The 71,774-nt window shown below is 44.6% G+C and overlaps 1 long non-coding RNA gene across 2 annotated transcripts; it reads left to right on the top strand.

Moving 5' to 3' along the window:
* The first annotated feature begins 21,773 nt into the window (after positions 1-21,773).
* On the top strand, positions 21,774-42,333 carry LOC137451478 (uncharacterized). Of its 2 annotated transcripts, XR_010989845.1 has the most exons (4): positions 24,147-24,311; positions 25,064-25,276; positions 36,435-36,627; positions 42,086-42,333. It is a non-coding gene; the product is annotated as an uncharacterized lncRNA (long non-coding RNA). The 2 variants fall into 2 exon arrangements; XR_010989846.1 differs by lacking the exons at positions 24,147-24,311; positions 25,064-25,276 and adding an exon at positions 21,774-21,908.
* The last annotated feature ends 29,441 nt before the right edge of the window (positions 42,334-71,774 follow it).

Raw genomic sequence — 71,774 nt, 5'->3', positions numbered from 1 at the left:
TTTAAACTCTATTAGCAAATGAGGTTTTGGTAATTTATCTGTAGCTCCCCATCCACACAGTCACAGGTTGGCATCCATATGCGTGTGGATTCAGTGCACATTTCTCAGTCAGCACATGAACGCCAGGGAAATCCTCTGCAGTAGCAGGAGAAGCTGTGCCAGTGGATCTGCAAGATCTTTGTACTGCCAAATATGTCTGTGTGACGGTCGTCGTCATCATCATGCAAAGTAATCTGCTCTGGGCTCTAAGGCTGCAATCCTCAGCTCGCTGCAGCCCTTGCAAGTCTCAGCAGCTTGTATTTGTGATTTCTCCGCTGCTGTTACTGGGCTTTCAGCTTCTCCATGAACCTGTCTCTATGTTAATTAATGCCACCGAGGGGTTTGTTTGGGGGTTAGGCTTCTTTGCTGTTTTGTTTCGTAGTACTGTTTTACTTTGCTGAAAAGAAACTCTCAAGACTGGTGAAAGGGCTTGGGAGCTAATTGGATGTTAATGAATGGAGGAGGATAAATACCTTTGGAGGGGGCGGGGAGGAAGAAGTTTGCTGTTTGAAGTTCACTTTCTCTAGTGATTCTGGGGTGGTTTTCTGCCGATTTTGCCTGGGGTGTGTTCTGGGATATCATGAAGTTGTTACCCTATATTTAAATTAACATACACATTGCCCACTGGAAATTAGGGTCCCATTGTGCTGCCTATTTTACCAAGGTGTGGGTGTCTCACTCCCTTCATTTGAGGAACACAGAACCTAGAAGTATCTAGCAAAACAATTTGTAACATGCACACACACACACACAAATAATGGTAAGGCTGAGTCCTTCATGTAGTTCTGCAGTAGCTGTTTGGGAAGCTTTACTAGCATTTAAAAGATGCTATTATTATTGGTTGGTTTAAAAACATTGATGTTTTCAAACTTTGTTGAGGAATTCTAGATACATTTCTTGGCTGTGAGGATTTTGTGTGACATACAAAGACTCTTAACGTGGCTTCCAAGAGATTTTTCAGGAAGGTATGGAGAAGGCGATGCATGCCTAAGCATGGAGCCACCATTCACCTCTCCTGTCATACCTGCAAGACATTCCTCATCTGCTTGCTGTTTTCTGTCCTCAGAACTCATGCTACTAGACACTGAATAGAGTCTGCATGCAAACATTAACTTAATTCAGCCACAGATCTTTCTTGATCTCTGATTTACTTTGCTGGTTGAGAGCTTGGACTTCATAAGAGTTAGTTTTCTTACATGTTTGAAGGTGGCAACAATCCTGCAGTTACTGGGAAGGTGATTCCTCTTTGTGGGACCACCCAGTGAGGTCTTCACCTTTGATTTGTAAGGAATGCTGCAACTTCTATTGCTGGAATCCTGGTTGATACCTTGTACCCCTGCCAGGTTTGTATGTTGCAGCAGAAAGCATGCCCTGCTTGAGGGGTAAGGGGAAGGTTCCTTTCACAAATAAGTTACTTCAGTGTTATCCAGAGAAATGAGTCAGAACTCCAAACAGGCAGAAGCATTTGTGCTGTTGAAGGGAAGAGAGCATTTATTTAGTTCACTTCCAGGAAAATACTCCCCCCCCAAAAAAGTATAAAATTGCCCTGAGACCTACTGAAACAATTCTGTATATTGCAGTAATATGAACCTGTGTGAAAAAAAGAAACAGGGAGGCTCGAGGCACCAGGAAACACCTGGCAGAACTAGCCCAAGGACTCGGGTGGCTGCTGCTGAGTACAGTCATGTTCCAAAGCTGAGACTGAGTGGGAAGTTAATAAATCACTTCTCAAGCTCTCAGTAGTCAGCAGCTGATGATGTTTTCTGGGCCTGGGGAAAAGAGGCTCTCTAGTTAAAGAGAAAATGTGGGACAGCAACAGGTGTGGCTCCTGAGCTCGGAGGAGACTGGGATGATGCCTGCAGAGTGTCTGCCACAGGAACAGGTCCCTGTGTCATGGGGTTACTGTGCATGCTTTTCTGCTTCACTTCAGGCCAGCAGGAACACTTTGTCTACTGTCCTTGCCTTCTGTGTCTGGGACTGCTGCTCTCACTGCTGCTGTTTGGTTCACAGAGAGATGTGGGAGATCCAGTGTTGACCAATACCTGCAGTGTTTCAGTCCCCAGTTCTGTCAGACAGGATTTGACTGCCCCATATCAGGGAGCCTGTTCAAAGACTTTGAATTTTGGGTGGCACCCTTGGCCAGTTCTGCAGGGGATTTAGTCATTAGGCTGGATGTTAGGAAGAAGCTCTTCATAAAAAGAGTTATTGGCCGTTGGAATGGGCTGCTCAGGGAGGTGGTGCAGTCACCATCACTGGACTTGTTTAGGAAGAGACTGTATGGAGTGCTTTGTGCCATGGTTTAGTTGATTAGATAGTGTTGGGTGATAGGTTGGACACAATGATCTCAAAGGTCTCTTCCAACCTGGTTAATTCTATTCTATTCACTGGACCTGCTGAAAATGTGACTGTTTTTACATATGTGCTTTTTAATGGAGGTTTTTCCTCTGGCACCGTTTCTATCAGATAACTTATAAACACTCTTTCCCAGATCCATTTTTACATTGCAGTTCAAGGTATCTCTCTTCTGCATTTTGGTTTTATGTTTGACAAGACCAAAGTTAATAATTTTGGGTGATTTGCAGTGACACAATTCCTGCTCTTTACATCGAAGCTGTAAGTAGAAGCACGGAGGAACATACCAATTCATCCTCGTCTCAGTTGTGTGTACTTCTCACTGGCACCACACAAAGTTGGAGGATCTCAAAATTATCTGATAAATCTGAGACTCTCAGAATGGTGGAAACTGCAGGAATTATAGAGTAGAAGGCACCTATTAAAGCTTACAGGAAATAGAACTACAAAGATTAATTACAGAATCACACAGGATTGCAGCGTGTTCGGAGTCTGAAGGGACCTCTGGAAATCATCCAGTCCAACCCCACCGCTAAAGCAGGGCACCCACAGCAGCTTGCCCAGGATCACAATGCCCAGGTGGGGTTGGAATCTCTCCAGAAGAGGCACCACAACAACCCCTCTGAGCAGCCTGCTCCAGGGCTCCAGCACCCTCACACTAAAGTAGTTTCTCCTTATGTTCAGGTGGAGTCTCCCAGGTTCTGGTTTGTGTCCATTGCCTCTTGTAGTGCTGCTGGGCACCACTGAAAAGAGTCTAGCTCCATCCTCTGGACCTCCACCCTTTAGATATTGAAAAGCATTGATAAGATCACCTCTCAAGCTGCTCTTCTCTACCTGGAGTTTAACAGCCCCAACTTTCTCAGCTTTTCCTCCTCACTGAGTGTCTCCACGCCCCTCAGCATCTTCATAGTCTCCATTGGACTATCCCCAGTATTTCTCTGAGAGGTCCAGAACTGGACAGTTTACTTCAAATGTAACCTCGCTAGGGCAGAGTAAATAGGGAGGAGAACCTCCTTCAGCCTGCTGGTCACACTCTTCTTAATGCACTCCAGGACACCATTGACCTTCTTGGCCACCTGAGCACATGAGCTGCTGGCTCCTAACAGGTATAAATTCAAATGGGTATAAAATAGGCAAAAGGAGGTTAGAGTCCTGAGTAAATACTTGTGCCCTGTGACCCACTCATGATACTTCCACATTTTCATACATATATATTTGTGGTTTATATTATAAAAATTCTGTTAGTCCTTCTTTCTAAGTCACTTACTTTAAAATGCACTTGTAGTGTAGGAGCTGTAGAGTATGGGCCAGCTGTGGCAAAGAACTTAGAATATGTTTCTCTGCTTGTGTCAATAAACAGTGCACACATACTGGGCATTAGGAGCAAGAATGGTTCCAAATGTGTGGTTCCTATGTATTGTCATTTTCTGTCACAACACAAAGGTGATTTAAGTGTAACTTTGAGTGGGGGAGGTGGGTATGGGGAGAGCAGCATAAAATAATTTGGATTTATTGTGTTGGGTTGTTTTGTTTGCTTGTTTCTTTGTTGGTTTGTTTGCTCTTGGCCCCCCTTCTTTTTTTTTTTTCCCAGTGTGTAACTGATCTCTTGTTTCTGGAAAGCATCATGTTTGTCCTACATGTAGTTTGGAGGAATTAGGCTAGGCTCTAATTTACACTTGTTTAACTACAGATGCATCCCCACTGCTATTTGTTTATCTCACATTTATTACAGTCTTCCAAATTCAAGTTAAGCACTCAGGGGCTTTTTCTAGTAACACTAATGGAGGAGAATAGATGCATTATATGTGAATAATGTATTATGATGATACGATTTGGGTCTCTTAGCTCTAACCGAGACCAGTCCTGCCTTACATTATTTATAATTTACACACACCTTCCTCAACATTTTTATGTAAATATTTAATATAGGAAGTGAGTTAACTCTTTCGTTTGGGAGGTTTCCAGTCCAAAAACCCAGGAAAGAAGGCAAGAGTGCTGGCAAATGCCTCAGCCAAAGCAGGCAGTCTAGTTTACTTACAGAAATTAAGGGACAGTCATGACAAATTGCAGGGAACAATGTGTGCTGGTTTAGCACCAAATCCTCTTTACCTTTTTCCCTTCCCAGCTACTCTTATTAAATGCAATGAATGTTGACTGCAGACAGTATGTTTGGGGATGCTTGGCTGGTAGTATTTGCAATATTGTGGCTTTGTTGTTGGCTGTTTTCAGACACATGTTGTGTTTTGTATATTTTGTACCAATGTATCCATTTGAGCAGGGCAGCAGCAGTGCTTTCCAGACAAATCAGCAGAGTCCCTTTCTTGCAGCCTCTCTAATGTCTGAATTTACCAACAAGAACGATTTGTTGTTTCTTAGTGACCTTAATTACTCATGTCATCTCTCTGACTCCAAGTATGTACCACTACATGGTAAGACTTACAGCTTAAAATCCTTTATGTCTGCTGGTGCACCCTCATTTCCCCCATTTTAACCTTCCACACTGATTGAGGAGCTAAAAGCTTTCTACTTGGAAAGCTTGTTATGTGCAACACAGTCTTCCTCAGCCAGCTGTGTAAGTTACAACAGCTCCATACAACAGAGAAATTTGGCTTTGTGATACATAGATTAGCAAGAAGACTTTGTGTTTGTTTTTTTCTTAAACTCTTCTCATTCTGGACATAAAAGAAGTTTGAACTCACGAGGTTAATGAGTTCTACAGCCTAAAGCAAGTGGTTTTATGTAATCCTTTGCCAACTCTTTGCCAATCTGGCCCACAGTGTGTCAACAAGAAATGTGAAATCTCTGAAATTATGACATGCATACTGCTCAGAGAGTGCTCTGGAATTATTACCAAGCAAGTTTTCATCTCTTTGTCCTCTAAATATGTCATGGGCAGTACTAATTTATGAGAGGTTACTGCACATTCCTCTTGTTAGCTGGTAGACCATTGTGATTCAGTGGCCCTGTGCTCTGCTATGCTTGACTGGTGCACTAGGAAGAGTCCATCTAAGCCAGTATTTTACTTTTGACATAGGCAGCAAGCAGATGCACAAGGTTGGGCAAAGCTGTCCTGCTTGTACAAAGCCCTGAGCAAAACAATCCAACTTCAAAACGAGCTCTGCTTCAAGCAGAAGTTGGACCAAATGACCTTTGTAGGTCGTGTCCAACCTAAATGACTGCATGGGTTTAATTATAAAGTGGTCTTTTCCCTCTTACTCTGCTTTGGGGGATTCCCTAGGATCAAGTTGCAAGTGGAAAACTGAGTTTGTCCAGTCCCATCTTAGTAGCTTTTTATGATTACTGCCTCTGTGGCAAGTTGCAGCAAGCAAGAGTCAAATGCTTCTCTCCGTACCACAGATGCTCTCCCTGACCGTTTTGGACAGGCAGGGAGGAAGACAGGAAACTTTTGTGATGAGGTAATGGTAAATAATTAATTTTCCACAAACTGATTTTAAAATTCCTGGGTGTTTTTTTCCTCAGCTGCTCATTCCTCCAAGCTAAACATCCAATCTGTTTAATTGCATGAATAAGGGAGGAATTATTCCAAACTGCATAAACACCTTGGCCGCTTTGCACTTCACTAGGTCTAAGCTGTCCTTCGAGTGAGGAAGTGTTGCATAAAGTGGGGGCATGGCTGTGGGGGGTTGTTTTGTTTTATCTACTGCTGATATTGTTGTCCCCTTAAATCTTTATTAAACTGTTTTTCTCAAGTCAGAGGGGTCTGTCAGATTTTAAGACCACAGCTTGCACTTTACTCTAATAATTTGCTGCTGATGCAGCACCTGAAACTTCTCTGAGCTGCAATTAGGTGTGGGGTTTTTTTTATATCCTCCTCTTTTAAGCTGCCTTGTGATGAATGATTACACAAAATAAGACTCTAAAATGATGAGGATAAAATGTCTTGTTAATTGACATCCTCAGACACAAACATTGGCATCAGGAGCACAAGAATCGTGAGGGCTGTGCTCTTCTGGCAGTGTTGTGTGTTTTTGTGCACAGGGCTGCAGAAAAGCTACAGCTGCATTTGAGATTCTGCTCATCTCATATCCATAAAAGACAAACTTGTTCCTCGTAGCTAGACAGAAGTTAGGTGTGCTACACAGAGGCTGATGGATTGTTTAATAGCAGGACAACCTGGCTGCATTGTGGCACTGTCAGGCATTAGAATGTGCTGCCCAGGGAGGTTGTTGAGTCACCAACCCTGGATAGGTTTAAAGGTCGGTTGGAGGTGGTGCTTGGGGATATGGTTTAGGTGTAAACTTTGTGCAGCAGGGTTGTGGGTTTGACTTAGTATCATAGTATCATAGAATTGTTAGGGCTGGAAGGGACCTCAAGGATCATCTAGTTCCAACCCCCCTGCCATGGGCAGGGACACCTCACACTAGATCAGGTTGCTCAGAGTCCCATCCAGCCTGGCCTTAAAAACCTCCAGGGATGGGGATTCTACCACCTCCCTGGGCAACCTGTTGTTCCAGTGTCTCATCACCTTCATGGTGAATTTCTTCCTAATAGCCAATCTGAAAGTACCCATTTCTAGTTTTGTTCTATTTCCCCTAGTCCTATCATTACCTGACACCCAAAAAAGTCCCTCACCAGCTTTCTTGTAGTCCCCCTTAAGATACTGCCAGGCCACAGTAAGGTCTCCTTGGAGTCTTCTCTTCTCCAGACAGCACAACTCCCAACTCTCTCAGTCTGTCCTCATAGGAAAGGTGCTCCAGCCCTACAATCATCCTCGTGGCCCTTCTCTGGACATGCTCCAGCACCTCCAGACTTGGTGATCCTGAGGGTCTTTTCCAATGTGACTGTGATCCTCTTCACTTCCTTGCAGTCCTTGGTTACCCTGGTTTCCCCTTTATCCCGTCCCACACACACTCCAATTCCTCAGCCTTTAGCCTTAAAAAATTCTGTCCTCTAAGCAGGTAAGGGCACAACAGGAATCTGAGCAATCCCTGGCACTCCTCAGTATCCTTCCCTGGGGAAAAGATTTAAAGGGACAGTTTCTTCTAGTAGATGGAAGGCAAGTAATCAGTTTATGCAGATCTGCTTGAGGATAAGAAGGATGTTTCCAGGGATGTGCAAACACATGAGACAGGGTATTTTCAAACGGTAGATGTTTGCTGTCTCTCTAAATCACAGGGCATCCTGGGTTCTAGGGAAAGATGCTGACTCTTTTCTCTGAGTTGCTGCTTTTCTAGTGGGTTTCTTGTGCATTTTGTTCATTCTATTATTTTTTTCTTTAAGTATCTTCAATGTTTTATTTTACTTTTGTTTTAAGGAAGATTAGCTTCAGGTGTTTTTGAGAAATATCATCCTATAATTTGAGTCCATGTACCTACAAATTCCCAGCAGGCTCTGAGCCAAAGAAAAACGCAGAGGAAATAAACCTATAAAGAAGACAGCTGTATTTTGAAATCTAAGAATTGAGTTATGTGTCTGCCTGACAGTTTCTGAATCGCAGCCCGGAGCCCAGACGAGTAAACAGGGATCCGGCCCTTTAACTGGCTTCCATTTCATATAATTAAAGACTCCCAGAATTAAATGGCCTATATGGAAAGTGGCTTTCAGTGGACTAAATGCCTGAAGCAATCTCCTTGCCTGAGCGCAGAAGTGACACTGGCTTACGGATCAATATCATCTCTGTTATTAATATCAAAAGCGCATTACTTTGTTTTCGCCTGGCCGCGCGCCAGGCCCGGGGCCCCGGCTCGCGCTCAGCCATTTGCCCGCACCATAATTTACTTTCGTGAGTTTTTAAGGTATTGTTTTGTCAGGGCCAATCACCATGGAGTTATAAACGATGCCGAGGACTTGCACTCTCCCTTAGTGGCGCGGGCGGCGAAATTAATTTTTGAAAGTTTCCCGTCAATTATTCCCGTCCTTGAGTTATGCAAGGGGACAAAGGAGCAGGGGCTCCGAGACATGAGCGATAGCAAACAGATGAGGTAACGACAAACAGAAACAGCGGCTCGGGACCAGATCAGACATTACACTATCTTTAATTGCTGCATGGAATTAAACCACGCTGAAGCTAAATAAATATTGACCACTTAGCAAAAGAAGCATTGATTTTTATGATGGACAACATTTACATCATATACTTGCTCTGCTCTACAGGTCTTTAGGCTGCTAGCCTGTCAGCTCTGGCACAGAGGTTCTGCAGGATGGCTTCTGCTGATGCTGGGGCCCTGTCTAGAGTTATTGAGGGAAGTAGGAACAATTTCCCTCGCTTTTTGTTTCTGTGGGTTGTTTGGTTTTCATAGTATCATACTATCAGTCAGGGTTGGAAGGGACCACAAGGATCATCTAGTTCCAACCCCCTTGCCATGGGCAGAGACACCCCACACTAGATCAGGCTGGCCAGAGCCTTGTCCAGCCTGGTCTCAAACACCTTCAGGGACAGCACCCTAACCACCTTCCTGGGCAACCCATTCCAGCGCTTCACCACTCTCACAGTGAAGAACTTCCTCCTCATGTCCAGCCTGAATCTCCCCACCTCCAGCTTCATTCCATTCCCCCTAGTCCTACCACTACCTGATTTCCTGAGAAGTCCCTCCCCAGCCTTCTTGTAGGTCCCCTTCAGATACTGGAAGGCCACCATTAGGTAACCTTGGAGCCTTCCCTTCTCCAGACTGAACAGCCCCAACTCCTTCAGTCTGTCCTCACAGGAGAGGTGCTCCAGCTCTTGGAACCTTTTGAAAGGTTAGATTCTGCCAGGCCCTTCTCTAGTGGCTTTGAAGGGTTGGATTCTGCCAGGTCCTTCTTCTCTAGTATGAGCTAGAGAAGAGACTGGATGAGGCAATTGGTGCCATAGGCTATTTGGGGTTGGGTGATCAGTTGGACTTCATGATCTTGGAGGACTCTTCCAACCTGGTTGATTCTGTGAGCTGCATTAGCCAACAGGTACCATGCTTTGCACAGGGAGGTAGAGTTTTGCTATGATTATGGATTGCTGGAGTGGCTACAGGCACTAGACAGATCTGTTCATCAAACATCTGCCTCCTCCTTTCTTGGGGAATGAAAGAAGGGCTGATGCTCAGTTCCTGTTGAGGGAGAGAAATGTTCCCTGCATTGCAGTGGACTCCCCTCAATGGCAGTGGCTTCCCTCATGCTATAAATTGCCCCATGCTTGAAGATGGAAAGGGCTGATACTGCTGGGCACCCTCAGAAGGGACTGACCTTTCCAAACATGCCCTGTAGCTGCTTTAGTGAAGCTGACATGTTAATATTCACTCTATTAATATTGATTTAATTACTTAAAGATGCCACATCTTAATGGTGCAATATCTACTTACTCTGGAAACAAACCCTGACAACAAAATAATTTGTTTACAGAGCAAGGGTACAGGCAATGGTATCCTGGGGTGCATGAAGAAGAGTGTGGCCAGGAGATTGAGGGAATTTCTCCTCCTCCTCTACTCTGCCCTGGTGAGACCTCACCTGGAATATTGCCTCCAGTTTTGGGCTCCCCAGTTCAAGAGGGACAGGAGTCTACTTGAGAGAGTCCAACAAAGGGCTACAAGGATGATGAAGGGACTGGACCACTGCCCTGTAAGGAAAGCCTGAGAGACCTGGGGCTGTTCAGTCAGGAGAAGATTGAGTGGGGATTGAGGGCTGGGTGTCAGGAAAGAAGGGACAGAGACAGCCTCTGCTCACTTGTGCCCTGTGATAAGACAAGGAGCAATGGATGTAAACATAAGGAGGAACTTCTTCACTGGGAGGGTCACAGAGCACTGTAACAGGCTGCCCAGAGAGGTTGTAGAGTCTCCTTCTCTGGAGACTTTCAAGACCCCTCTGGATGAATTCCTTTGCAACCTGTGATAGATTCTGTGGTCCTGCTCTGGTGAGGGAGTTGGACTCGATGGTCTCCAGAGGTCCCTTCCAACCCTTAAGGTCCTATGACCCTGTGATCTCTGACCGTTAACAATGAAGCTGCAGAGCTAAACTGTATGTATCATTTGTAAAATAGTTAATTAGTAGTTCTTTAGCGTGAAATGTGTTCCTAATGGTGAAACTTAACTAAATGTCAGTGATTAACATTTTCATATTCTCACAGAAAGGGAAAAGTGTAAGGTCTCTTCCTGGCAATGCAAGGATTTCATTTAGAAGGAGAAGCCTAAGTGCTCAGTGATGCCAGCTTCAGTTATGTATAGCTTCCTGTGCCTGCAAGGACCACCAAGACACCAGTTAATATGTTATTGTTTCAATTAGTCGATGATTACTGCTGCTAATCTCCAATTCCTCATTGTTGTGGCTCCTTTTGACTTCACTCCAGTTATTAAGAAGCATTTGGATTTTATTACAATTGACAGGAACTCCAGCCTTCCCCATAGATGAAGCACTGTCTCATGCAAAAAAAAATTTTTAAGTAATGAAAAGAGCCTTTTGGAGTTTGTTTTGGGGGATTCTTAACATTACATCATAAACACAATGTAAAATTCAATTAGGCTGGAAAATTATAATGCCTCAAGGGCGAGAGGCTGGTTTTCTTACAGAGATAAATCAAAATGTCTTTAGTTTTGGGTTGCAAACACAAGTTTAGCTTGGAGGAAAAAAATGAGCTAACATAGAGTAAGGTAAAGGAATTATTGATACTAGCAGGATAGGCAGACAGGTGAGGCATCCCTATACTCTCTTGCACACCTCTCAGCTTGGAGATGTGTGCCTTGTGCTAGTTTGACCTTGGAAATCTCCACGATTCACTTCTGATGAGCACATGGCAGTGCTGATGCTTGTCAGAACCTCAGTTGTTAATAAGCTGCAAAGTGTAGGGAGAGCAGCTGGAGGACTGTGGCTGGTGATCAAAACTGTCTTATGTCCAATCTCATGTCTACAACTAGGTCAATTTGCAAATGGGAATAAATCTCATAAAGCAATAGATAATAAATAAACATTTTACAAAGTGGCATTTGCACATTTGCCATGTCCAGCATCCGCACTGACTCAATTTCATTTGTCATCCTCTGTCTTTAACACAGCGTTGGGAGCTTTTAATTGCTGTTTAATCAAAACTCTCCAGGTCTCTGTCAAAGTTTATTGAAAGGTCAGGGTGAATTTGCCTCACAGTGGGAGAGGACCTGACCTGCATACAGAAGCAAAAGCTTGAGCTGTAAGCAGTACTAAGAGTACAAACATCTCTGGGCACAGAAAGATGCCTCTCCCTTACCTGATACTGTATTGGGTTGCAAAGAGGTGCTTGTGAGGAGCACAACTACTGCTTGGTAACATTGCAGAGTCTTTGGTAAGTTGCAGATGCTGGGGGTGCATCCTACCAGTGAAGGGAGGATGTGAAGAGGGTGGGACTAGGCTCTTTTCAGTGATGCTCATTGGCAGGACAGGAGGCAATGAGCACAAACTGAAACACAAGAGGCTTTCTTTGAACATGAGGAAATGTTTTCTACTCTGAAGGTGAGTGACCAAACTCTGTCTCAGAGTGCCCAGATGATGGAATCTCCATTCTTGAGGTTATTAGAAAAACTATTTGGACATGGTCCTGAGCAACCAGTCCTAGGGCTCCCTGCTTGAGCAGGGAGGTTGGACCAGATGTTCTCCAGAGGTCCCTTCTAACCTCAACCGTTCTCTGATCCTGTGATAAGTCTGCTGGAGTGATTCCCTCTGACAGTCTTCAAAGTGTACATAGCTGGGCTGAGAGGTAAACGGTACAAGATCTGAGGGGTTGGGGGGAAGGGGGGTGGGTGGGAAGGAAGTGTTCTAAAGGGAAATAGTCTTAAGCCATAAGGAAAACTGTCAGGATGACTGAAAGAAATGGAATTAGAGATGCATAAAGGCTTCTGAGGCTATATAGTAGCTTTTAAAGAGACAGTGTCCTCTCAGGAAGCATGAAGTTCCCCCTGCACAACGTGGATTTAACATGGAGAGAAGTATTTCACTGTTACTTCAAAATAATGGGCAGTTGGCTGTAAGCTGGTGATTGAACCCTTGCTTTCCTCTGCTCCCTACAATGAGGCAAGAACACCAATGCATAGCAGAATCGGAGAATGCCTTTTGTTAGGAGGACAGAGCCAAACTTCCTGCAAGGCTGAAGGACCCTACTTTATGGATGTGCAGGTCACTGGCTTGTGTAGTTGGACAGAGCCTCCCATTGCTGGAAATAAGCAGACTGAACCACTCCCCATCAGCATTAATGTGGCAGCTCTCTGTCCTTGCAGCATGTGGGATATTCAGTGCTGGACTGGCAGCAGAGGAGGTTACATCTCTGTTTAATTTTGTTGCACTGCAGAATCAGGTGGGGTTGGGCGGAGAGGAGAGAGGGACATTCTGTCTTGAGAGCAAGCGCTGGAGCACACTGCATAGCTCACAATCTTCTTAGAAGGAAGATGACCTGCTTCACATTTTAACAGTAGGGTAGGGAGCAATGAGGAGAGTCTGCTTCCCCTCCTCCCTCCCCAGTATGCAAACACCCCCTAGTTACAAACATGGCAATTTAAAAACATGTAAAAATCATAAATGAGACAGCAGCTGTGTACGGCTTCAGCAAAATGCTAAATTGCTGCATCACTGTGGACTCTAAATGACAATAAACCTTCCACCTCTCATAAATTAAGCAGACTTTCAAAAGCTGATATCTACAACTGCAACTTTTTTATGGATGTTTGGTAACTTTAATCATTTTGCAAAATGCAATTCCTGGTCGTAAATTCTCTCCCAAGTACAGATTTAGGGAGAGCTAAAGCACCGCAGTGGGTTGATAGGTAAGTTTTAATCTGACAGCGCCAAAAAGTCTATTAGATTTATCCTGAGGCAGTGGCTGCCCAGTAATTACAACAGGGCAGATTTGACAGAGGTTTTGAATACTGGGAAGGTTACTTTAAAGGGTGTGTCGCAGGTCTGGGAGATGAACTTGGAAATACTCTTTACCCGACTGAAGAAAGGGATTCTTGGACCCAACTGCTCTTGAAGCTGGTTCAGATGCTCTGGTAACTGGTTTAGTGATGGGGAAGACAGCCAGGGGATGGATGTGACCTTCCAGCAGAAGCTCTGGTAACAAATATCTTGTAGCCATCCAAGAGAAGTAACATCATCCTCCTTTCCTGCTTTTATTTTTAATACAAAAGGAGCATTCCTGTATCTGTATGGCTGTGACTTTCCACCCTGCAGTAGAGTATTTCCTCCCTCCCCCCCCCCCCCCCCCCCTTTATTTTCTCCCACTGTTTGCCATTCAGGGATCTCAAAACAATTTGTGTATTCAACTCTGTCAATTGCCAGATGAATTCTTCCTGTTCTATGGGTGGGCTGTTTGAGACAGTGCTTTGCCCACGAGTGTACAACACTTGAGGATGAAATCCAGATTTTTCTACCTCTTTTTCCTTTGTGCAGACCACAGGCTAATTCACTCTGAATATGGAAGGCACATCCACTTGATCCATATCATGGGGAATAGAATAAGGATTAGGAAGTCAATGCAAAACTTGCTCCTTTTTTACACTGTTTATTAGCTGTGGATTAATTCAAAACAATATCTACAGAAATGTGTGAACAAGAACCAAAGATCTTTCTTTGTTCCTGAACAGGAGCTGATGCCCCTAGTCAGTGTTTGTGTGAGGTTCCAGATGTCGGGATGAACCCAGGTACGTGAGTGGAGGGAGCTGTTCTACAGTGAGCTCTTCCTTCTGCTTGCTCTGTATGAGTTCTTCTCTTGTCTTACTCCCAGAATAATGGGAAATAAAGACCCAGTTTCTGAAGGATGCTTTGAACACTCTTTGTCAGTGTTGCACACTTGCAAAGGAACTGGAGCAAAACTAGAAATGGGCAGATTGAGATTGGATGTTAGAAAGAAGTTCTTCCCCATGAGGGTGGTGAGACAATGGATCAGGATGTCCAGGGAGGTGGTAGAAGCCTCATCCCTGGAGGTTTTCAAGGCCAGGCTGTGAGCAACCTGATTTAGTGTGAGGGGTCCCTGCTCACAGCAGGGGGATTGGAACTGGATGATCCTTGAGGTTTCTCCCAACCCTAAATGATTCTATGATTCTAACTATGCAATGGTATCAAAGGTGGCCTTGCTAACCATGCTTCCTTTCTCTGACTGCTTAGTCTGTCCTGTATACTTCAGTAAATAAATCTAACACAAACTGAAAGGCAGCAGAGTGTTCATTAAAGAAGAAAAGCTCAAGTAGCCAATATTGCAGATGAGAAATGCAAATGAAATCCCAAGCTATTGGAGCATTGACTTCTCACATTTATAAAATTTACTTTCTGTGTTTCAGATTGTTTTTAAAAACAAACTGTGAGCTCATTGTGGTTTTATTTCAGAGTAGCCAGGGAATGTTTCCATGTTGCATTCTCGTCGTGGGGGGGTTAATAGCCCCACTGAATCCACCCCATTGTCACTGTCCTGTACTTGCCCGGGGAGAGGATTCTCCTAGCAAGAGAAGGTTCACAGAGCTTTTCCCAGCATCAGTTCTACATTGAGACTAAGACCTTTTTGTTCAGTTTTATCACTGTGTGGGTATGTGTTAATATCAAGTTATGTGTGCATATGGGTAGGAGAGCATACACTCAACAGTGGCTTTCTGCTCAAGCTCCAGAGGCAATGCCACATGGCTGAACACTTAGAGAAGGAGGAAACCACAGCTCCTAAAGTCACCTGGGGGAGACAGTGTTTGCAGTTATATACAATATCATTTGGCTCAGCAGCAATTCTACCTTCAAGTGACTATTTGAGGTGACAGTTCCAATGCTGTGGAAGAAAAATCACTTTCCTGGGTAAAAAAAAAAAAGGAAGAATGCTGTCCCTTTCTTTTAATTATTTAATTTTCTTTAAAAAAGGATCATATCAGCATTAGTCAGATGAAATGAATGCTTCCAATATTTTTTTTTAAAGCTTGCTGATATGAATCAACCATTTCTGAAGTGGCAGTTTATCAAGTAAGGATATTGTTGTTATATATTAGCAAACCGAGAGGGCCGTTCTGATCTCCTTATTAACTCTGTGCACCAGGGTGGCATCTTTAGGATAAAGTTAACCTCCCTGAAATATATCATGGTTCACTGATGTATCTTCAACTGTCTGAAAAGGCCTTGCCCCTAACAACATATGAATATTTAAATTGCTGTTAATTATTTATGGTATATTTTTATTAACACCGACTTCCAGCCTGGTCAAGTAGCAGCTAAAGCTCGTTACGCTCCCATGTTGAACATGCATCTGGAACAGCATTGCCGCTGCTGTACTAGATAGAACTTCCATGTTGTTCTTCACCATGAGGGTGGTGAGACACTGGAACAGGTTGCCAAGGGAGCTGGTAGAAGCCTCATCCCTGGAGGTTTCTAAGGCCAGGTGTCATAGGGTTGGAAGGGTAAGGCCAAAGCCTTTGCCGAAAGCCCAGAACAGAGAGCTGCTGCCCTAAGGATGAGCGGAAGCAAGACTGAAGATAAAAGTGCTGGAATGCCCAGGATACCCTCCTGCACTCCCAGTTCAGAAGGTGCTTCCTCCCACTCTACCAATTAAATTAGTTTAGATCCTTCTTTTCATTTACCAACTTCCAACCACCATATTCCCTTTCTTAAGGGGACAGCCTTGACCAGGCACACCAGGCTGGATGGAGCTCTGAGCAGCCTAATATAGTGTGAGGGGTCCCTGCCCATGGCAGGGGGTTGTAACTAGATGATCCTTGAGGTCCCTTCCAACCCTGACAATCCTATGATTCTGTGTTTTTATCCTGTGTTGATTCCTGTGGGAGTGAATCTGGAAGGTGGTTGAATTGAGGTGCTTGTTGTCTTCAGTGTTTTAGGGAGAGACTCTAATGTCTGGGTGCACGTTAAAGCCAAAGTCACTGTTTCTAATTTGAAACGTGCCATCTCAGCGTGTGGTAGGGGCCTGTTGAAAAAAATTAAACCTTATATCTTGCTCCTAATGTCCTAAATGATGGCTCTTAGAAGCCTCTCACCTGAGAGCCTCGAGTTTTCCACTAAATATAACCTAGGATATCCTGGTTTCATTTAATCTCTTTATGCATGGTGTGAAAATGCCTTCCTCGCTCCTCGATAATGAAATATATTCTATATTTGCTATTTCTTTTGCAAGCTCTTTAACCCCTTCCTGTTCATGCCAAGAGCACTATTTGACACCTATCATAATTTTATTAATTCCCCACCCCAGTTTTCAGCTTCTTGCTGTTTTTCTTTTGATCCTCTTTGAATTCCCTTTAGGTCGTTGTCAGTTCTGTAGTGAATATCGGTGGTGCAGTCTATAGAAATACCTGGGTAGATGGTGTATTGCTAAGGCAACAACATATTGCATGCAGCCTGATTCAGGATTCCATATGAGCTAACAAGCAATCCCTCTAAGGCCAGATTTAAATCTCCCTGGTCTGTAACACAAGGTGATGCCTCTGCATATGTTGACAAGATTTCATTAGCCCTTTCTGTAGCTGTTGTCTCCTTACAAAACCATATCTAATCTTCAGTTTGCTGTCTCTGCTAGATCTCTTTCAGCAATGCAGTTTCTTTGCATCTCCTCTCTCCCTCTCTCTCACTGAGTGTCTGCTTTGTGGATTATTTTCCCTGGAGGTATTAGTGTATATTTTTCCATACATGAAGATAATAAATGGAAGAAGCGGAGATGAAAAGAGAAACAATTACTTGAGAGCGGAAATAGAAAGAGTTGCAGAGAAAAGACTGACAGGGAGATAAGGGAAGAAAAATCAAGGAAGAAGACTATGGAAAAAATGAGAAAGGAGTTAAATAATCAGAATAAATTAATTAATCAAAGTGCAGATCATGTGGACTAGAATAGCAAAGCAGCAATGCTGAGAGCGAAAGGGAGGCAGGGGTAAGGATAATGAAGGATAAGTTAAAATGTAGTATTTATTTTCAAAATAATGCATTTGAAAGTGCTATTTGACTTGCTAGCCCTGACTTCTAGCCAGGCTGTTGCACTCTGGGCACTATAAAGCTCATGACAAGGGGTTATCAGAAACATGACACTTTTTCCCTGATCAAAACCAGTGATTCTTACTATGATCATGGTTTTGTTTTGCAATTCAGACCTCCCTGATTTTTACCATTTGTGACTCCTGCTTTTTATCTCTGTATCACAGATAGGACAATGTAATTGACAAAGCCCAAGTGAATTGGGAAAGGTTATAGAAGAAGTCACTGCAAAGAAACGCACGCTTCTACATCTTGGGGTCAATCCACTGTCCCTATGTTTCTGCAATGCTGTGGTTAGAGTGAGGGAACTCTTGTCAGCTCTCACACCCTCTTCCATATTCTGGATGCTTTTTTATTGCAGAGGTTAATGATGATTTGTTGACCTCTTCTTTCACCATCTTGCCTCAAATATTTGATCGTGGCTCTGCTCTGGCAGAGGGGTTGGAGTAGGTAATCTCTAGAGGTCCCTTCCAACCCCTAACATCCTGTGACCACACAATGCCCATATAATCCTGTCAGAGTTATTGCCTAAATTCAAGATAGTTGCTACATAAATGTTTGATTTGCTTTTCCTCTGGTGTGAGATGGTAAGTGAGCTCTCAGCATGTGGAGTGGCCTGTTGAGCTGAGTGGCTTCACAGACCACCATTTGGAAGCTGCTGGCCTTGATGCCATTGTTGGGGGAAAGGGAGCCTGGAGCAAGCCCCAGCTAGTTGCTAGAAAAGACTGTAAGTCAGAGAGGGGAATGGCACTGTCAGCAAATGAATGTGGCTGGTGGGGGGAAGTGCAGGGGAGGACTTAGTGCAGTAACCAAGTTGCCTCCATTCAGAGCTAATGTACCAGATATTACTGCTCAAGGCATTCTCACTATTGCCAGGGGCTTAATATGATTTGCATAGTGCGTATGGGTATCCCTTAGGGAGAATGATAGAGATCATTAAATGAAAACAAATAATAAATAAGCTCCTTACAGCCCCCACAGGTACATAAATATGACCGTCCGTGGGGCACAGCAGTGAAGATAAACAGCTCACTGCATGGAGGGTGGGGAAGCCATAAAGCAGAGAGGCTGCATCCTCCCCTTCCTGTCCACAGACAATGCGCTCGCCTCCTGCTAAGGAGGGTCAAGTGACTGTCACAGGCTTTGCACCGAGGAGATGTAGCTTGTGTCACAGCTGCCAGCCATTCTGGCTTGAAAAGGTCAGCTCCCCAGACATGGGTGGTAATGTCACGAGTTAAGTACATGAGGGCCTCTGGAGTCCATGGGAAGCAGCAGCCAAGCAACATCTAACCCCACCCCACCACCCAGTTGTCAGCAGGTCAGGGGAAAAGCCATCTGAGAACAAGCAGGTTTCTGTCTGCAGTGGAGCTGTGCATTTATTCTTCCTTAGAAGATTTCTAGGATCCCAGTCGGTAATGTTATGTTGCATAAGAAGGTCAGGGATAGGAGTAGGAGATTTCATGGCTCTAGGTGTTGTGACTCTCTTGCTCACTCCACGTTATCTGCTACTCATTTCACACTACTTGCTGCTTAGAAAAGTCTTACACTGTGACCTTTCCCATGACTAAGATCACAAAGATTTCCTGTCAGGCTGGTCTGGGCTATATTTGAAATGATGTCTTAGAAGTGAAAGACGGAGTGAGTGAAAGAAGCAGATTAAGGCAAATCATTGGCTCCGGACTTGTAGTATCCTGTCTTCTACAGGAGGTCACAAAGAAAAGTAAAGGACTCATTTGCCATACCCCATGAAAGAGTTAAGTATTTCTTTAATTACAAACACCATAAAGCAACACCCAGTTTCAGGCTGTTCTATTGCACAGCATGTCATCTCACATCTGAGAGGAATTCAAGCCAACACCAAATCAGCTCTCCATCAGATTAATGAAAGTTCCCTCTTGCCTTTATTGCTTACTTCCATAAATATCTACAAATAATGTTCAAAAAGAGGAGGAGGAGAGCAACATTCTTTTTTTGGGTGGTTGTTGAAGTCCAAAGAGAGAGGATAAAGTCCATTCTTACTGTCTTCTGAAAAAGGCTGATAAATTGAATGGGAAACAGAGAAATCTGCAATGTCAGAGGAAGTTTTAAAGATATTAAGCTTCCTGCTTACAAAATCTAATTGTAATGCTAGGTATGAATGGAGATTAGAATGCATCTTCTCAGTGCATTGTGATGTGATACCTCTTGGGGATCTGTTTTTATCATCTCAGGCTGTCTATTCCAAGTAAATGTGAATGAGTCATTCATACAGCAGTTCCAAAAGTAGCTTCACACTGTCTTCTACAGCCTTTGGTAGGTATTAATTTCTGTTTTCTTATATAGCTGAAACTGCCACACAGATTGCTGTGAAACCAGGAAACTCAGTCACATCCTTTAGAGCAGAGAATGAGACAAATGCTGTTCTTGCATGCACTGGTGCTTACCACCTGTGGTGCTTCAGCTGAGGGTGTTCCTGGCTCTGACATTTTGACAGAACTGCTGCCTCTTGGGACTTCTCAGATGTCATGGCAGGATCAGACTTGATAGTTGCTTCTGAAGTCACTCAAACAGCCACAGCTAAGACTGTCAGGAACTTCTGTAGTTGTGGGTTTCTTATGTTTCTAATTTCAGCCTGCAAAGTGCTTTTGGGGGGGGGCTCTAAGTGATTTGTTTCTCTAGCCATATTACAGGATCCTGGAAGTTGCTCTCCCTTTCTTCTGACTCTTCTTACTCACTTGAAAGTTCCTTGGGGGAATACACGTATGTACCCATCACCTATCAGCTGGGTGGTACCTGTGCACAGCATAGCTGAGCTGCCAAGCTGAAATATGTCTGAAAACTCATTTAACATGAGGTGATAATTTTTAGGATTTCTTAGCTTTTTGAAGAGGGAAGAAGCAACCACTGTGGAGATAATTTAATCTACAGAAGTAATCTTTGACCAAGCTCCCCCCATTCCAGTCCCTGTGTAGTTGGACATGTCCATTGCTACCTTCAAATGCTCCGAAGCATTGGACGTGGCACTTGGTGCCATGGTTTAGTAGTCATGAGGTGTTGGGTGACAGGTTGGGACTTGATGATCTTTGAGGTCTTTTCCAACTGTATTGATTCTATGAACTGGCTGCACCAGGGGAGGTTCAGGTTGGATGTTAGGAAGAAGTTCTATACAGAAAGAGTGATTGCCCATTGGAATGGGCTGCCCAAGGAGGTGGTGGAGTCGCCGTCGTTGGAGGTGTTCAGGAGGAGACTTGATGGGGTGCTTGGTGCCATGGGTTAGTTGTTTAGGTGGGTTGGATTGGTTGATGGGTTGGACACGATGATCTTGAAGGTCTCTTCCAACCTGATTTGGTTTGTTCTAAATAAAGGTTTATTCTAAATAACTGCAGTTTTCTCTGCTCTCGCTGCAGGTCATAGCTCCTCAGAACCACAGCAAAATGTTTGGTGTCCAAGTAAATAAATGGCCCTTGGCTGGCTCAACTTGGACCATAATACTTCTGTAATGCCTTAGAGGTGGCTTGATTATTTTTTTCAGTAGGTTTTTTTTTTGTTTTAAAGAACAAACATGATCAGAGGGCTGGAGAGCCTCTCCTATGAAAAAGGCTAAGAGAGTAGGGGTTGTTCAGCCTGCTAAAGAGAATGCTTTAGGAAGACCTCATTGGGTCCTTCCAGTATTTCAAGAAGCCTATAAGAAAGCTGGGAACAGACTTATTAGCAGGGCCTTTTGTGATAGGACAAGGGACAATGGTTTTTAACTAAGAGGGGAGATTTTGACTAGATATAAGGAAGAACTGGTTTATGATGAGGGCCATGAAACACTGACCCAGGTTGCCCAGAGAGGTAGCAAATGTCCCCATCCCTGGAAACATTCCGGATCAGGTTGGACAGGGCTCTGAGCAACCTGCTCTAGTTGAAAATATCCCTGCTGCCTGCAGGGGTAGGGGGTTGGACTTGATGATGTTTAAATGGTCCCTTCCAACTCAAACTGTTCTACATATCAGGATATTGGGCTGAGAGTAGATGTTTTCAGCACATTAGGAATCTGGGGTGATGTTTTGGAAACCATGATGGTTAATCTGATCACCTGAGAACATCTATAATTCAGCAGCTGGTTTAATGTACAGATTGGATTATAGCACTGGAGAAATGCAGAGTTCTTATGAAATGTCAGATACTTTCCAAAAGGGCTTGAAATAAAGCTGGAATCTGCTAACTGACAGATGAAAGACACAATACTGATCAGGCCAGGGCTTGTTGCTCAGTGATGACATTGAAGAGTTCTCTGCCACGCTGGGTTGTGGTTTGTTGGGGTTTTTTATTCCTATTTTTGATTCTTTCTGAAACCTTGAAGAGTTGAGGCCATTCAAAGAGTTGAGGAAAGCTGTGAATGAAAGTTCACCTGAGCAGATAATGCTTGGTCCACCTTTGCAGGGCATCAAGTATAGTTGCCTGCAGTGCTTAATTGCCCCTGCAACTTTTTTTTTTGTCTGTCTTCTCATTTTCCCTAGGTTGGCATTTTTGTGGATGAATGCCACTGGGAGTTAAGGACTTGCTGTGACTCTCACTCTTACTTACAGGAGTTTTGCCTGCAGCAGTCACATAGTTGAAAAATACAGGTCCACGTGACTGCTGAGAGACCACTGAGAAGCCAAGTAAGTAGGACTCATGGCCATTTTGCAATTCCACCTCATTAGACATGTTTTGGGGCTTATGATTGTGCTGTGAGGATAAATAAGTATAAATATTATATTTGCCTCCAGGTTATCTTTAAAAATGTATTTCTCTGTCTCCCTTCCCCCTCTTTCTTCCTTATTTTTTTTTTTCCCCCCTCCAATTTTCAGTGTAGTCTGTCAGCTCCTCGTAGGTGAGTTATCAACTCTGTGGTCTCACAGTATGGTGGCCCAGCATAAGGGACTGCATTGTGGAGTTGCCTAGTGCTGCCAATTACCCAAGGTTCTAGAAAGCATAATGTGCAGCAGCGTGATTAAATCTAGGTGCAAGTAGAAATCCACATAACCTTCAAACTACTCTTAGGGAAAAAGTGTTGCCAAAAAAACCCTACCCCAAAACACCCATATTTGACTTGTTCTTATTGTTGCCTTTTCAAAGCATAAACAAATGGTGATAGCTGTCTTTTTGATCATGTGAACAACTCTTGTGAATTGCTTTTGAGATATAGAGGTGTGAAACACTAGAGAGAGAGGGAGGGAAACAACAAACCCTAAACTGATGGTTTTTTCCCCCCAGATGTTAGTGTTTCTTAAGCACACAAAGTGCAAATTCTCATTGTTGAATGCACTGATCAAGTTTGCTCCCTGCTGCAGACAAGTGGATGTCCCATGGAGTCCATGTAATTATGCCTAATGGTTCCCTGACTTTCTGTTTTCACAGAATCACAGAATGTTAAGGGCTGGAAAGGGACCTTGAAAGATCTAGTCCAATCCCCCTGCCAGAGCAGGATCACCTAGGGCAGGTTTTCTTTCACTTCATTTCAAAGCCCATGTGTTTTCAAAGCTGGATGGACCAGTTCCTGAAGGAATAGAATTGCACCATCTTTCTGGATAAAACATCAGGAAGCATCTAGGAGAAGCAAGGTGTCTGTGCTCATTATGGTCCTTCTTGTTGGTCTGTTGGACAACATAATCACCAGTTGCATGCAGTTTTAGCTTGGCTTGGTATATTCACTCTTACATAGGTGGACTTGGTGATCCTGAGGGTCTTTTCCAACCTGAGTGTTTTCGTGATTCTGTGCTGTCATAAAAGGAAGTGTTGGAGAAATCCAGGGCATTGCCTTGTCCCTGAACAAACAGGCAGAGGAGAGTCAGCAGACACCAACTCTGAGGGGGTTGTCTCCAAAATATTTCCAATGGGACTATTAAAAAGAATCTTCTTACCACTACTTGGGAAAACTGCATGCATCTCAGAGAGGGAACTGTGAACGCCACATGATGACCACCTTTGCCCATAAGAAATGTTTTTTGGTTTCCTTTCTTCGTAAGTGTTGATTATTTTGAATAGTGTTACAATGACAGTGGGAGAATATGCATCCAACACAGCAGCTTAATCTGCATATAACACAGTCAGAGACCGTGTGAATTCATAAGCAGTCTCCAAGATTAGTCAAAACACAGTATACTGGGAAGAAATCCTTATTGCTGCAAGTCTTGTGCAAACCAATTCTTTATGGCAAGAATTCTGAGTCTTCATGCTCAGTAAGTAAGGCTCTAACAGTAAGCAGAACTGAAAAGAATCCTCTAGTTCTTCATGAACAGATACTCTCCAGAAGGCTTCACATGTCTCTTTTTTCAGCAGTGTATAAAGTCTCTATACATAATGTCCACAGAAAAGACACTGGATATAACCCCTGGCAAAGAACAAGTTACTTTCAGTAGCAGAGCTCTTTAGCTAGAAGCTGTATACAGATGAGGTTCATGCTTGGTCCTGTGGGAGAGATATAATCACGTTCTGTCTCTGGTCAAACTAGGCATTGGTCTTCTAATCACAGAAAGCTTCCTCACAATTTTGGCAATGCTTTTGACTCAGTGAGGGACCCTCAAGGTAAATAAAATTGAGATGCAGCTCGTAGCACTTCTGCAGTGTGCTTTCACATGTGGTACAGACTTTTAACTGCAGCATCCTTTTGTTGCTCAGCTTGTTGGTTGTTTTATTTTCCCCCTGTTTGTTTCTGTTCCAAGGTCTAGTTTCAGGTTTTAAAGCCTCTAAAAAAATTAGTGTCCTTTTAGATCCTCCTAGTGAAATAGGTAATGTCAGGCTGTTTGGCTAATGAAAGTGACAGTGTTTTGGGGAGCTTTGTGGCATTGCACTGTTGCACATTTGCATTTATCATCTCACATTATTTCAAATTGTTGTCTTTAGGATGTCAGAGAACCTGCCCTAGGAGGTTATTTGACTGAACACCGGTGAGCTGTCTATAAATCTTGCAGAAGGGGCCATCGGCTATTTTAGTCCGGTGGCTCTTCAATTCATGCTGCTGAGGACAGCCTCGTTTGAGCACCTGAGTGCTACCTTATTTGGGAAAAACCTTTTCATACCAGGTACCATATTTAGCAAAACTGAGTAAAATCCTGCTTGGATTCATACATTTTTCTTCAGACCTATGCATAAGTTTTCTAACAGTTTCTCTCCTTACATTCAAGAGCTCTCAGCACTTCTGTCATTCCACTCTTCTTGTCCTTGGCCCCCAAACCCTGTACTCAGTGTTGGTTAGGCCACACCTTGAGTACTGTGTCCAGTTCTGGGCTCCTCAATTTAAGAAGGACGTTGAGATACTTGAATGTGTCCAAAGAAGGGCAAAAAGGCTGGGGAGAGGTCTGGAACACAGCCCTGTGAGGAGAGGCTGAGGGAGCTGGGGTTGCTTAGCCTGGAGAAGAGGAGGCTCAGGGGAGACCTTATTGCCCTCTACAACTACCTGAAAGGAGGTTGTAGCCAGGTGGGGGTTGGTCTCTTCTCCCAAGCAACCAGCCACAGAACAAGAGGATGTAGTCTCAAGCTGCGCCAGGGGAAGTTTAGGCTTGAGGTGAGGAGAAAGTTTTGCACAGAAAGGGTAATTGGCCATTGGAATGTGCTGCCCAGGGAGGTGGTGGAGTCCCTGTCCCTGGAGGTGTTCAAAAAAGGCTTGGATGTAGTACTTAGAGCCATGGTTTAGTTGTCATGGGGTGTTAGGTATTAGGTAATAGGTTGGACTTGATGATCTCTGAGGTCTTTTCCAAACTGGTTGATTCTCTGATTCTATGAATTTATTCATCGTTTGTATTACTCTCTGTCAAATGAATGATCTTGTTGTAAGGTTCCAGTGCAAAGTTGTCAGCAGTAAGGATGCTAGATGGATACTGTTCTGACTATCAGCCTTGGAAGAAGCAATCTACCAGGAGCAAGTAGTGAAGGATACAGAAAGATTTGGTGAAATGTGTTAAACCAGCAACAGCTGACTCGAAGCCCTACCCAATCCCTCAGGAACAAATTGCATTCCCCCGAACTTCATGTCTTCGCTCTGCTGCAGGTAAGAGCATGGGCTGGTTTCTTTTAATTTCCTGAACAAGCAGAGAAGAATTGTGCAAACAATTAAAATTGCAAATTGCCTGTTTGCTCGAGATCAGATTTATTCAAAAGGGTCCCCGCTCCCTGGGGACAGGAAGATGATGTTTTGGAGATGCATTTTGAACAAAGTAAGCATTTCTGCAGATTATTCCCAGCATAATACACCAAGGGGAATACAGTGTGTTTGTGATTTCCTTTTAAAAAAGGGAAATAATCAATGAACTGAAACATTCCCCCTAGACCAATAATATTTATTTCAATGTTCTGTCAATAAATATAACAAGGTTAGTTTTCTATCAGATTAGGTGGAAGAATCGTTTGAGGGAAGCTGTGTTTGGTAAGCTCTGTTGCAAAAATGAATCAATAAGGGAGGAAAAAACCCTCCCTTGTTGAAACATGGAGCTCGAAGGAGTTGTCCCACAACAAGTATTTGTGTGTCTGCCCCAGAACTCTTTTGCTGGCACCTAAAGGGCCCAATTCCTAAACTTTCTTTTATCCTCCTTCCAAATGCCAAAGGAAGGAAAAGGAAAGCACAGGCGATGGCCTGAGAACAATGCCTGAAGTATTAGAATAAACCTTTATTAGAATAAACCAAACCAGGTTGGAAGAGACCTTCAAGATCATCGTGTCCAACCCATCAACCAATCCAACCCACCCAAACAACTAACCCATGGCACCAAGCACCACATCAATTCTCCTTCTGAACACCTTCAATGAAGGCGACTCCACCACCTCCCCGGGCAGCCCATTCCAATGGGCAATCACTCTTTCTGTATAGAACTTCTTCCTAACATCCAACCTGAACCTCCCCTGGCGCAGCCTGAGACTGTGTCCTCTTGTTCTGGTACTGGGTGCCTGGGAGAAGAGACCATCATCAGCCTGTCTACAACCTCCCTTTAGGTAGTTGTAGAGAGTGATAAGGTCACCCCTGAGTCTCCTCTTCTCCAGGCTGAGCAACCCCAGCTCCCTCAGTCTTTCCTCATAGGGCTTGTGTTCCAAACCCCTCACCAACTTTGTTGCTCTTCTCTGGACTCGTTCCAGCAAGTCAACCTCCTTCCTAAACTGAGGGGCCCAGAACTGGACACAGTACTCGAGGTACAAGTGTACAAGTGTAGCATTCTGAATACTGCAGTTCTGTTCCTTGTTAATAGGAGATCCCTGTTGACTTCATCTGTGCATTTACCAAACCTTAATCCCCCATAGTGGCAGAACCTCACGTGTAACACCTTGACAACAGCACTTCCCAATTTCAGTTGTCCTCTTGAAGGCAGCTTTATAAAAAGGAATACAAAACTCATCATGCAGTTACACCATTTACTTGTAGCACTGGAGAAGAGAGGCAGCCCTGTGTGTCCTGCTAGAAGAATCTTTCCTTGCCATTACCAACTCCTGTTGAATATGCCAGAGGCAAGGTTCTTGCTGATTCCTGTGCTGCACGCTCGCTCTGCAGTTATCAAGGATGAGATAGCATGGAGCTATGACAGCACAGTATATATCTGAAAGTAGCCTCCTGACTCCTGTGCAGCTGTGTTATCCATTTGGCCCAGAAGTGCTGAGGTTTGTTCATCAGCTGGCCTGCAGGACTGGAGAACGTCAAGCCAGGATGAAAATGAACACAAAATATGCGAAGATGCAAATGAGAAACAAAACTGTGAGGATTCAACATCCAATCATCATAGTGCAAACCACTCTCATTCTGCATCCCCTGTTTCTTAGTTAGTGTATTTTCATTTCAAAATAATTTAGGGGAGAAATAAAGAAGCAGGCAATGTAGTTTCCCATAAAAGGATAATCTCTCCATCCTTGTCATTGATTTCTGTCTTCTGCAGTATCTTTTGTAAGTTCATGTCACAGGTATAGCTGCAAGCTGCATATTTCCAACCTGCTAATAGTATGCATTCCAGCTTTTGAAAGGAGCCTGCCTTCCATACAGTTTGTTTTTCATGGAACCTTGGAATCATTTAGGTTGGAAAGGACCTTTGAGATCACAGACTCCAGCCATTAACCTGGCACTGCTATATCACAGCTAAATCATGTCCTCAGCTTTTAAGTGCCGCAAGGTATGGGGACTCCATCACTGCCATGAGAATCCTGGATCAGTCTTTGACAACTCTCAAGGGGAAGAAATTATCCTTCAAGTCCAACCTAAATCTCCCCTTGTGTGTTTTTACAGCACTCTCATACGAGCAAGGCACCTGGCTTCTTGCAGGTGAAAATTGTGACTTTAAAGCCCCATAAATGTGTGTGTGTAGGGGGGAAACAAAACAAAACCCACTTACAAATGATGAAATGTTTTGTCACCCAGTTGGAGACTAGTCAGCTGCACCCAGTGGTGGTGTCTGAAAGGAAACAATTTCTGCAATAGGATAATGATGTCCTGTGAAAGAAAGAAAGGGAGGGGGGTTGGGGGGGACCCCACCCAGCAGACTACCACCAAACTTAAGCATTTAATTAAGTGGTGTCACAATTCTCAAAGCTCTCGACTTGACATCAGTGCACTTCTGCATATTTCAGTCTTTTTTTTCCCCAGTCAAACCAGATGCTTGGTTTAAGTTGACTTCTTGGGTTCTGCTGGAAAATCACAGTGAAAATCCCTTCAGTGTGGAAGGCTGCAGCATGAAAGCATTTACAAAACCGCTTTGCTAGCACTGAAGCGGTCACCAGCCCGTTAATGCGTGCAGCAGAGAGCAAACTAAATTCAGTTGATGTCTCCTTTATGTATTTCAGTAGCACAGATGAGCCTAATTGGCTTCAAGTTTTCCACCAGCATTGTGTAATTCATCAGTGCACATATTCTAATGCCTGGTGGAACTGAGCAAACTGTGTGCATGTGTGGTGTGCACAAGAGGATGAGCCGGAGCTACTCTCTGCACGTGAACTGATGGTGCCACAGCAAATAAGATTTCTTTCTGAGGAGCCTTTGCTGGATCATTTGAGAGCCATTTCTAATCTGCTTAATTCTTTTAGACTTTGGATTGGTTGGTTGTTTTAATCTTCCAAAGGAAATCTTTATAGCCTTGTAAGGCAAAAAAAACCAACCCCAAACAATCAAGGAAACAACCTAAGGAAAACAGAAGCAGTGTTACTATAGACAAAACAAAGCATTCAAAAGCTATTTCTTTGAGGTGCTGTTGTGCATCAAGCATGAGGAAAACAGAGTCCCCTTCCTTCATTCAGCTGGATCAAAGACCTGCTCTTGTGGGAGCAGTTGGCCAAAAATTGCTTTCGTAATATATTCTGCAACAGTGACTGGGGAGGTACTAGGAGCAGCCCACAGGGGCCAGGGAACAATGTAAAGGCTGAATGTGAAATTAATTTCTGTGATTATGTATGGTGGCTGCAGTGGAGCTGCAAAGGGGAAAAAAAAAATGAAAAGGGGTAGAGGCAGTGAAGAAAAAGTTAATCAAGATAACAGCAGCACCAGATAATGCCAGTTTTCCCTTCAGAATATGGTCAAAGATTTTTGGGGTGAATCCTTTTAATATAGCTGCACTGATATTAAGAGAGAGTCTTGGATTTTTTTTGCTAGAGATGTTGGATGTAAGGTCCATTCCAACCCATAATGTGCTGTGATGTTATTGGTTAAAATGCCAGACAGCTTGAGAACTGCTCAGATTCTGAGTGGCTTTTGTGATGGATGTTTTTCAAGCTGATACTGGTGTTTAGAAAGAGAAGGAGTCAAAACAGTAGGGTCCAACATTATAGGACTTTGTAGAACTTTGGTCTCAGTGTACTTACAGAAGAGAGGAACTTTGAAAACAGTCCCTCTGCAACCTTCTTGCAGGCCCCTTTCAGATACTGAAAGGTCTCCCCATAGTCCTCTCCAGGCTGAACACCCCCAGCTCCCTCAGCCTGTCCTTGCAGGAGAGAACAATGATAAGCAAATTGCCTTTTCTCTTCACATCTGATAGTTAAATTGTGGGGTTTTTCCCCAAAATGGTGATAACTCTCTTTAAAATTTCTTCTCACCTAGCCTGAAAACATGGTTCATAGTGGCAGGGGGAAAAAAAGAGAAACAATTTTCATAAGGTCAAGATCTTGTGGCCTGTAGAGAACTAAGAGGTCACAGCCCACACAGACTGACTTGACAGGACAATTCAGGAAGACTGTAGAGAAATCACAGGAGGGGAAAAAACCCAACATTTAACTCTGTATTTTAGGTTAACTTTGCTGTTTGATAGAGCCCACCAAAGAAATAGTGTGACAATGAGTATCTGACGTTCTTCTCTGTTGTTCCACTCTGGGACAATCACTCAGTGACAATTTTGATATTAATTAATTAAGCCATTTTTATATCAGTGCTGAGTTGTATTTCCTGTTTATGCACAATCAGTTACATGTTCAGGAAGGGACTGAAAACAGAACTTAAATCCAGTAGAAAGAAATCTCTCTTAAAAGCATGGATAGGCCTTTCATGTGTCAGCATTTGCCAGGACATTAGAGCTCGCAGTCATGGTATTTCTAGGTTGATTAGGAGTCAAGTCAGAGGATCTTCCTTTATGCCTCCAAGTGCAGTGTGAACGATGAGGTGACATCATCTCTGAATATTCTACTAGTAGGGCAATTAAATTGTAACTTGGGTTTAACTGAACACTTGTAATTTTCTTTTACTGCCAAAAATACAATGAGGAAGTTGTTCATACCAATACAAGATGGCAAAGTTCTTACTCCCCAAGTACTTTCCAGGGCAGTGAATGTGAATCTGGTGGGGACCAATCTAGGCTTGCAGGTATTTTTCTTCACTTTGTTACAGAACTTCACGTGCTGCCATCTTCCTGTTGGTGCAAATCTATTGCCCCATCCCTGGAGGTTTTTAAGGCCAGGCTGGATGTGGCTCTGAGCAACCAGATCTAGTGAAAGGTGTCCCTGCCTATGGCAGGGGGGTTGGAACTGGCTGATCCTTGAGGTCCCTTCCAACCCTGACGATTCTGCGATTCCGTTCAGCAGTTTATAATGAATATTTGCATTCCTTAAGATGCCTTATAGATTGTTTCTTTGCTGTTAACTAATAACTGGGTTTGCTTTAAAGTTCATAGCTGGCATGTGGTTAGTCCCCACTGAGAAATAGCCACTTTGCTAAACACGAGCCAATTAATTGAGCAATGAGTTATCATGCAATAGGAGATGTTCCAATCTTTACATGTGCATGGAGTGCAGCAATATTAGATGTCATGTTGCTAAAATAAATTGTTTTCTATAGGGGACTGCAGTCATATAAACTTGGTGGTGCATTTATTTCAGGTTGAAAATGTTTGTTTGTTTATCTGTTCTGTAGTCACTTTGCCTTTTTAAGAAACAAAGTTTAAATGACATTGACTGTGGGAATTTCTTGCATTTTATAGCGTGTGTTTGTCAGAGGAAGGTTTTGACTGCTGTGATGCTCTTTGCTCAAATACTAAGTGGAGGTTTCATCATGGAAATTGAGAGACAAAACTGATCTCATTCAGTTTATTCCCCAGGAGACTGTTCAGTCAGGATCATTTTTCACACTGCTCTGTGTAGAGCTTTGTCCAGTTTGAGTTTTCTGTCTCTTGCCTTAGTGTTCCTGCCTTGTATCATGGCACTGAAAACTTAACTGTGTGCATCTCCTAGAACTCCTGCTTTTGGTAGAGCAGAAGAGAAGTGGATGTGTACATAAGGTTTATTTTAGCAGCAGTAAATGAGGCTGGGATCGCAGCATTCAGACTGACTTAAGTTGTGAGTTTATGGGTCTTGATTACAACCAGCAGGGAATCCTTCAGTGATGAAAGAGAGAGAGGAAAAGAAAAGGCAAGAGAAAAAAAAAAAAGGCAAGGGAAAAAAAATGAAGGCAAAACCCATCCTGTATCTGCACTGTGTCTGTTGACCACACTTTCCTGATTTCCAATTAGATGTGTGCAGGCTGTAGGAGTCAGGCACCTTGTAAAGACGCCAGAGCCATAAAAAGGGAGAAGTGGTACTAATAGTACTGTGACTACCACCTTGCTTTCTGCTTGCTGACCCCTTTGGGGAAGCACTCTGCACACCTTTCCTCTGTGCTGAGGAGTAGAACAGGAAGCTTTCTGTATCCTGCACAGTCTAGAACATGTTTCAGTAGCCAGCTCAGCTGTTCTTCACACATCTCCCAAGTGCTAAGTGAGAAGAACAAGGTGCAACACCTTAAATGAATTGAATTATGTACAGGTTTAGTTTGATCATAAAAGAGGGTTGAAGTCTGTTGCCTGATGCTGTTGCTTGATAAAGACAGATGCTTAGAACAATCTGTTGCACCTAGAGCTGGATACCTAGGATAATTTCAGCTCCTTTGGGAAGTTACTGAAAGAAGTCTGGCTGGTTTTATGAATAGTTTGGCTGCTGAGCACAGTTCTGGGTCAAAGTGAGGCTGACACAAATTAGCAAAAGCTGATCCCATTCCTTGATTCTCCTGTCCTTGGATCTCCTCTGCTTGTCTAAGCAGCTTTCAGAAAAGCATTGAGCACTGTGCCTTAGCTGAGCCCTGCCTCTAAGGACAGCTGATTCTGGAGCATACTCACAGTTGTAAAACTAAAGTAAATGGACACTGCAAGGGGGAACATCAATTCATCATTATTTTTCCTCTGAGAACAGAGGAAAGTAATTTCCTCTGCAACTCCCAGCTCCTGTGTGATATGGTTGAGATGCTGGAATCAGGCTTGAGAGGAGGCCAACTGACCCCAGGCGGGCAAGAGAAATACAGAGTTTCCTGGCTTTGCTCCATATGTGAAGATATTCCCCAAATTCATCCAACATTTCCTGCTGGAGAGTTGGCAGATGTGCTTCTTGGACAGGGAGATTGTGGTACTTGAATATGTTCAGGATGCCCTGGGGCTAGCAAGAGGCATCTTGTCAGAAGATTTGCTAGAGATTACTCTGAAGGGAGTGGGTTTCATGTGCACTGCTCCCAAACTCAACCACTAGTTTTATCTTAGAATCTGCTGAGGTGTAGCAATAAGGAGGAGCTGACTGTGACTCTCGGTGTGCTGTGGGTTAGCAGAAGGCTTTTCCTGCTGTAGCAAAGTAAGCAAGGGCAGAATTAGATCCTCTGTAAAAGTGACTGTCAGGTTTTCACCAGATATTCTGTCCAACTTGCAGATAATTACATCATTCCTTTTCTTTTCACTCATGCAAATAGCAGCCTGTGGTATTGCTGGGAATTCTTTCTCTTGTTTAGAGTTCAATAGAAGAGAACATTTGAAGAATTTTATGGTATATACTTTTATTACTTTGAACCAACATCATCTTGGTTTGCATCCCATCCAATGAAGCAGATATTTGGGCTGATGAAAACTTCATTTTTCAGGAACAGGACAGAGGGAAAGATATTCTGGGATCTCAGAGTTTTCTCTAAGCTAAGGAAAAAGGCACTAAAGGCTGGGGAGTTTGGGGTTTTTTTCAGCTAAGCAACCTGTAATTCACTGCTTCACTGAGAAAGAGATAGAACTTTGTTTTCTTTCCCCTTGTGCTTTTTACCAGGCTGTTTGTGAGAGTGCATGAGTGTGTGTGTGTGCCTCAGAATTATAGAATCAACAAGGCTGGAAAAGACCTGAGAGATCATCAAGTCCAACCTTATTGCTGGTGCTCAGATTGCCTTTTTTCCTATTTTATTTCTAAAATTGGAGAAGAACCCTGAAATTGTGGGAGAGTGATGGAGCAGTCTGACTTCCTGTGATGGTATTTATGTGATGTGTTTCTCACAGATTCCCTCGAATTAGGAACTGTTGCTCATCACACTCCACCCTGTCCCATCTGGACTCTGACTGCTTCCCCTCTTTTTTCTCTAGGAACCTAAAAAGCTCAGCTGTGTTCTTTTGTTCTTCTGCCTTGGCTCAGCCAGTCCGTGTGACAGCACCAGCCCAGACCTTCTAAACCTGGCTGGAATTGCTGTAATGAATGTATAAGTGACAAAAAGAAAAGCAGACTGTAAAAGATGCTAATCAGCCTTTGTTCTTTTCAGACATGACATGCGGGTCCTGAAGTATAGATTTTGTATGGAGAGAGATAGATTTTAATTAAGCATCTTAATAGAGAAACCCTTCTTGTTTTTTTCTGAATAAATTAAGGAAGTAACTTTGATGCAATATCATTTTCATCTAATCAGTAACATTCTGAAATTACCATGTTGCTTTCCATTAGAAATACCATCACCCAACAAATCAGATAAAATTATTTAACATAGCTGTATTGCAACCTCAGCTAACATCAGCCTGGGCACACAGTGAAGAACAGATGAGGAGTGAATTGACAAATGTTTATCAGGAGAAAGGGACAGACAGTATCAACAATTCGATGCCCCCCTTTGAATAAGGTGTCCATAGCCAGTTGAGATTATAGAATCATAGATTTGTTAATGTTGGAAGAGACCTCGAGAGTCATCTAGCTCCAACCCCCCTGCCATGGGCAGGCCTCGCACTAGATCAGGTTGCTCACAGCCACATCCAGCCTGGCTGCAAAAACCTCCAGGGATGAGGTTTCCACCACCTCCCTGGGCAACCTTTTCCAGTGTCTCATCACCCTCATAGGGAAGAATTTCTTCCTAAAATCCATTCTGAATCTACCCATTTCTAGTTTTCTCCATCCCCTCCAGTCCTATCGCTCCCTGACACCCTAAAAAGTCTCCCCCCAGCTTTCTTGTAGCCCCCTTCAGATACTGGAAGGTCTCCTCAGAGCCTTCTCTTCTCCAAACTGAACAACCCCAACTCTCTCTGTAGAAGGACAGCACTGTGTAGGGGACCTCTACAATATCAGCCAAAGTGAGCAAGGAACATGAGAGTGAGAAGCTGGAGATCAAGTGACTTCAGAGGATACTGAGTGTCTTTGTGATCTGCAAACAAAACATAGCCCACCTGAGTAGAATCTCTCTCCTGACCCACACTTCTCTTTCTGGTGGAAGTTTTCCCAAGAAACATCCCCACTTTAAGCTCTAGGGGTTGTTACCTCCTGATCATATCACTCAGTTCCGTCAGCAAGTCACAGGATGATCTGACTTCATAAAAAGCAAGGAAACCAGCCCTAATATCCCATTTTTTCACCTCCCATAGCAACTGAACTGAGGGGGTCAGGGCATGTGAATAGGCATCACAAAAGCATGCAGCTTTCCATCTCAGAACTGACTTCCAGGATCACTGCTGTCATTGTCTTGGTTCTTTTAACTTGGTCAGGCGTTTGTTAGATCAAGCAACAGGAAAATCTAACCCAGCCAGTACTTTCTCATGTGACTTGAAGTCCTGTGGAATAGGCTCCATCAAAAAAAAAAAAAGGTCACTTTTTCCTTTTTTTTGCCATCACAGCTGTAATGCAATTTCATGTGATGTCCTTAAGATTGCTACACACACTATAATTTCTCATCTACAGCTGTCAGCAATAACCTTTAGTGGCAGCCGAGAGGAAAAATTCCCCGAAATACATATTTGTCTAACATGTACTTGTAGATTTTAAATCCTGTCTAACCACACACAGCTGTGCTTCTCTGATCTCTGCTGCAGTGGAGGCTTGTGCTTTTTTTCCTTGTAGGTAGAGCAGAGGGAGCTGGCAGGACTTGTGCAAGTAGGATCTCGGAGGAGATTTGCATTCAAGCCTCGGTTCTGCTCACCTGGTGCGTGCGAGGACTTGGCACCCTCTGCAGTCCTACAGAAGCACAAGAACTTAAAACACTTTATGTTCTTATCATTCAGCGTTCCATCTTTGATTCTGAGCACAAGTAACAATTTAACCTAATGAGAAGTCGGGGGGGGGGGGGGGGAAAACCCCAACAACTTAAAAGATGGTTGGAGTCAAGAACAGATTGAGGACTGCAGGACCTGTGAATTTCAAGCGCTCAGCAGTATGTCTTTCACTTCCTGCTGCCTCTCCTGCTGTCACAGACCAATTTATATTTTGCACCTCAGACAGCAGAGGTGTAGAACAGCAGAGCTCTTGAGGAGGTGGTGTGTTAACTGCATCAGTTAAATCATTTAATTTTATTAATGATGCAGTCCCCTTGCATACAAGTTGCTAACTAGCTTGGTTCATGAGGGAACTATCCCTTGAGCAAAGGGCAAGCAAGCATCACAAATGGCCCCATCCCTTTTTCTGGAACATCTGTGTTCAACCCCCTTGGAACTGTGGGAGAACAGATTAAGTCAGCTTGGAAGGCATCTGTGTTAATCCTCCCTCAAAGTGGGACCTACTCTGAAGTTTGACCACATTGCTTAAGGTTATGCTGCAGAATGCCAGGGGAGCAGAACTGACCTGTGATTTCGATGCAAAGGCTAGGCTTAGAGTTGTTAGAAGATGAACTTAAGATGAAGCTCTATAGCCCGAGGTAGGAGGTGCTCATCGTGGATAACAATCTGCCAGGCTTTCTCATGGTATGTTAGTGGAATTAGCCATCTAGTTTGCCAAGTTTTATGTAAGAGGAAGACTTCTAGCTTAGATAAGATCAGCTACAGAGGAGACTCATCTAACAGAACTGAGTCTTAGTTCATTTCAGGCTTTGGCTGATATTGTAGAGGTCCCCTACACAATGCTGTCCTCCTAAGAGGCCTGGCTGATCTCTGGAATTGTTGTATCTTCCTGAGTTTTCCTCACCTGCACGTTTTGCCCATTTTCATCCCCTCTGTCTTGGCTCTGACACTCCCTAAAGCTGTTGAGGTGGTTTTTATCCTTCCCTCTTGTGAATGCTGTGTTTAAGCACGCTGTGGATAACAAGCACACAGCTTTTGCAGGTCGTAATGCTCTTTATTTTCTCGATGTGGTTCATTTAGAGGCACTTTAAGGACACATTTTCCTACAGGTTGCTTGTGAAAGGAGATTGCTTTGGGTAGTTTCTTTATATTCGGTTTATCTTGTCTTTTCCACGGAGTGCAAATGTACGCTGATAACACATGGAAATGGTCAAAAGGAGAAATTAAAACTGCCTGCATATGCTCTTGGAAATGTGTTTCTGCTCTGAAAAGTAATTATGTGAGTTTGACCTGGCCTCACTTAGCTCATCTTCTCCCTGAAAGTCAGCTCTGCTGACATTCCTGGAGTGGTTGCTGTTGTCAGAATGGTCTTCCTGGCTACTTGCTGAGAGACTGAATTGAATTTGAGATTTTTATACATCATCAGTAAATTCTTTTTCTCCCTGTAAATTCTAATTGCAGGAATATATCAAGCACTCCTGTGCCTTCAGGACATGGTTGACAGCACTGCACAAGTGTGACTGAGATCCTGATAAGCAAGTGAAATTACATGGATGCCTAAGTTTACCAAAAACAGAACTAAGGGAATTTTGCTGGGGTTACAGAACAAAACTTTGGTGAACATGGATTGGAAAGGCTTTGGCACCTATTACAGGTAAGAATGTCACTTGTCTGGGTGCATGGTGCACATATAGATGCCTCTGAATTGTTTCCTGATCCCATGAAGAATCCCAGGGCCAAGTGTTTGACCACACTTCTTTTTCTACAAATCTGGACACGAGTTTGAATGTGAAAATTCAGGCTTACAAAGATCAGATGTTTTTAAAATCAAAGGTTATTAGAGGAACTTCCTTTTCCCCCTTGAAAACTGGCATCAGCTACCCCAGAATGGCTCTTGACTTGGAAATGTATCACTGTAATTATTAGTGCTTAGGTTTGTTCATGAAAAGCAGATACTCTCTACCCTTTCTGAAGAAGGAGAAGCTGGTGACCAGAGCCAGTCCATTGCCAACCTGCTCTCTACTTCCACCACTGATGTTCCTACCTTATGTGTCAAATGTTAGTAGGTTTCACAACAGAGAGCTGCAGGCTCAGGGAGTGTCAGAAGATTATGTGCATTCTGATTTGCATGAGGTTCTCCCTCATCTCAGCATCCTTCACTTGAGTAAAGAAACTAAAATATGTAACTCTAGAAGCAGCATGATACCAACGTTCCCTCCCTCTTCCCTGAATCAGAAACTCATGTTTTAAGAGTAACATGAAGCTTAAGGGATTTTATTACATGACAGATGGTAACAATAAATAAGATCCGTGCTTTTCCATGGAATATAAACCCTGAAGTGATACAAAGAACTTAGGAAATGGGTAATATTAGAATCGTAGAATGGCTTAGGCTGGAAGGGACCTTGTAGGTCATAGACTCATAGAATCAACCAGGTTGGAAAAGACCTCAGAGATCATCAAGTCCAACCTATTACCTAATACCTAACACCTCCTGACAACTAAACCATGGCTTCAAGTGCCACATCCAATCCTTTTGCAAGCACCTCCAGGGACGATGACTCCACCACCTCTGTGCACATTCCAATGACCAATTGCTCTTTCTGTGCAGAACTTTCTCCTCACCTTGAGCCTAAACTTCCCCTGGCACAGCTTGAGACTGTGTTTTCTTGTTCTGTGGCTGGTTGCCTGGGAGAAGAGACCAGCTCCCACCTGTCTACAACCTCCAAACTTCCTGCCATGGGCAGGGGCACCTGTGGATGAGACCTTGACCAGTCAAGTCCAGTTCATACTTGAACACTCCCAGAGAGGAGGCATACACAACATCCCTGGGCAGCCTGTTCCAGAGTATCAACAACCTTGTACTGTAGATCTTCTTCCTAAGATCCAGTCTAAACCTACTCTCTCTCATCTTCAAACCATTGTCCCTTGCACTATTGTTAGAGACCCTTATGAAAAGTCCCTCTCCAGCCTTCCTGTAGGATCTCTTCAGTTATTGGAAGGCAGCTCTAAGGTCTGCCCAGATTAGAGTGGGGTGTGCCAGGCAACATGCTGCAAGGTTCATTAATGCTTATAGCTGTTAAGGAAATGTATTTTTGTGAATCCTTCTCTACATATAATTTGAACTATTTCCATTGAAATCTTGCTGCAGAACTCAAGCTGCTTACAACAGCTGGGGAGACTTCAGAGCAGCCTTCCACTACCTGAAGGGGGCCTACCAGAAAGCCAGGAAGGGACTGTTTATAAGAGCTTGTAGTGATAGGATGAGAGGGAATGGATTGAAGCTTGAGGAGGGCAGATTTAGACAGAAGATCACAGTGAGGGTGGTGAGACTGGAGTGGGGTGTCCAGGGAGGTCACAAATGCCCCCTCCCTGGGTGGGGGTGCTGAAGGCCAGATTGGGTGAGGCATTGAGCAGCCTGGTCTAGTATCATTGGTCCTTGCACGTGGCAGGAGGGTTGGACCTGGATGATGTTCAGGGTCTCTTCCAACCTAGACCATTCTATGCAAAGCCTTCTGTCGGTGTGGTCTCTGTGACATGGGACATGCAGATGGGTAGCTGGGCAGCATGGAGAAAACACCACTTTTGCTTACAGCTGGAGGAAAAAAAGAGCAACCAAATAATTCAATTTCCTGTCCCATTCTCCCCACATTTTACAAAATGACTGAGTTGCTAACTAGTGCTGCCTGCTGCCCAGAGAGCACCAGGTCACCTCTAAGGCAGTAATGCTGTCTCTTCTACATGCTGGGCTTGCAGACTCTTCAGGCTGCAGCACCCGAATTTCCCTCAGGTGTACTGAACATTTCAGGTGATGATTGACCGCTCTCCCTGATATTTGTATGATTATTAGTCTCTTCTCTGCCTGCTATTCAGCGGACAGCGCTGCTCATAAAAAGCAGATAGGAGCAGGCTGGGCTGCTGCCCCTGGTGGGTAGGAGAGAAGATGGGCTGATTGATGACCCTCGGCTGTTTTCTGATGTTGCAGTTGTTTTTTATGATGTCATTAGGAGGCTATAGTCACATTAAGGAATCCCTCATGACATCATAAGGGACTTGATATTTCACTAATGTTATTTCAGCAGAGTGGAGCTCTGGCATTTTATGGTCTTTGCTTTCCCCATAGAATTGGGAGTTGTCTAACTACAACCTGGAAGAAATGCAAAAATAGTCAAATGCCAACTTCAAAAGTTATGGTTGAAGAATGCTAATGCATTTGGCTCTTTCAGAGCACACAGCACCTTTAGGTGGAGTACATGATGTGTTTGTAAAAGATGCCATCAGCGAATACATACCCTCATGCAAAGAAAGAATCAAACAGGCCTCCCACTTTCTTTGGTGCACAAACACAGACCCCCAAAAAAATGAGTTCTGGACACTTTTCTCAATGGCCTGAGAGATAACTGGACTAGGATGGCACCAGCTGGCTGTTGGCACAGGAAGATAGTTGTGGTGTAATGGCAAGAACAGGAAAACACTGGCAATGGAGCCAGAAGATAAGATTTCCTGAGGGGAATGCTAAACTCTGTACTGAGAAGGGACACTATGCTGAAGAGCTTGAGAGAGGTGGAGAAAGCACTGTGGGTGCTGCTGCCAGCTGTACCCTGCAAGGGGTATGTGAGGTCAAAGGTTGGTCAAGATTAGTGAGCATCACCTCACAGTGCAGGAGTTCAGCTCTTCACTGTGCACTGACACAAACAATTCAGAACAAGAGGACACAGTCTCAAGCTGTGCCAGGGGAAGTTTAGGCTCAAGGTGAGGAGAAAGTTCTTCACAGAAAGAGTAATTGGCCATTGGGATGTGCTGCCCAGGGAGGTAGTGGAGTCACTGTCCCTGGAGGTGTTCAAAAAAGGCTTGGATGTGGCACTTGATGCCACAATTAAACAATTGCCATGAGGTGTTAGGTGTTAGGTAATAGGTTGGACTTGATCTCTCAGGTCTTTTCCAACCTGGTTGATTCTATAATTCTATGACTTCCTCAGGTGAAACTGCTGTTAGTTAAGGGTAGGAGACTGGGAAAGGAAGGAGGGAGGCATCTTGCATACCAAGTATATACATACTCTGACTGATACCTGAACCTGTCCCTTTTCAACAGAGGAAATACAGCTCTGGTTTTACATTGATTTTCTTTGTGTTCTCCTGAGAGTTCCCACAGCAAAGGAACTTATTTTTAAGCTACATTCCTATGAATTTTGCACTCTTCTCTCTGGTTACCCCAATATTGGCCACAACAACCCCATGCAGTGCTACAGGCTGGGGTCAGAGTGGCTGGAGAGCAGCCAGGCAGAGAGGGACCTGGGGGTGCTGGTTGATGGTAGGCTGAACATGAGCCTGCAGTGTGCCCAGGTAGCCAAGAGGGCCAATGGCATCCTGGCCTGCATCAAGAACAGTGTGGCCAGCAGGAGCAGGGAGGTCATTCTGCCCCTGTACACTGCACTGGTTAGGCCACACCTCGAGTACTGTGTCCAGTTCTGGGCCCCTCAGTTTAGGAAGGAGGTTGACTTGCTGGAACAAGTCCAGAGAAGAGCAATAAAGTTGGTGAGGGGTTTGGAACACAAGTCCTATGAGGAGAGGCTGAGGGAGCTGGGGTTGCTCAGCCTGGAGAAGAGGAGACTCAGGGGTGACCTTATCACTCTCTACAACTACCTGAAGGGAGGTTGTAGACAGGTGGATGATGGTCTCTCCTCCCAGGCAGCCAGTACCAGAAGAAGAGGACACAGTCTCAGGCTGTGCCAGGGGAGGTTCAGGTTGGATGTTAGGAAGAAGTTCTATACAGAAAGAGTGATTGCCCATTGGAATGGGCTGCCCGGGGAGGTGGTGGAGTTGCCGTCATTGAAGGTGTTCAGGAGGAGACTTGATGGGGTGCTTGGTGCCATGGGTTAGCTGTTTGGGTGGGTTGGATTGGTTGATGGGTTGGACACGATGATCTTGAAGGTCTCTTCCAACCTGGTTTGGTTTATTCTAATATTATTCTAATATGTATGCACTAACCAGCAATAATAATATTTATTGTATTGATCACAGGATATTAGGGGGTTGTTCCAATTGTCGAGATGAGAAGCAGACAGGCTTGAGGCTTTTCTTGATTTTCAGCATAAGGAAAATGAACTTACAAACACACCTCTCCTCAGAGAACATATAGGAGAAGGCAGAAAGAGATCTAAGCTCCAGAGAAAGGGGGAAAGCTGAAAAGGGAGTGGAAGTCCTTCCTCATACTCCACACTGAGAAAACAACAGAAAACCCCTTTTCCTTCCTTAGGCCTCTTAGGTACTTTCTCAAGGCAATGAAAGGAATTGTATTGCTGAAAATAAAGAAAAGCCTTGATTTTTCTTGAATCCTGAATTCCCTGATTTAGGAATGCTCAGTGCCACTACTCTGCAGACAATAAAGAAATGCTGAGCTCACTTATATTTAGGGCCAGTCCTTTTGCCCATGTTTTACGCTCCTCTCTGAAGCTGAAAGCTTTCATTCTAGTTTTCTTAGCGGGTAGGTTAGTTAATATTTTTAAGGAATAAACAAACTTGGCATTTTCTCTGTAGCTTACTGGAGCAGGATATTCTGTCTTAGTGCATTTTCTTCCAAGACACTACTTTTCCTAGTGTATGTCAGTACAGGAGGAGAATAACCAAGGTGTTAAGGGCCAGGAAGGGGGGAAGGGAACAGAACATTAAGTGACATTAAATCAAAGATAATTATCAGCTGTCAGTCAGTGAATGGCACCGAGCCAGAGCAGCACTCAGTAGGGGTCTGCCTGTCCAGCCATACTCCTTTTCCCTTCAGAGTTTGCAAAAGATGTAATATTTGTCCTTAAACAACATAATTTATTATCGGTTGAACCCGGAGCTTTAATACAAAGCTCCATTTGGAGACTGGAGCTACCTTTCAGTAGAAGAATATCTCTGATGATCCGTCATTTATCCTTTCCATTCCAATGCCCCAGCCTCAGGACCCAGTATTGGCAGTAGGTTTATGGGGTTTTTTTTCCCTCTTCTCCTGCTGGGAAAGAAAAATATTCTTCTAATTGTGAAGGGGTTGCTGTCACTGACATTGTTAATTGAGCTATTGTCATTGCATTAGTTTATATACACCGTGTATAATGTTTGTCCTTTCCTAGCATGCCTAACACAAGAATCTCAGTGAGAGACTTTGGTGTAGCATCAGCACTTCAAGAGGACTTCAGGAAGAAAACACATGGAGAAGCCTCAATCTGTTCTAGATGAAAGGGAAGGGGATTGAGAGTCCTTATGTTCACTGAGGACTAAATATGTCTGCTGGCTCTGACACCTGTTCATATGCTATGATATACTCCCAGCATTATGTTTGACCAGTTACTGTCAATGAACTTTCAATAAAATTCTAGGATATTAGGGAACTTTGTGTTTGTGTTGGATTTGTGCAGCCAAGAGAGAACCTGCATTAAAAAAAAAGCCTCCTAACTACCAGAGGACGAAACCAAACAACTTCTTTCTGCAAGTTTTCAAACACTTGAATTTGTCCCTGCCCGAGAGGCTGTTTGTGGGGTCTTTGTGCAGGTGGATTTCAGATCAGGTTCCTCATCATGAATGTTCCTTGCAGTACTAAAGGTTATGCCAATTTTTCCTTCAGGCAGCCTTGCCTATGCCTTTGAGTCCTGCCCTTGGATCCAAAGGAAGGAGGAGAAGCACAGTGTATGCAATTTAGGAGCATACCAGTAGCTCAGGCTGAAATCTTGTTAAGGAGACTTCTTTCTCAGTTCTTGTGGTCCTGAGGCCACCTTTCTGTCTCTCTGGCAGCACCCTGCTCATCACACTAATTCTAAGCCTGTGGCCCCTTGACAATCACAGCCCCCAAGGCAGCTGATCTGAATTCTTGCCAGGGTACAAAATGTCCAAGAGCCTCTCATGTGCCCTTGTTCTGCCTGCCAGCTTGCATGTGGTCGTGCATGTTTTCACCTCAACAAGACTTGCTTGTGAATGGCTGTTGTAGGTTAAGAATTAACTGTAAAACAGTTGCCAGCTAACAAACCTGCACTCTAGAGTCTGCCCTGTGCTCCTCATGGCACTGACACAAAACTCAGGCTTTGCTTCAGAGGCAAGAGGGTCCCAGGGAGCAGTGGGCATTCTGGTATTCTTCTTGTGCAGGTAACAACTAGCTTTGCCTGCAAGTAGGCTACCTGTGTCCTAGGTATTGCTCAGCATCCCTGCTGCTCTCTTCTCAGTTAAACCCAGGCCCCTCTGTGATACCAGCTTGGCTGTGGCACTGCAGGTGAATTGGGACCTCAGGTAGCAGGGGACAAGCAGGAGTATACAAATTTCTGAGGAATAAACAATTAACTTTTGTTCATTATCAGTGTCTGTTGCAATGAAGATGAATAGAAAGGAGAGTCCTCAGAGGCCTTCTAGCACTCATTTCCCAGGGTCATTGGTGGCTTTGCAATTCCTTTTTTAATGTAAAAATCACTGATTAAATGCCTGTTTGCCAGGCTGCACCACCCTGGACATGCCTGGAGATGTCCCAGAGGAGGAGGTGGGAAGGGGGGAGTGGGACAGTTGCCTGCAGCCTGGGATAGTTATCTGTTTGCTTTGAACAGCGCAACCGATCTACCTCTGGGGTTTTGCTTTCACACAAGTTCATCCAGTTCACCTACTTACACTGCTCGTTATTAATAGAATCGTTAGCAGGTTCACTCCACAGCTCGTAGGGAAGGTGTGCACATGGGTGGCACCCGAAGACAGAAAGTATCTGATTATATCTAATAGTTATTTGGCTCATCTTCCCAGGTGTGCTGTTCTGCAGATAATAAACCAGGCAACTTCACAGAGGGAGGTACAGACACACCCTAGCTGTGGGCTCCGGCTGTATTCCAGCATCAGCTAACAAATGGGGTACCCTTGCTGGTGAGGAGCTGGGGGTGTGCCTGCATCTACAAGGGAACACAGATGTGGATGGTCTGACCTGCAGAAATGGTACAGGTGAACAGACTTGTCCCTGAGCAGTAGGGCTTCAGAGGCAGCTGTGTTCTCAGCCAAGCACTGACACTGAGCTGCTTTGTTGTGTATGGACATATCCTTCCCTATGTACATCCTCCTTGTCCTGGGCTTCTGCCCCTCTATGCATAAACTCATCATGGCAGGATTTGTTTTCCGTAGGTGCAGTGCAGTGAGATGTGACTGCAGCATGGGTGTATTTACTTGAATTTGCTAGAGTGTACCTGCTTAGGTGCCAACAGCTGTGTAGGTGTAACCCATGTGTTGGAGCAGGATGTTATGCCATGGAGCTTGGGTCTGATATGGGGAATGAATCATGCACATGGGGAATGAGTCATGCACACTATTCCTGATGACAGCAGAAGCTCTGCCATGGACCTGAGTGCAGTAGACTGAGCTCTCTGCTCTGTGATATGTTCTGTGGCATCTGTGGTCTTCCTCTGCCAGTGAAGCTGAGCACTGATACTGAGAGGTCAAGTCCAAGCTTTCAGCTGGAGGCAGTAGAAGGAAAACAGAAAGGAAACAGAGGAAGGAAGGTCTCCTAAAACATTCAGACCTCCCCACCTCTCTCAGTGTTATGTACAATGGTACATGGACTTCAGCTGGATTCCCCTTACAACCTGCTACACTACCTCTAGAAATGAGCACATAAGGGTGAGCAGTTCATTACTACTGAACACTCCATTCTGCCCTCACATGCAGATAGTGATCTTGATTTGAATGTTCAGCCATGGATGCCTTTGAACTCAGACCTTGCAGAGAGAGCTGAATCTTTTCCATCTGATTCATATCCAGAGCTTCTGCTATTTACTCAAGCCTCTCGGGTGGAGACATTGGACTAGAGAGCTTGTGGGAACAACTCCCTTCAAGTTCTAGCTGCAATCTGAAAGCTGTGGTGTAGGAAGAAAAACAGGGTAACCAGCCTGTCTTCAAAGTCAGCCTTTCTTCTCCCCAGAGCAAGCGTGGCTCTGACCCTGTTTAACACCAGCTCTCTCACACAGAGTGTAAGGTTACTGCATGCAGTGTTTCAGGGCTGATAGAACAACTTCTTCCCAGCCTGAGCAGGTATATGTATGGAAGAAGAACTTTCTTCAGTATAATGACAGTAAGGGGGGCAAGGGATTTTTTTTTCATTACTATTTTTCCCCACATCTGGGTTGCCAAACTTTCATGGCAGTCTTGGTATTTTTGCAGTGCTAGCTTTAGCAGCAGCTCTGTGCATTGAGTGACCCTTCAGCAAGTTAATGCTTCCAGATCTTCCTCGGAGTGAGCTGAAGACCTCTGGCCAGAGCAGCATTGTTTCAGCTTGTCAGGATGGCTTCATTAGAATTCTCATTGCAAATTTAGTGCATGATATAAGCTTGGCTTCCAGCCTGGTGACTTGTCTCAGTCACCTATGCTTTTAGCTTGTGTTCAGGATGAGCAAGAATATCTTACTCGGGTAATCATGTCATCTGGGATTTTTAAACCTCACCTTTATTCCTGGCAAACCAACAGCTAATTAGTTTGATAGTATTAAAGGCACCAGATATTTTTGTGTTATCAGTTATTAATGTATGGTGCTGATACATGATTCTATTTGACTTGAACAAAGCACCTTTTACACCCTAGACGAGACAGGCATTATTTTGCTTAACTACTGGGCAGATGGTAGCCTGATAGTCATTCATCTGCCCCTAGAAAGCACAGCACTAGTGGACCAGTTTCTTGGGCAATGCCTTTTTGTGCCTGGTAGTCAGGGACTGCAGGCTGTTGGGCTATTGTTCCCACACATCTTTGTCCATGAGTTTAGAAGGTACCATGGGAGCTCTTCAGAATAACTGAATTGTATAGATTTGAGGACTGGTCGTAACATCCACAGGCAGGAAATAAAAAAGGAAGCAGAGCACACAGATTAAGGCACCTGCGGTGCAGTCCAGAGACCCTGCTTGGAATAGATGCAGCAGGGTGGCTGTTTGCTGAATGTTCACAGGCAAGAGCTGCTCCACAGAATTGCAGAGGCTGCTCCACAAACACTGATTGAGGAGTTCTTTGAGGCATAAAGCAAGTCCCTTTTCCAGTGGAATCTTCTAATGCACTGTTTGTATAATTGCTGAAGGAGCACTGTGGTAAAAGGCAGGAACTCAATCAGATGAACTTTAAAGTAAAACAAAAAATGAAGTTTATTTACAGTGCCATGCTCTCCTTTCTCTTTATCAAACCTTGACAAATCTATCTTTTATTTAGAAATTATTAGTCCCAAACTGAGCTCAGATTCTTCATCTCCTTTTTGATTCATCTTCTTCTTCTGTTTTTTTTTTTGGTTGTGAGCAAGAAGAAATTGCAGAGCAACAATACCCCTGGAGTAACCACTTTACATCTTCAATTAATTCATGAACATTTCCAGGGACTCCCAATTACAGCAGCTTGAATGCCTGGAAATCCTACATTTTAAGGCTTTTTTCCATTTAGTATTTTGCTTCCTCCTGCTGTTGTGGGTCTCATGTTTCTCCCCTGTAGTGTTTAGCACATAGAAAAGCAACATTAGTAAGTTTTAGTGTTTATTATATCAAACAGAAATGAATTAATTTCTCCTGGGCTGTTTATTGGTTGTGTTTCTCTTGTTCAGATGAGATGCAGGGTAAGAGGTTCTGATGGCAGGGTAAGAGGTCCCTGTTAGTGGCTTCTCCTGTTGACTGTGAGGCCTCACCTTTGCTTTGTTTCCTATAACAGCAATAACCAACACATTGATGTGTTATCCTTACACCTTGTATTACAGGGGCTGAGTTTCTCTTGAGCTACCTTTTGCTTTTGTAGGCTCCCACGAAGCAGAGGTAGATGTGGCATTGTGCAATAGGTTAGAGGTATCCACATCCACTCTATTTCAAATTTGAATAGTCCTCTTTCCCTCCTAGGCAGGTGTAGGAGAGATGGAAAACTCCTGAATTAGCATTTGCTGTTTGTCAGTGCTGCACATCCTGACAGAACCAGGCTCATATTGGCTCTTTTTCTCCTTCCTTCTTAATTAATTTTGCCTGTGCTGAGCAAGCGGGCTCCGGCAGGCTCCTTGCCGTGGACTGATTTCCCCTTCTCCCTTTGATGTGTCTCTTGAGAGGGGCAGGGCGCACTGGAGAAACTCATCAGAGAGACCTGCTGTTGCTTATTTTCATGCTGCCTTGGGCAGAGTTCTTCTCTTGTCCTCTACTCTTACATTATTTCTCTTTCAACAGCCACTACATTGTCATAATACAGCAGACATCTCCCAGCCTTGTGAGCTGTGGCAAGCCTGGGGCCCATTTGTTCCATCACTGCAGCAGGCGCCACTGCTCGCAGAGCTCTGGCTGCCCACGGTGGTGTTGGAAACTGGGAGGCTGGGCCTGGCTTCCTGAGGCACTCAGCACCCTTGACCCTGGGGTATTTACAACTCTAGGTCCATGGTTAGTGGCTGGTGCCAGGCTGCTGGCCACTCTGGTTCACAGGCTCACAGGTTGTTAGGGGTTGGAAGGGAGCTCCGAAGATCGAGTCCAATGCCCCTGCCTGAGTAGGACCACAGAATCCAGCACAGGTCACACTAGAACACATCCAGATGGCTCTTGGAAGTCCCAGAGAAGGAGGCTCCACAACCTCCCTGGAGAGGCTGTTCCAGTGCCTCTGGAACCTCACAGTGAAGAAGTTCCTCCTCATGCTGAGGCGGAACCTCCTGTGCTGTAGTTTATATTCCTTGTCCTAGCACAGGGTACAACTGAGCAGAGCCTATCCCCTCCCTCTTGACACACAGCCCTCAGATATTTATAAACATTTATTAAATCCCCTCTCAGTCTTCTTTCCATTGGTTGAGGCCAATGTGCCTCTGCCTCCCCCAAGGAAGCTTTGTCCCCTCCTGAGAGAAGTTTTCTTCTCTCCAGTGGACAGCTTCATTCTTGGTCAGGCAACTGAGTGCCTCCGTGATGCCCCTGGGCTCACTCTGTGCCACTGCCACACTCTTGGCAGTCGAGAGTTGCCATGGCAGGGCAGCAGCCACTGACCCCACACAGTCTGGAAGCTGGCAGTGGTGGCAGGGATGTGAAGAGAGCTGCCATTGGCAGGCAGGGTCAGCACAGGCTTGCCAGGGAGGAGGAAGACACTCGCAGCTGGTGCAAGGCACCTGCAGGGTCCACTGCTTTGGAGCTGGCACTTCCCAAGGTGCTATCAGGGAATCTGCTGAGAGCTGGCTGCTGATGCTGGAACTGCTGAGCTTTGGGAGCCGTCGGGACCTGTCTCTGCATGTAGGGCTGCATGTGCACAGAGCAGGGGCCAGTCTGCAACCCTGTGTGTAAGGCTCAACTCAGGGCTGTGGGGTTCTTTGTTTGCACTGCACCAAAACAAGCTGTTCACTTTCCCCTGTATTTTCTCTCAGTCTCTTTTCCTTCCCCTTGCCCCTCTCTTCTCTCTGCTTTGTTGCTAGTTAGTTTTGTTGTTAGTTAGGTTGTTTTTAAACAGTAAAATTGCCAAGCAAATGCTTGCCATGGAGCTCATCCTGCTGTTGTGATTGATCATGAGATAATTTTTCTGCCTAATATTACCACCAGCTTGTATTGGTCAAGTGTGTCCTTCTGGAATGAATGCTTCTGTTCTTACTAAAAGAGCACCAAGTGTTAATGTGATTTAGGCCTTTCCCTGCATGTTTAGCTGGCAGGAAGCTGCAAAGATGCTCAGATGACCATAGAAAAAGCCTAGAGGAAGAATCTTGGGGGTTTTTTTGTTGTTGCTGTTTGTAAATTGCCCCAGAGAGCACATTTTCAAAAGGTAGCTTCTGGACTATGCTGAGGCAGGAGCTCCCAGGGATAGACCTGACACCTCAATTACTCAATTCAACTCCCTCAATTAAGGCATTCCCACTTTCTGCCATCCATCCAGGTCTTTGTGTGAGTTCTTGATACTTGGGCTGCAAATGTGCCATGCTTTTGTTCAGTACAAAGACCTCTGAGCTTAAGCACAGTCACTGTCCAGATTTTATTTTAAACTGAAAGAGAATATTATTTGCACATCAAATATTTTGCACAGCTACCACTAAGGTAGTAGGGAAGGGTAAGAGAAGGCAGGAAAGTCTGCCTGGTACGAATTACTCAAGTCATGAATATTCATCCTCAGAATGAGAAAACCTGGAGTTTTCATAGCAGCTCCACCCACCAGACTGAACTAACTGTTCCAGCCTTTGCCAACAAAATGCCAAATGAAATGGATAGCAAATGAAGCAGTGGAGATTGTGTGAAATGGCTGCTTTCCATTCTGTGGATTCAGTGGACAGAAACAAGAGTTCTCCAGCAGGAAAAAAGAAATGGGAAAAGAATAGCTGTGGGTCTTGTGTGCTGTTATCTTTTAGCAAAGAGTGAACATGGATAATGCCCACGACCTGGACTTTATTACCACAGCCTGCACCCATGAGCTGTAGTCACAAGCACCATGTGGACGCTCCAGCACAAACTTCTCCTGGGGCTGAGCTATTTTATCGAATCATAGAATGGTCCAGGCCGGAAGGGACCGCCAAAGGTCATCCAGTCTGACCTCCCTGCAGTCAGCAGGGACATCTCCAACTAGATCAGGTTGTCCAGGGCCTCGTCAAGCCTCACCTTGAATATCTCCAGGGAAGGAACCTCAAGCACCTCCCTGGGAAACCTATTCCAGTGTTCCACTGCCCTCAGTGAAGAACTTCTTCATGATAACCAATTTAAATCTGCCCTTCTCTAGTTTGAAGCCACTGCCCCCAGTCCTGTCACTGCAGGTCCTTGCAAACAGTCTCCCTGCACCTTTCTTGTAGCTCCCTTCAGGTACTGGCAGGATGCTATTAGGTCTTCCCAGAGGCACCTCTTCTCCAGGCTGAACAACCCCAATTCCCTCATCCTGTCCTTGTAGTAGAGTTTCTCCAACCCTTTGATCATTTTTGTGGCCCTCCTCTGGACCCTCTCCAAAAGGTCCATCTCCTTCCTCTAGTGTGTGACTCTACTGATTCCCTCCTGCTAGCGCTGCTTGCCTTTCCACATCAATTCTCTTTTATCAGAACACCTAAAAATCCTTCGCTGACTGTTTTAATTACAAGCATGTTAGCTGCTTCTCTCCATGTAATTACTAAAATGAATGGGCAAAGCAGAGCTGAGTGTGAATGCTCTTCACACAGAAATGCAATTAGGTCTGTGGGCATACATCCAACTACTCCATGTGTTATGTAAAGTTGTGTGTGTGTGTATGTGTGAGTTAATGAGGATGTTTATGTTTTCTTTTCTTACCTTCATGATGGATTCATTTCAGACATATTTTATAAGCCAAACTGTTTGAATTCAAGCTGGAGAGGTTCTGTGTATGGAGAGACCTTGAATAAAGAAGGGTTTGTAGTGTCCCTAAGCTGATGTCGCCTTCGGTTTAGGATCTGCTGCTTCCTGACCTTTCTCCATGTGCCACAGAAGGTCAGGGGAAGGGGTCCTTGCCTCTGCTGCATTTGTGAGAATCTTGGCAGCAGAAATACTGCTGGGTTCCTTGCAAAGGATGGCAGTGTGGGGTTGCTGTGAGCAGCCTTCTCAAACGGTTGTTCCTTCCAGGAAGGTCTAAGGAAAGAAATCCTAGAGCACTCACATGTGAGTCTCCAGAGGATACTCCACAGCCTCTCTGGGCAGCCTGTTCCAGTGCTCTGTCACCCTCACCTTAAAGATGTGTCTCCTCACATTGAGGTGGAACCTCCTGTGTTCTAGCTGGTACCTGTTGTTCCTTGTCCTGTCACTGGGCACCACTGAATAGTGTCTGCCACCTTCATCTTGACTCCCACCCCTCAGGTATCTATAGACATTGATCAGATTACCTCTCAGCCTTCTCCTCTCAAGACCAAACAGCCCCAGGTCTCTCAATCTTTTTCCATAGGAGAGATATTCCAGTCCCACAACCACCCTCACAGCTCTTTGTTGGACTCTCTCCAGCAGATCCCTGTCTCTCCTGAACTGAGAAGCCCAAAACTGGACACAGAATTCCAGGACAGAGTCTTACAAAGTCCTACAAAGAGAGATGAAGAGAAGTGCACGCATCAGTAGTATTATGAGTCATTTTAATAGGGTTTTAAAGAACTCACAACTAACTTGTAGCTGAGTTGGTCCACATATCCTCCCATAGATAATGCTGAAGTCAGTGCAAGCTATAGTTACATTTGGGAACCATAAAATCACAAACTATTTTTATCACTCAGGCTGGAAAGTGAAATCCAGCATCAGTTGGCAGCAAACTCCTCACCGCTATGCCACCCTTTGAGTAGGCTCTCAAATAGAAAGGATATTTGATTGTGCACACAGGGAACATTCTAAGGGTATTGTGCTTGCTAAAATATTCCAGAACTGAATATACAGGAGCATCTCTTTGGAAGAGTGGAGTATTTGAAGACTATTCCATTTGAGTGGAAATCAAATGAAAACTGACTCCATGTTTTAAAAATGCCCTAGGAGTTGCACGATAATTTATCCAAAATGGGGAAAAGATACTTGACAAAATGCAGGAAGTTGCTGCCACAATGCAGCTAGGAGTCTTCAGTCGAATGTGCTGTTCGTGCTGCCTCTCTTCTCCGTGCTAGAAATCTCTGGGTTTCATTTTCAGCCTAATTTTTGGTTTATGCCATGACTCCTCAGGAGTATCAAGAGGAAGTTTTTATGCAAGGCAGTGGTTTCTGAGATTTGTGTGACAAGCCTGGGTAAAATTCAAATGACTCTGTGATTTAATCCATTTGGAGCTGTTGCAGTAAATCACTGTAGCTGTTGCTGACACACCAGCCCACAGAAACCTGGAAGAGGATGATATAAGTTTATCTGCGTATCTACAGGTGAAAACTCAGGCAGCCTTGAACTGCAATGAGGAGCGTTTGCCTCTGCTCTGAATACATTTGGGGAATGAGCAGGGTCTGCTTCTCTGAGCACTCTGCAAGAAGCCTTACTGTGCTCTTCTCCTTGAAATAAATTGTCCTCAAGGTCGTGCTATCTTTCAGAATATAGAGCAGCAACTTTGCCTTTTATTCCCATTGACACAGGCTATAAGCTTATCTATTCCAGAAACACAGATCAGGGAACCTAAAACATTCCTAAATTACCTATTGCTAAAGCAAGTATTCACTTGACAAATGTGTAGCTGGCATCAGTCTCCTGCAGTGGAGGCTGTTCAGAACTTGAGTTTCCTGCAGTCATCCTTTCTGTGTCCTCTCAGGTTTGCAGAAACCACTGACTTTCTGGTCTAGGACTCAGCTTACAGGCATAAGGAAGTAGAGAATGAGGGTTTAGTCATCTCTACAAACCCTTTAGACGTGGGTTGGGGAAAGTGAGCGGCAGCATTAACCTTTCACTGTTCTGATGCCAGTTTCAAGCTACTATTAGTTGAAGCTGATTGAGTGCAATCCTGAGCAACAAAGTTGGTGAGGGTTTTGGAACACAAGCCCTATGAGGAAAGACTGAGGGAGCTGGGGTTGCTCAGCCTGGAGAAGAGGAGACTCAGGGGTGACCTTATCACTCTCTACAACTACCTGAAGGGAGGTTGTAGACAGGCGGATGATGGTCTCTTCTCCCAGGCACCCGGTACACCCAGGACACAGTCTCAGGCTGCGCCAGGGGAGGTTCAGGTTGGATATTAGGAAGAAGTTCTATACAGAAAGAGTGATTGCCCATTGGAATGGGCTGCCCGGGGAGGTGGTGGAGTCGCCGTCATTGAAGGTGTTCAGGAGGAGACTTGATGGGGTGCTTGGTGCCATGGGTTAGCTGTTTGGGTGGGTTGGATTGGTTGATGGGTTGGACAAGATGATCTTGAAGGTCTCTTCCAACCTGGTTTGGTTTATTCTAAAAAAAATAAAGGTTTATTCTAAATAAAGAGTGCATTACAGAACAATTGCACGATCAACAGTGTCTGAAATTGCAAGTAAGGGTAGGAATTGTGTGAGATAGTTTATAGAAGCTGAGACTGAGAATATAATATAAGATCAAACAAGACATGTTAGCTTCTAAATGAAGAAAGATAATTTAGAGTTTCCTATTCTTGGGTTTTCTCTCAAGAATGCAATTTTTAATGGGCCCTGAGAGGAATGGGCACAAAGATTGGTGCCTTCAGCTTAGTTGTCAATATGAAATGGGTATGAAAAGCCTGAGTGGCAGAGCCACACATGCAGGCAAATCATCCAGACACCTCTTTCAGGCCAGAGAATTTTTCATTTGCTCAGTCAAGGTGTACTTTATTTTCAGTTGAGGTGTTGTTTCAAATTAGCACTGCTCAAGCTGCTCCTTTCCAGGAGAGTGTGTCACTGACGTTGTCACTCACAACCACCACTGGCCTCTGGCAGCCTCCACAGAGCCTCCCAGGGACGAGGGCCAAGAAGACCACGCTCCTTCCAGTCCCCTGGGACAGAAGGGCACGATCAGGCAGTGTGTCTACGCTGCCTGTTTCCCTGTGAGCAAAGAGGCAGTTTTAGATCCAGAGCTGTCAGGCTGGCACCTGAGGCACCTTTCAGCATCCATTAGAGTGACTTAAAAATTTATAAAAAGAAGCAAAGAGGAAAAAGCTGCTTTTCATCCAGATCCTCTGCCAAGTGATACTTTGTCCCAGCGGGGTTTAGCTCCCATTTTGCTTTGGGTTATCCTCGGAGGTTGTTGTGTGGATGTTGTGAATAGGAAATGGAAGTTTCTGTGGAGTCTGTAACTCGCCCAGATATGGATTTGGGAACTTGACCCCCGGCACTTACCTGCCACACAGGATTATGCACAGGAAGCTTTTGGCTGGAAGAAATATGGTGTAATGCTAAGGTTGTGTTCTGTTCTTGAGTATATTCTTTCTGGCAGCTGCACTGAAGTGCAGCTATTGAGCTTCCCACCTTATGCCAGAATCTCAGCCGTTCCTTCCGGCACAGAGAAGAGGACTGCAGAGAGAGTTCTGCTCATTAAACACTTTTCTCTTTAAATCTATTTTCCTAATTTGAGTTTTGCATGAACCAATGAACACCTCTGTTATGATAAATGGAGCACTTGCAGCAGCTATAATGCACAAATTAGAGTTGGAGCAGGAGGTTTGAACTGTTTCCATATTTCATAATGAAGCTTTAGTCAGTTCTGTCATCACTGTGCTGAGCCAGATCACGTCTGGGAAGAAACAGATGAGAGCTTCACTGTCCTGTTTTGGGTTAGAGGGGAGAGAGGTGCCAAGTTTGAGCAGGTGGAGGAAAGTTGTTGCTGTTAAAACATTCCTGAGACTGAGTGCATGTGAGGAGAATGCTGTCCAGGCGTGGTGCTCCCGAGAGGTTCTGGACACAACTGTAGGTGCCGATGCAATGGCCATTACGTCATGTGGAGGGTAGCCGGGGAATGAAACTGGTGTTTGGACTGGGAGTGTTTCCAAAACCATGCCAAATTCTTTCCCTCTGTCCTCTCAGTTATACCACCTGTGTGCCTGGGAAAGGCAAAGCCTGTGGAAAGACTCCAGTAAATTGTAGGTGTGGAGTGAAATGCCTGGAGAGCACAGAGAGGATAGGCAGTGCCAACCTTAGCCATTACCTTATTAAATTTAAGATGAAAGGCCTCAGCTCCTTTCCAGTCTCTCTTCAGATGGCCCAGATTAAATTTTTCAGAATCCTTCAAGCTACTCTGCTTTGCTCAGGAAAGTTAATAACATTTTCAAATATCTGCTTGACGGTGAAGGGACCCCAGACAGAAGTAGGTGGTTGGAAATGGATGCCAGATCAGGAATGAATCAATTTCAGGATGGTTTAACTTCTTCCAAGTGTGAACTGTCTTTCAGGATCCTCTTTCGTGCCCTCCAGAACTGGCAAATAAAGGGAAAACTCAGCCCCTTGTGCCAGTGGATATCCTGCTCAAATGTGCACAAGTATTTCTTTCTTCCTGGGCTATTCCAAAGCAAAATGTCCCTCTCAGGAGTCTCCACTGTGCAGCTTCCCTAGAGATTCCCATGTTACCACACTACTGTATGCTTCTGCTGTAATTCACATCTCAGGTGAGCTCTGCTGAAACACCACCACAACAAGAACAGAAAGATTTTGTCAAGGGAGGCAGTTTCTTAATAGCTGGGAGAAGTAAGAAAGCAAATTTTGTTTTGTTTTCCTCCCAGCCTGCCTGCATTGGCCTCTTGCAGCAGCCCACCATGAAGGAGAGCACAGGGCAGAGCAGCCTCAAATGTATTCCATCTTCTAAAGGGGCTGGCACACCACCTCTGCCTGCTCTGATCAGCACCAGGGTGAATGCTTGTTTACAGTTCTGCTGTAGTCAAGGCTGAGGTCTCTGCTCAGTAGGTAAGAGCTGATCAGGGGCAAGCAAGTTTGCCAATGAGCAAGCTGATTGGACTACTTTTCAGGAACTTTTCTGAAGCTAATTGCAATTAGCTGAGGTAATGCTTAATTTCTGCCAGATAAAATAACCTCCTCCCTGGCACAGATTTGGGGTGATCCAGCTCAGCTGTATCCTACATTGCAAAGGGAGGGCCAGCAAATGGGAGATGTATGTCTACCTAAGACTTGGTGTAAGGGACCTAACAGTGTTAGCATCCTCAGCAGTGTGGAAACAAGTTCTTCATCAGACCTACTCCTCCCAGGCTCAGGGCAGATGCCGCCCTCCAAATGCTACTTCTGCTGGAACACTTGCAGAATATAAAAGCATCTGGTGGCCACCAGAGTATTGGAAGATTCTGTCCCAAGAGTCAGTTATGTGAGCTGTTGAAGAAGTGCAAGGATTTTTAACTAGAAAAAGAGCCAGAGCTCTTCCACAGTGAAACAGAAGGCTCTTGTGGCCATGCTCCCATATTTCTCTGTCCAGTTCCACTCTGGCTTTCTATGTGCAAGGAAAGTTCTGTCAAGAAAATGTTTCTGCTGCTCTTGTTGCACAGACATTTGATTTAAAAAGGAAAACAGCACCAAAAAAAACCCTTTAATTAAAAATGGAATAAACCAGATAGGCAAAATCTAGTGCCTCCCCTGCCTGCTGTGCTTCCCAACCCCAAGATCATTCTCATGTGAGTGGCTTGGTTGGGTATGCTCTGTCTGACAATGTATTTGCATCTCGTGCTAAACAAGGGAAACAAAGCCCTCTTTGAAGTGCATGAAGCCATTTATTTCAAAGGGGAAGCACAGTGTGGCGTGCTGGCAGTGCACTTGGCTTGAATTTATCTCGAAATGCTGAGATGTCTTTTGTGTGTTTTTATAATTACATCATTAGCACCTTTAAAGTCTCCTTCACTATCTTCTAAACGTTCTGGGTTGAAATTCAAAACCGGGGAGGTGCATCTGAGCGAATGGAAGAGAATCAGGCACGTTTCACCAGCCAATTTTCTTGACCCATTAGAGCAGTGGCAGCACCCAGCCCTTCGGAAGGCAGAGCTGTCTACGAGTCTGCTTCACCCACAACCACCACGTGCTCTTCCCCCTGGCTATCTCTTATACATAACATATACATAAGGGAAACTCCCTTAAAGCAGTCACTTCCTTAACCTTCTTTAAGGCCCTCTGAAGACTCATCTTTGATGCCTGCAGATCCCTGCCAGCTGGCAGTGCCTAGCTGTTGCTGAGCAGAGAGTTCTGCTTAATGTGCATAATGCTGCTTGCTTTTCCATTTCCTTCTCCTCCCTCCCCTCAAGTTTGTCTCCTCCACCTGCTGCATCTTGTTCTAATCTGGTTTGGGAGCACTTTGGGGCAGGGACTGTCTGATTTATAGCGTGTCTGCATGGCCCCTAGCACAAGGTAAAAGCTATTAATTCAAATCACCCTATAGTTAAAGAAAGCTTTATGGGATCAATACAGCTGTGCTATAAATAAGTGACACAGCTACACTGTAGTAACTTCATACTGATCATCACCTTAGAATAGCCCTACAACCTATCACAGGTAGAGAGAATTTTCCTCAAAGCTATGGCTGTAGCCAGACCTGGGGTTTAGTTCTCCACTGAAGTATTTTTGTCTCCCTCTCTGGAGATACTCAAGACCCACCTGGATGGATTGGATTGGATTGGATTGGATAGGATAGGATAGGATAGGATAGGATAGGATAGGATAGGATAGGATAGGATAGGATAGGATAGGATAGGGTAGGGTAGGGTAGGGTAGGGTAGGGTAGGGTAGGGTAGAATAGAATAGAATAGAATAGAATAGAATAGAATAGAATAGAATAGAATAGAATAGAATAGAATAGACCAGGTTGGAAAAGACCTTTGAGATCATCTAGTTCTTGTGTGATCATCGAGTTCTTGTGTGATCTGGTATAGGTGATCCTGTTCTGGTAGGTGGGTTGAACTGATCTCTCGAGGTCCCTTCCAGCCCCTAACATTCTGTGATTCTGTGATTTTTTTTGTGTGCCTCAAAATCCTAGCTACAAAGACAGACCAGGCTGGACACAGTGCTGGCAAAACTGGTAGATCTTTTCAGAATTGCAGAGATGCTAGAAGCACTTTTAGGATACTTTCTCCTCGAATTGCGTCACACCTTACTTAAAAAGCTTTCTTCGTTTCTGCCTTGAAGCTGTGACTCACGTTTAACATTTCTGTGGTGCCTTTCAGATGGAAAGCGATTAGCAGTGCTTGCTCAAATGTGTCGCTTGCATTTCTGGGGAGAATTCCTGCATAGGTATTGACTGAAGTAACTGTTTGCTCCTTAACTGTCTCACTCCGGTCCTTTAGACCAGAGTTTGGGTTTGGTTTGGGTTTTTTGGGGTATTGGAGGGCGGGGGGGGGGGGGGGGGGAGGGGGAGTTTTTTGTGTTTGGTTTATTGTTTGTTGGTTTGGTTTTATGCTCTAAAAATGAGGTGTAATATAAACAATTGACTATTTAAAGATCAAGGACTGCCCCTCAGTTTAGGAAGGATGTTGACTTGCTGGAGCGAGTCCAGAGAAGGGCAACGAAGTTAGTGAGGGGCTTGGAACACAAGCCCTATGAGGAGAGACTGAGGGAGCTGGGGCTGCTTAGCCTGGAGAGGAGGAGACTCAGGGGTGACCTTATTGCTCTCTACAACTACCTGAAGGGAGGTTGTAAACAGGCAGAGGTTGGTCTCTTCTCCCAGGCAGCCAGCACCAGAACAAGAGGACACAGTCTCAGGCTGCGCCAGGGGAAGTTCAGGCTGGAGGTCAGGAGGAAGTTTTACACGGAGAGAGTGATTGCCCATTGGAATGGGCTGCCTGGGGAGGTGGTGGAGTCGCCGTCACTGGAGGTGTTCAGGAGGAGAAGAGACCAACCTCTGCCTGTTTACAACCCCCCTTCAGGTAGTTGTAGAGAGCCACAAGGTCACCTCTGAGTCTCCTCTTCTCCAGGCTAAGCAGCCCCAGCTCCCTCAGCCTCTCCTCATAGGGCTTGTGCTCCAAGCCCCTCACCAACCTCGTTGCCCTTTTCTGGACTCGTTCCAGCAAGTCAACCTCCTTCCTAAACTGAGGGGCCCAGAACTGGACACAGTACTCAAGGTGTGGCCTAACCAGTGCAGTGTACAGGGGCAGAATGACCTCCCTGCTCCTGCTGGCCACACTGTTCTTAATGCAGGCCAGGATGCCATTGGCCCTCCTGGCCACCTGGGCACACTGCAGGCTCATGTTCATCCTACCATCAACCAGCACCCCCAGGTCCCTCTCTGCCTGGCTGCTCTCCAGCCACTCTGACCCCAGCCTGTAGCTCTGCATGGGATTGTTGTGGCTGATGTGCAGAACTCGGCACTTGGATGCGTTACCTATCAGCTGCAGCTGATGACTGCAGGTAGCTATGAGTGCCAGCTGCAGGTGTAATTCAGCTTTAACAGTACATTTATGATTCAAACCCAGGCTTTCTGACTTCTCTTTTTTTCTTTTCCTCCTTTCCCAGGCTATTTTTAAATTGCTCAAATGGCAGGGCATTCATTATTGCCACCAGATGACTACATTTTTGTTCCCCAGTAGACGTTGAAAAAAAGGAGTGTGGTGGTTCACTGTCTACTGAAAGTGGCTGATTAGGAATTATATTTCATAGAATCATAGAATGCACTGGGTTGGAAGGGACCTCTAGAGGTCACCTAGTCCTTGCTATAAGCAGGGACATCCCCAACAAGATCAGATTGTTCGGAGCCCCATCAAGCCTGACCTTGAATATCTCCAGGGATTGAGGTCTCCACTACCTCCCTGGGCAACCTGTTCCAGTGTTCCACCACCCTCACAGTAAGAAATTCTTCCTAATGTCTGATGTCCAGTCTAAATCTACTCCAATTTAAAACCATTGCCCCTCATCCCATTGCTACAAGCCTTTGTAAATAGCCTCTTCCCAGCTTTCTTGTAGGTCACTTTGAGGTGCTGGAAGGCTACTATTAGGTCTCCCCTGAGCCTTCTCTTCTCCAAGCTGACCAAACTCAACTCATTGCCTGTCTTCACAGGAAAGGTGCTCCAGTCTGCTGATGATCTTCGTGGCCTCCTCTGGGCCTGCACCATCAGGTCCATGTCCTTATTGTGTTGAGAGCCCCAGATTTGGACACAATGCTCCAAGTGAGGTCTCAGTAGAACCGAGGGGCAGAATCAGCTCTCTCCATCTGCTAGCTGCACTTCTTTTGATGCAGCTCAGGGTGCCATTGGCCTTCTGGGCTGCAAGTGAATGCCGCTGCCTCATGTCCAGCTTTTTGTCCACCAGCACCCCTTTGCTGTAGGGCTGCTCTCAATCTCATCATCTCCCAGCCTGCGTTGATAATGAGGATTTTCCCAACCCAGGTGCCATCCCATCTTAAGTGGGTGCCCCATGTCATATGTACTGCCTTGAACAAAGGCTTGAAAGCTTCAATTTTAAAGACAAAAGTCCAGGGTTGCTCTGCAGGTGAAAGAAAGGATCAGGAAGTAATTGGCTACCACATAAAAAACTCAAGGCCTGTCACTTGTGTCAGCATTCACCATCACAACTGGTGTTCCTTGGGTCTGATAAATACTTTCTCTTTTCCTGTCTCCTTAGAAGAACAAGCAAGAAAGTAGAACTTTGCTTTCTGCCTGTGTAGTCATGGCACAGCATATGTGACTGGCCTGTTCTGGTGTTTGGTTTGTGATCCAGGAATGCAGAAGCTAATTGGTTGAAACAGGATCACTAAAGACAGATTTTCAAAGTAGCTAAACCCTGAGGAAGCCTTGTTCAAGACTTTATCTTTTACAAACCAATCAGGATTGCAAAGGCAAAGCATTTCAGAACCTGTGCTTTGCTCTCGTGAGTTGCTGCTCTGTGCAGCTCTTCTGGAAGTCAGCCTTAAAATTTGGCTGCAGAACGTAGTAAAGAGCTGGACCTCAGCTATCCATGTCACTGAAAGTCACCCTCTGAAGTGCTTACACAGTCTTTTGGAATATGAACCAAGGGCCAGAGTTACACAGAACTCTTGAAGTGTTTGTGCTAAGTTTCCGCTTCTCTCCCCACTTCAGTGGTTACCAAGCGAATCCCTTTCTCTGGGGTCTTCCCTCTTTGGACACTAACCACAGATAAATGGAAAAAGGTTTTAAAAAGAGGCAAATCAATGTGCTTCTGTGAGGAGTTTCTGACATGCATACCTCTCCCACAGCCTCTCCCACTTCCAAAATGAAGCAAAATTTCAATACTTTTGGTGCTTCAGCCCCAGGCTCTGAGCCTCTTGGTCCACACTGCCGCTTCTCTCCATGCTTTTTGGCCTGTGGAGTGCTCAGGATGGACACGAATGTGCAACCAAACCAGAAAACAAATCACTGCCTTCTGTAATTCCAGATTCATTAATGTGCTCCAGGTGAGTGCCCACCTATTGGCATTTCCTCTGTTGCATGAGGAGAGAGTTTCATGGGGAACTTTCCGGGGTGAGCAGGAAAACCAGAACGGCAACACTTCCGCTGCGAGTGCTGCTTACCCCCAGCCTTGGCTTTGTAAATGTGAGTGCAGATTATGAATGCATGTACAGTGTCTGATATTTCTAGGAAGAATACTTTATGACTGAAATCTCTCCTCTCCTGGGGATGAAAGCAAAACAAATGTAAGGATTAAATCACACAGAGGTATAATCCCCAAGGGAAACTTACTTTAGTTATTATGATTATATTACGATGTACGCCTCAGTACAGCAGAAGCTGTGTGAATACCATTTCAGTGGGGAATAATTTTTAGTCTTACAGCCTATAGTACATTATAATGCATTTCTAGGAGCCTGATGAATCATAACTGCAGTCCCCAGGCTTCTTGGCTTTCTTTGGTTATTTTGATACTCCTAACCTTCTGCAAAAGAGGAAGAAAGGACAAGAACAGAAGATTCTTAAAATAAAAACTCAACAATCATTTGCTCAGAAAAGTTCTGATCGTGCATTAGTTGCACATCTCTCTCCATAGATCATGGTGCACAATGTTTTTACAGTTTATGGAAGAGTAACAGGGCATTGCCTTCTCCCTGGAGGTGTTCAAGGCCAGGTTGGATGAGGCTCTGAGCAGCTGAGTCTAGTTGAGAGGTCTCCCTACCTATAGCAGGGAGGCTGAAGTAGATAATCTCTAAAGTCCCTTCCAACCTAAACCATTCTGTGAAGAGTCTGGTGCTGCTTTCATGCTGGTCTAAGACCCAAGTGATCAAACTAGGTTGACTTCTGTGCTTGTTCTGTGGAAGTCAACTATGCAAGGTATAAGAATTGGGAAATCAGAGCTTTCTGCATGTGGTAGTTGCATTCTCCCACATGAGTATGCAACTCATGGTGCCTGGGGTCAGCAGCTTAATCCTCAGAAACCACTGTGGACCTCAGCCTGGGGTACAGCAATGTGCTGATAGCTGTATTAGGATGCAGCATTTTGCATCAACTGTTGCAAAACAAAAGTTCTGGGATTTAAAATTACCTTTTTTTTGAAGATTCAGCTGAAGCTTTTCCTGCTGTTTGAACGAATGTGCAAGAAATGAACTAGGCAAAAGTAAACCAAAAGGATGGAGTCACAACACAGCAGATACTTCTTAGAAGTCACATGGCCATTATACTGCTGTCTGGTGGTGTTCAGCAGCAGTGTACCATTGAAGGGTTAGGTGTGCTTCTGTATCAGTACAGAATGAACTATGCTAGAAAACTGCATTTGAGTCTTGGAGCTTCCTCTCTGCATAGCCAGATCCTTACCCTGTGCCACACACCATCACATTCCACCATATCTGTGTACCAAACAGCACAGTCTTTAGAGATGCTCAGCTAAAGAACAGACTGAGGGACTTGACCAAGGGCACAGAAAGAGGCTCTTGGAGCAGGAACATGAGCACAGGTGTCTGAAACCCTGGGCTGCTGTCCTCACCATTAGATCACCCTTCCCATGAAGACTGAAAATCCATATTGGTTGCATCATTGCACTGTACAGCTTCAGAAGAGCTGCCTCTAAAATACAGTGCTCCTTGCAGAGCACTTCATTACCAGGGAGATATTGATTGACACATTGGAGGGAGTTCAGAGAAGAGCAACAAAAATAATTAGGGAGTGGAGAGATTGACTGGAGAGATTGATTTATGAGGGAAGATTAAGTGAGATAAATATGTATAGCTTGGCTCACCTGCAACTGAGCATGGTGCATGTCTGCAAATATTTAAAGGGTGTAAACAATCAGGAGGAAGAATTCCCAATACTAGTCCAGTCTGTTTGTTATTTGGTGGTGCCACCTGATGCTGTCGTTCAGGGCTATCTCATAGCTGGGCCCCAGAGCCTGCCTCAGAATATCCTTCAGGGATTACCTGGCTGTTGGAGCTATGGGAACGGTTTGACAGTGCAGCAAGGATGCTCATCTTGGGCCATGGCAGGGTCTTGGGAGCCTGCAGTGGTTTCACTGGACGGGTTTATGGACCCTGTGTGAGTTCAGAAGGTGGTTCCTGACCTGGAACAACAAGATCTAAAGTCAGACTCATACCAAATGTGTGATGTGCTGCAGAGGAAACAGAAGAATTGTATTTAATATCACTTGTATCAATTTATGTCACTTGCCATGGTAGTTATGGTCCTTGATTATTATGGACTAGCAGAGCAAGAAGCCAGGTAAACCTTGTGGAAATTCTTAGTAAATCTGGATTGGATAATCCCAGTTTTGATCAGCTACAGAATGAGTGAGCTTAAATCCCAAAATAACATCTGAAATGCCATTGTTCAAGGAGAAAAGAGATTTTGTAATAATAAACCTTCCCTGGCTCTGTAGCTTTAGTAGTTTCAGGTGCTGTTCACTGGCTGCCATCAAATAACCAAGGTCCAGAGCTCACTGGATACCATTTCTTGTCCAGAGCTCACTGGATACCATTGCTTATCCAAGACGATTTCCATGTTGTTCTATGAGTGTAGCAGGCAGCTCTCTTACAGCAAGACAGTGCAGACTGTTCCCATGTCCTGGGGCAGCCCTCCACTTTCTGTGACTACATTTCATCACAAGCAGAAGTCTGGATTCTCTTGGCTTAGTACAAACATAACCTGAAGCAACACAGCTGTTCCTTAATTTTTTTTGGTTTTTAGATCTGCCTATGTCCATTTCCTTTGGTAAAAGAGTTAAAGAAAGAAATATCTGAAAACCCCGAGCTCCCTTTGTTTTCCAAGCAGGTGGCCTGCTGCTGAGACTTGAGTCTCAGGTACTGTGCTATCAGAGAGCTGTTGTCATGTTAATCATGTGGCAAAAAAAGCAGAAGGGACAGATATGTAGGAGGGAATCATCAGCAAATTTAGGATGGGCAAAGACCATCTCACTGCTTTGTCGACACTGCTAAAAGATGTGAAGCCGCCAGACATCGTGCACCCTGCAGAGATGCATCCCCCAGGGAGTGCAGAAAGTTCTTCTGCCTTCCCTTTTGGCTCAGCAGTCAGAGTAAATCCCATTCAGTCCTCGTAGCTTCAAAGCAGATTTCAGTAAGTTCTGCTTTCTGTGTATGGAACAGTTTCTCAAGGATGTGATAGCTGTTCTGTCCATGTGCTGCTGGAGCAAAATGCAGGAAAGAGAAGAGGATCCAAGATCCAGAAAGACCTCACAGGAAGTTGCAGCTGAAAGCTAGATGAGGAGGCCAGAAGAAAATACAATAAATAAATCTTTGCTGTAAAAACTGCTCAAGCATGGGAATGCAGTAGAAGGCCCCAGAGATGGGGGCAGTCTCCAGGGATAGGACCCCTGGTCAGAAGCACATCTGAACTGGGTGGTTAGGGATTATGGTTCTTGAACATTATTTGCTTGTTTCTTTGCATAAGACAAATGGATCCTCAGAGGGACCTCATGCATTTCTCAGGCTTCTCAGCCCATACTTCTCCAAAGAGTCATTGTCCTCTGACTCCCCAGTGCGGGCTGCTGTTAAATCCTCTGTGCTGAGCAGTGCTTGCCCTTGAGGAGCAATTGGCAGAATAATGAAACTGTGGCTGTCCCTTAGCCTGGGGAAAGAGTTGGAGCAGTGGATGAGAGCCTGCAGCTCTGACCACAGTGGGGAAAAAGCACAGAGCTGCCAGGAGAAGGACAGAGGAGTGCTGTGTTTTGCTTTTACCAAAAGAAGCCGAGGTTTTAATTTCAAAATGGAATCTTTATGGTGCTTCAAAGCACGTGTGCTTAGCAAGGTGTTGGGGGTTTAGGAGAAATGGACTCCTGGCAGTGTAGTCAGGGACAAAAGTTCCAATGGCAAAAACCTCGAGGAAATTAATAGCAAATGTAGGGACTTTTAGTTTTCTTTTCCCTGTTGTGACAGGAGAGATCATTGCTGCCACAAACTTCAGCAGGAGAGAGCCTCCTGCTCTGTAGTCAGGTCTGCAGCTCTGTGGTATTATCTTTACAAACCCTGTTCCTGAGCTGCCTTCTGCAAGGGACTTGTTTCCCAAGCTTCCAAAGAGGTTTCTGGGATTTAGGTTTTGGGTTTTCTTTCCTTTTGCCTTTCCTCAGGGTTTTGCTAAGACTGAGAAGAAACTCCTTTACATGGATGCAAGCTTTCACTCTAGGCACAGACCTGGGATGTGTGTCATGGACCCCATTTTTCATCACACCTGGCAAAACCAAGAAGTTTGAAGTAGTTAGGTCCAAATGGCTGTGGGAGAATAAAATGTCACTGAAATACCTATAGATTTTCTACAACATGTTTGGACAGCTGCTTTGGCTTTCTGGTGTGGAGGAGGACACAGAATGTGCTTAGTCCATGTCTGGGGAAACTGCTGTGGGTTTTTTTTTTCCTGATGCTTTAAGTTGTATATATTAATGGAAAGGAAAAGCAGTAAAAACTGCTTGGTGTTGGTGCACAATAAATGGGTGAGATGGGGAGGGGGGAAGTTGAAAGTTGCTTGGTTGGGTTTTTTGGTTGGGTTGGGGGGGGACTTTTGGGGTGTTTTATTGTTGTTGTTTTGTGGGGGGGTTGGTTTGGTTTGGTTTAGTCTGGGTTGGGGTTTATTTGATTGGGTTTTTTGGTTGGGTTTTTGGTTGTTTGAGGGTTTTTTTACCAGTGTATGAAATTACAAAGACTGAGCATGCTGATCCCTGACTGTGACCAGGAGTTAAACACATCTAGAGCAGAATTGCAACAATGTGTGCGGCTGTGAAAAAGAAAGACACTAACACACAGCTGCGTGTACAGGAGCTCTCAGGTGAGCTTTCCAAACACTTTTCTTGCCCTACCTCTTCTCCTGGGCGCGTGGAAGAAGATCCCACACCTCGTGTGCCCATTCCAGCGAGCGACTCGTGCCTTCCCATTTTCTTTCTCTTTTCATCGCAAGCTCTGTTTGTAGTTACACAGTCAGGTCTCCACAGAGTAATTTACTGGCAGAATCTCTCCCAGAATCCAGCTTGAAACCAAGCTGTAAAAACAGCTGAGAGTGTAAATAATTCATGCAGACAATATGACTTTTTTATGTAAATTCGGTGCATTAACCCTCTATTATAATGATGGACGACAGATATGGGCGACGTTGCCTTGGTAAGAGCTAATGGATGGCCGCCATAAATTCACTGCACATTTTATTGTGTTGCTGGAAATTGTGCCTTCAGGCAATGCTGTTTACTTTTATGTAAAACTCAGGGTTCCCTAAATATTACAAATATTTTACATCCGACTCCTCAGCATTTGGGCACAGCACACAAATCAAGCTTTCTTCATCGGAGTTGTAATTAAAGGTTTGGGCTTGGGTTTGGGTGTTGGTTTTTGGTTGTTTTGTTGGTTTGGGTTGGTTGTTGGGTTGTTGTTTTTTTTTTTTCCAGGGACAATTATCTAAAACTATAAAGAGAAATATTTCCTCCCCCCCTCTCCCACCACCACCCTTTAGATGTTCAGTTGCTGATGTATTAGGAAAAGCTTTGAAGAAATACTAAATAACTGCAACATATAACTTTGCATTAGGCTATATGTTGTGTGCATGCATAACCCATTTAGTTTCTCATTAGTGTTTTGTTGGTTGGCTTTAGGTTGGTTGTTGGGTTGGTTTGGGTTTTGGGTTTTTTTTGTACCATTTCTTGTGTTTAGTTACACAAAAAATATTGGGTTTTCTTCCCTGCACATATGCCTCTCTCTGTGATTCATATCTGTTTTATCAGGGTAACTCTCTGAGCCGTGTCCTTGAGGAATTCTGCCTCCCAGTCAACACAAACTTTCAGGGAATGTTAAATAGAGATTTAATATTTTTTTTCTTGGTTGCTTCTTGGTTTCATCTGTTGCTGTTTAGCACAGAGTTTAAGTAATTTGGCGTGACACGGGTCGATTTTTCTCGCACACAACAATGGTTTCAGCCAAAGAGAGGTACTGGAGGATAATGTTTTCTCTGTAGAGTTTTTCAAATGTATAATTAGTATAATAAGCACACAATTCACCTTAAGCAAACCTTCAGTTTAATCTCAGAGTACAGTGCAGCTCTGGAGGAAGAAAATAAGTGGGGAAAAAAGGCAGTCCTATGTGGAGAAGGATGCTCCTGCCTCCAACTGTGTGGATTGAATCCATTTGTAACAAAGGTAGTTAATGTCAGGAGCAGGGGCGGCTGGTCCCTGCGCAGGTTGCTGAGCACCAGTTGGCCGGAGAACCCTAACGACTGGAACAGTCTCTAGAGAAGCTCCTCTGTGGGAGTTTATTGAAAGCTCTGTTGGAATTTCCAAGGGAGATCTTGTAGATTACTGGTTCTAAAGGCATGTTCTTTCAGTCTCCCTCTTTCTGTGGAATGTGCCATTTCATGGCAGTTCCAGCTTCCCTAGGACTAAACAGAAGGCAGACTGTAAGAGAGGTAACAAAAACAGTGAATAAAAGAGGAGCGCAACAGCTATGAGAGGGAGAATAAAAAACAAACACAGAGGCTAATGAAATCAGTCTTGTGAATCACAAGTGGTATTAAGCAAAGGCTAACAGTTTAATTGCACATAAACCTATTTAATAATTGGATTTATTTTGCATCCTGCTCTGCATGCTCCTTTCAACTATATTAGGGATGTCACAAGATAAAAGTGCATAAAGCTGTAACCAAGGGCATTGACTACTTCTTTCTTTCTCTCTCTCTCTCTCTTTCAGTCTTTAATATTGACTGAGATTCCTAAATTTGGACTTTCAGATTTTGCACCTTATTCTTCTGACGTGCTTTACTGCCCTGAAGCCACTTTGCAAAATTCATAGCGGCTTTCACATGCTCTGATGCTTCCTGGGACCAATTCAATCTTGAACAATAGATGTGTGTGCAGTAGAGCCAGGAAATGTTACACAGGAGATCATGGGCTTATTCCCCAATAACATTTTGATTTGTAAAGTATTCCACTACACAAAACACACACAGGAGACAACATTAAAAAACATTAGAGACCATAGCCAGCAAGACAGAAAGGTGGCTTGAAATAAAGATTGACATCATGGCCTGGGCTGTGGGCAGGACACACTAAATAAGCAGTGGAAATGGTGCAGAAAGTGTTTTCAATGTTTACATTGTTCAGTCGTTTAACAAATCCCTCCTGGGACAGCATTTTGGCTTTAAAACAAACAAACAAAAACCAAACCACAAATCAACACTAGTATCCAGACAAGTGTGGGGTTTCCCCCCCCCCTCCCCCCTATTGTTCAAAACCAAATCTGTTTTCTGTAATGTGCACATCCAGAGAAGGCCATTTCCCAGTCTTAGTTCTTGTCCAGTATGCTTCCATGCAGAGTGGACACAGACATGGAGCACTGGCAGGAGGTATAGGGCAGGTTGGTTGTTTTCCCCACCAGTTTGATCTGTTTGAAAGCTCTGGGTAACCTGGTCTAGTTGAGGAAGTCCCTGCTGACTGCAGGGGGAGGGGGGTTGGACTAGATGACCTTTGGAGGTCCCTTCCAACCATTCTATGATTTTATGATCTACCATCCAGGGCACAGAAATTTTCTACTGGATCCCGTTTCTCTCCTCCTTACATAGAGCAGAGTATTCCTGAATCCATGGGTCAGCACCGTGCTCTGGTTAATGCTGTGCAGAGCATAAGGCAGAGCATAAGGCATCATTCTGTCCAGGTATGCAATTTAAAGGTCAAACGTTCTGAACTCTGGAATATTAATATATGGCTGTCACCTTGTCTTGGACAATTTACTTTTATGTAGTCCGTGGCATGCATTAGAAGACTTTGGCTGCACTGGAGAAAACAGCACTTTCCTTGCAGGGCTGCTGTCCCAGCTGTGTGACAGTGTGTATCTGGGTGATAAATGGAGGGGAAGGTGTATTCTGAGGTGAAAGGAGGGCTGAAAGCAGATGGGCTGCCTTGCAGGATTGATTGCCCTCCCATTCTCAGAGCAAAGCCAGTGGGTGCAGTCCCCTCAGGCCTCACAGGCATTGCTTGCTGCCACCCACACAGTCCATCACTGCTCAGAGAGTGCACAGCCCACGTCTTTAAGCCAGCTCTACTCCCCTCCTTCCTGCTTTTGCTGCTAGTCTGAGGTCCTTTGATGATCAGACCTCAACAATGAGCAATACTCAGGTTTTTGCCTTGTCAGAAGAAAGGCACAGAATTCATGCCCCCTTGTCCAAAATGCAGCCATCTGTCAAACCTGAAAGCTCTGTCCAGCTGCAAACTCTACCTAAGTTCTTTCTCTGCCTTCTTTACATGAACCCAACAGAAACTAGGACCTCTTGGAAAGGTGCTGGGAGACCAGGATGGCCCTACATAAACTGTAGGAGGGGTTTCACTGGTTAATTTAGGGGTCATAATGGCACCCAGGCTGGCCCACCCATTTCTTATCTCTCAACCCACCACTGTCACTATTGAGTAAAGGTTTCTGCTAGCCCTCTTCGGTTTAATACATCTAAGTACTGCACTCTGCATATGAAGAATGGTGATGTTATCAGAAAGCATTCAAAAACATATGTTTTAATGAAATGTGTTGACAACTGCTGAAGTAAAGTTTTTGTTAAGTCTCAAGAGTTTAGCCATGACAAGCAGTATTAATGAATTGAATTAATTAAAAAGCATTTCAAGATGAAACGGGGCCTGTGCTATGTAAAATGCTCTATACATTAGACAAGCATTATGGAAATCACTGCTTTGTACTACACTGTAATGCAGCCATTTATAAAAGCTTCTCAAGATCCATGGATAGCAGTAATTTGGGTTTAGCGTGTCTTTGAAATTCATTGAATGCAGCATGTGCTATTTAAAAGCATGAAATCTGAATGGTTCCACTGCCATCAAAGTTCCTACGGCTTGGAAGCGGGAACTCGGCGTTACTGGAAGGAGCCAGCGGGCAGGGGAAGAGGGCAGGCTGGAAGGGCAGCTGCTGAGCGGTTCTGGGCCCCTTCAGTTCAAGAAAAGATGTTGAGGTGCTCAAATGTGTCCAGACAAGGGCAACAAAGCTGGTGATGGGTCTGTAGTGCAGCCCTATGAGGAGCAGCTGGAGGGAGCTGAGGTTGCTTAGCCTGGAGAGGAGGATGCTCAGGGGAGACCTTATTGCTCTCTACAACTACCTGAAGGGAGGTTGTAGCCAGGTGGGGGTTGATCTCTTCTACCAGGCAACCACCAACAGAACAAGAGGACACAGTCTCAAGCTGTGCAAGGGGAAATTTAGGCTTGATCTTAGAAAGAAGTTCTCCACAGAAAGAGAAATTGCTCTTGGAATGTGCTGCCCAGGGAGGTGGTGAGGTCAGCTTCCCTGGAGGTGTTTAAGAAAAGCCTGGATGAGGTACTTGGTGACAGGATCTAGTTGATTAGTTAGGGTTGGGCGATCAGTTGGACTTGATGGTCTTGGAGGTCTCTTCCAACCTGGTTGATGATGTGATTATGTGAGCACTACAGAGGCTGGTGATGATGTCTTTCAGGAGCAGCCTGGCTGACTGGCAATAACTCAGGGTCCCAAACTAGTCTGAAAGATGAATAATTTACCAAAAGAGGTCACAGAACCACAGAATGTTAGGGTTTGGAAGGGACCTCCAGAGACCATCAAGCCCAACCCCCTTGCCGAAGCAGGGTCACCTAGGACAGGCTGCACAGGAATACATCCAGGCAGGTGTTGAAATTCTCAGAGGAGGCTCCACAGCCTCTCTGGGCAGCCTGCTCCAGTGCTCTGTCACTCTCACAGTAAAGAGGCTTCTCCTCATGTTGAGACATTGCTTGGAATATCGGTCAGGCTGACAGGCAGCCTAGTTGGTTAGCACAATGGATAATTCATTTGGCCCTTGGTGTGCTAGAAAGAGCGTTGCCAACATTGCATCCCAAAACACTTAGGGAGCTTCATCCCACAAGTAGGGATGATCCTGCTCTGCAGAAAAAAAAAGTAAGAGAGCTTGTTCTGCTACTTCACTAAAATATGAGCAATGTGTTTGCACTTGTCACAGTTAACATTTGCACGGTGAGAACTTCTAAGCTTGCTTATACCTGCTGAACAGGCACGGGGAGCGTTCGTGTCTGACCAGAAGAAGTCTCTCCCCCTGGCTAGGTGCTCGACGTGTAGACCAGTATCTGCCAGAACAAGGCCTAGTACTTCCCTTTCAGACTCCTCTTGCTAACTAGACTCTAGAACAGACCCCAAACAAAGCCTTTTCTATGCAGCCATGCTATTTTTAAGGGCTGAAACAGCCTAACCTTCATTTTCGGACTAATTAGTGCCAAGTCAAGCTGGCAGGTGGTACCTGTGAGTGGCAAATGTCTTATAAAGATGATGGCACCTTTCTCCTCAAGCATTGGTGGGGGGAGGTGGAAGAGTGAAATTGTGGCAGGTTTGTGTGGGAGCAGCAGTAGGTTTAGGGTGACTTTGAGTCTTTAACCCCAATTCATTGCCAAGTGTTTTTTAGGAGAGCAGCTAGTTGCTCTGCAGGGTAAGGTGAGGGTGCAGATCCCTGCACTGCGGGGGGCTGCGTTCTTGGTTTGGTGTAGTAAATATGAAACAGCTGTCAGCAGCTGTTGTGGCAGGGAGCTTGTCTGTTATGCTCTGTAGCTCTAAGAGGATCACTCAGGACTGGGAAAAATTCCTCACAAAGAAGATGGGTGCTGTTGCAAGGTAGTTACCAAGTAAAATCTCAGCTGCTGCTCCACACTGTGAAGGCCTGAAGAGCTGGTGGAATGTGTGCTACTGTTGTGGCTCGTTGCTCCAAGTGATTGTGAAGGAATGAAATTACTTTCCAATGGCACAGCCACCTGCCACTGATCTGGAGATATCAATAGCGTTCCGAGGTCACACTGATCTGGAGATATCAATAGCGTTCTGAGGTCACACTGTCAGGCAGGGTGACCAGAGGGAGGCAGCAAGTAGGCAGCACAGCTAGGGTGATGGAAGTAAAGGTCTAGGATGCTGGGCAAAATGCTTCTTGCTACTGACTGCTAGTTGATGTGGCAGGATCCTGTGGTGGTGCTGGTCTTGAAGACCTGTTCCATACGTTGTAAAACTCTTGTCTGTGGAGGACCTACAGCTTAAATGAACCTGAACTCCAGGACATGCTTTAACCAGTTACTTACACAGCCAGAGGGCCATCTCTGGCATTGCTTAACCAGCTGATCCAAGAAGT

The sequence above is a fragment of the Melanerpes formicivorus genome, unplaced genomic scaffold (assembly GCF_026170545.1).
Source record: "Melanerpes formicivorus ecotype bairdi unplaced genomic scaffold, bMelFor1.0.p_v2 SCAF_45, whole genome shotgun sequence".
NCBI classification, from domain to species: Eukaryota; Metazoa; Chordata; class Aves; order Piciformes; family Picidae; genus Melanerpes; species Melanerpes formicivorus.
The sequence above is the reverse complement of the archived record's forward strand: the minus strand, read 5'-3'. Positions and strand labels throughout refer to the sequence as shown.